At 39.0% G+C, this 72,089-nt stretch overlaps 1 protein-coding gene, 2 long non-coding RNA genes and 1 pseudogene across 3 annotated transcripts; all 4 read left to right on the top strand.

Moving 5' to 3' along the window:
• Positions 1 to 12,960: 12,960 nt before the first annotated feature.
• LOC126605466 (uncharacterized) lies at positions 12,961 to 13,603 on the top strand. The gene is made up of 2 exons (XR_007616960.1): positions 12,961 to 13,079; positions 13,281 to 13,603. It is a non-coding gene; the product is annotated as an uncharacterized LOC126605466 (long non-coding RNA).
• Positions 13,604 to 27,382: 13,779 nt separating this feature from the next.
• On the top strand, positions 27,383 to 29,510 carry LOC126601948 (scarecrow-like protein 32). Its single transcript, XM_050268724.1, has one exon. The coding sequence runs from the start codon at positions 27,857 to 27,859 to the stop codon at positions 29,279 to 29,281; it is 1,425 nt and encodes a 474-aa protein (XP_050124681.1). The 5' UTR covers positions 27,383 to 27,856; the 3' UTR covers positions 29,282 to 29,510.
• Positions 29,511 to 38,360: 8,850 nt separating this feature from the next.
• LOC126601949 (scarecrow-like protein 32) lies at positions 38,361 to 46,688 on the top strand (annotated as a pseudogene).
• LOC126601950 (uncharacterized) lies at positions 42,974 to 43,682 on the top strand. Its single transcript, XR_007615872.1, has 3 exons — positions 42,974 to 43,009; positions 43,425 to 43,500; positions 43,591 to 43,682. It is a non-coding gene; the product is annotated as an uncharacterized LOC126601950 (long non-coding RNA).
• Positions 46,689 to 72,089: the final 25,401 nt, after the last annotated feature.

Raw genomic sequence — 72,089 nt, 5'->3', positions numbered from 1 at the left:
TCAAACCCTCTCTCATCTTTTCGTTGTCTACCACACCTCCACATCCAAAAACCCTAGAGACCCATTCAACCAACAAACCAAATCCACACCCCACACCAACCAAACTACCTCAGCCTGTCGCGCCTCCACCTTGTCCCAGTTTCTTGCTCGACCATTGAAAACCCAAGTACCCTAGAAACCCATTCCACCAACGACTTAAATCTTTGCCAAAATTATCCACGCCTACGAGGCTACTCTGTTGCCCAATGCTTTAAGGTTAAATGAATTTGTTTTTTAATTATCATTCTTCTTAACTTAGGGTTTTGGATTAGCAGGTAATTGCCTCTAATTTGAGCAGGCCAGCAGCCCTCCATCTTCGCATCCATCTTTTGAGGCCTCTAATTGGGTAAAATTTGGTTTTTATTCTTTAGATTTTTATATTTAAATACTAAATATATCCTTGGCTTTTTCTATTTGTTTTTAACTTGCAGGTTAACATTCATGAATTTACAATTAAAAAAACTGAAAGACTTATCACAAGCTATAACTTTAATCAATATGCTATCTTAATGCATCAAATTATTTTAGAAGGACTTACCACAAGCGAGCACACACCTCACTAGTCTCTAGCAACAAACATATATATCTTTGTGTACTACTGGCTTTGGCCTAGAAAAAGGGGAACGTTGCACAAAACGACTCTTTTTTGTTTTTGTTTTTTTTTTTCTGGGGCTTATGCATTTGGGGCATTTTGGATGTTTGATTAATCCATATTTGGTATTAATTTTCAATTACTGGTTGATATTTGGTTGGTTATCCCTTCTCTGGTTAGTATTACCTAGTCATTTGAGTTTCTTACTGAGTTTGGTTGCTTTGCTTTATTACCAAGTCATCATTTGGGAATGGAAAATTTAGGTCTCATTGTTTTCTAGGAATGGTATAAGGCTCCTTTGGGTTTGGTTCTAAAAGCTTCCACATTGTACGCTTGTATGTTATTTACCTTACTATATGTGGCACGAAATTGACAAGCTATAATGGACTAGAATTTATGCAATCTAAGCATATGATTAAACTTCATGTTCATAAATATAGAATTGAGCTTCTATGCAGGTTTGTGAGGAACTTGTGTTGGCAAAGTTACAATTATAGCTTGAATGATTTCTTCAGTTTTTTGGTACTAATTTTCAGTTAAGGTTGATAACTAGTTGGCTAACTTCTATCCCTATTATTTACTTCTATGAAGAATTAGTTGCATGCTGTATGCTTTTCGTTTTAATGGATTCTTGTTTTGAGATTTATGGCTGGTTTGGTATTGTTGTACTTTGAAAAAAAGCTGCTTCTACTATGCTGTGAGAATACACAGCTGTGAAATAAAGCAGTAGAGTATTTGGTAAACTTTTTTGTAAAAGTGCTTTTGAAAAAAAAAAAAAGCAGTATGATAGTTAATGGTAAACTTTTATGTAAAACAACTGTGACTATGTGAAATGACCAAAAAAGGTATAATATTATATTATTATTATGGTATTTTATTTAATATTACTATTTTTATGTGAGGATTTTGTGTGGCCATGAAATCCCTAATCCATAACCCTAAAAAATCAAGAACCTTCCTCACTGCCACCGCCTCCTTCTCCTCCAACTCCGCCCCTCTTCAATACTCTACTCTCTCCTACCTTCTCTCCCACCCCCTCATCCGATTGCCGTCTCAGATTTCCAAGACCTTCCTATTCCGCTTTCCAATTGGATTGTTTCTTTTCACGGACCACTCTTCCTTTCTTTCCCTTCATGGAAGCTCTCGCAGTCCTCCACTCCGCTTTACATTAGCGGAAACAGCGTTGTTCTCAGAAAGATCGAAGCTTCATTGAACTTGAACCTGCTAAGGAGGAGATCGAGCTTCCCGCTCCCATTGGAAGTTAGGTCACTATCACCGACTCCGACGGTCGTGGATCTCCGTGTTAGGTTGAAAGAGAGCGCTGACGATTTCGTCAATTTGCCCAATTTGATCTCCATGAGTTGGTTGATTTCAGGTCCTTTCCTTGGATGGTAAAAATTACTAATTTGGTTTTTTGGGAACAAAAATTCTTGCTTTTATGTTTTTGATTAATTTATTTATCTTTTGAAGTTTGAGAATTTGGAACTAGTATGCAGGATGATTCGATCTTCAAACCCAGCAAGAAGGAGAAACGGAGGAGGGTATTTTTGAGATCGTGAAAGTTTCATTAAATTCTATTGTTCACCCGCCTTTTGAAAAAAAAAAAAAAGCTGGTTTTGAGAAGCAGCATTTTGCTGCTTCAGTTTTTTGCCACTTTTCATCTTAAAATGACAGTGACTTTGAAAATAAGCAGAGTTACCAAACACAAATTTTACTCCAACTTTTTTTCATCCTGCTTTTTTTTTTTTAAGCACCTCAATGCCAAACCAAGGCTTAGTTGAAGTTATTTTTTAGTTTCTTGCTGAGTTTAGTTGCTTTGCTTTACGTAGTCATCATTTGGGAATTGAAGATTTTGGTCTTATCGTGACATGGGTGATAGAGCTATGACTTTATACATAAAAATGAGTAAACTCATGATTTTCTTAATCCAAGTTACTACAGAGTTCTATAGGAAAATGGAGTTCCTGTTTATGTCCATATTCTTGCAACAATAGATTAGTTTAGAAGTTTAATTATAATTTAAGTAGTTTTTGTTAATTTTATCTTTTGTTAGTAAATTATCTAGTCTTGACATTTGGAGTCTTGGTAACTTACTAGGCTATGGTAAATTAGTGAAATAAGATACGCAAAAGGAGAATGAAGATATGATAGCACAACTGAAGGGTTGTGAGCCAATGGTAGACCAACAACATCTCCAAAGGTAGTGATATCAATTTTGATCTTTATAAAAGTTGAATGCTTTAAAATGACGGTGAATAAGTAGTTTTGTGGTATGACACTAGATATTTTTTTCATGTAATTGTGAACACGGAAAATTCCTGAAACGAAAGAGACAAGAAACAACGTGCACAAACAAATATTTGTATTTGATGATTTTGGGTTACAATCTCTCTCTATTTTGATCCTCTGATTCGATCTCCGTAAGGTGTGTATTTGTGGATGTGCGATTGATCCAAAGGGCCGTTGGGCTTGATCTAAGGATGAACGTTCTTCAAGGGCCGTGGACTTGATCTTGAAGGTGGATTTGAGTGGATCTTCAAAGGGGCTTTTGGGCTTGATCTTTGAAGAACAGTGATGAACGGATCTCCAAGGGCTTTTGGGCTTGATCTTGAAGAACAGTGATGAACGGATCTTCAAGGGCTTTTGGGCTTGATCTTGAAGAACGGTTGGATGCGTGGATTTGTCGACGTTGTTGATCCAAAGGGCCGTTGGGGCTTGATCTTGGATGAACGGATGATGAACGATGGTGCTTTCTTCAAGGGCCGTCGGGGCTTGATCTTGAATTGGTGGATGGTTGATCCAAGGGCCGTCGGGGCTTGATCTTGGAAGAACGATGAACGAAGAACGAAGAACACTTTCTTCAAGGGCCGTCGGGGCTTGATCTTGAATTGGTGGATGATTGTTGATCCAAGGGCCGTCGAGGCTTGATCTTGGAAGAACGATGAACGAAGAACGAAGAACAGTTTCTTGATTCTTCGGGAACCTGGATGCTTGAGAGCTTCGGAGTTTCAGAGCTTCAGAGCTTCAAGAGTTTTGCCTAATGATTTTTTCCTTTTAAATGAATGAAATAGGCTTGTATTTATAGAATTTTCCAAAGCCTAATTTTGAATATAATATCCCAGATGAAATAAGTCGTTTCTGCCAGGTGTTGACACGTGCCCTATTTGATGACTTTTCCAGCTCATTTCAATTTTCGTCGAGTCACACGCTACGTGTAAAATTTATGTAATACATGAGCGTTGACACTTTGATTTATCGGTCAACATTTATTTATGAAATTTCGATGTCTACAAATGCCCCCACTTCAAGGCACGTCGTATACATGTGCTTGTCACGTGTAGGAGATGCGTTTTGAAGTCCCTTACTGTAGATGTCGATCCAAGGGCCGTCGAGGCTTGATCTTGAATTGGGCTGGAGATTTCTTCAAGGGCCGTTGAGGCTTGATCTTGAATTGGGCTTGAGATTTCTTCAAGGGCCGTTGAGGCTTGATCTTGAATTGTTGTTTGAAATTTCTTCAAGGGCCGTCGAGGCTTGATCTTGAAGGTTGAAATTGGACCACAAGGAGCTTCATGTGGTAGATGATCTTTGGCTTTGGTAGTGGGTGAATCGACACCTATTTTGTTGCGATTTGTTGACTTTCCACAGCTTTGATCTTGAACTGGGTTGAAGGATTTTCTAGATTCCTCCAATTGTTGATTTTCCACAGCTTATTCTTGAACTAGGTTTTGATTCAAGGGTGGTAGACACTTAATCTTGAATCGGACTTGTGATTTCTTCCAGGGCCGTCGAGGCTTGATTTCGAATTTGGCTGGAAGCTTCTTCAAGGGCCGTTGAGGCTTGATTCTTGAAGGTTGACTCGAACATATTGCAAGCAGGCACGAGGTGAAGGTGACGACTTGTTGCTTTGTTCAATCTTTCTAATTCACACCTGAGCAGTTTGGTCAGCGGTATGATCTTCAAGATTGATGGGCTATTCTTCCAGTTGGTGACTTGATCTTTAAGGATTTGATTCAAGGGTGGTGAATCGGCACGTGCAGCCCACAACGCCTAGTAAGTTGACCCAAGAATTTGAGGGTCAAAACGAGTTCTTCATCTCAGACTCTTTCTGCCGAGTTGACTGTGCATGCTGCATTCTTCTCTGCTTGTTTCTTCAGGCAGATATGGCAGCTTCTCGAGTTCCTCAGTTCGGACTCCTTCCGCTGAGTTGACTGTGCAGACCGCATTCTTCTCTGCTTGTTCCTTCTGCACCTTGTCTCCACATGCTGCAAGGTATCATTTTCACTTGCCTTATCTGTTCTCCAGGCAGATGTGGCAGCTTCTTTGGAAGTACAGCAGCAGTGGGAAACGAGTACTCGAGAGCAGTGCTAGGTAGGCAATCAGGGAAGGGTTCCAAACAGTCGGTTCCTTACCCAAGTTTAAGTGGAAGTTCCGGCATATTGTTTTCTTTATCCTTGTCTTTGTAGGTAAGAACAAGGACAAAGGAAATGACAGGGAGAACGCATGATATGAGATACTCTTGCTTTCTACCCTGGTGATATGAGATACTTTTGCTTTGGAGTCATTGGCTTGCAGAGGTGCCCCAAGGAATAAGGAACATTGAATGACTCGATAGGCTTCGTTGGGAAAGCATTTTTTGGAGATGAAGAAAGGCTCTGTATGTCTGCCTTGCTATGGAAGGTGAAGGTGGACAGTTATAGGAAGTTCTTTGATACCTGTAGAGGTACTATTCTTTCACTCGTGTCGGCAACTAACGCGTGATTGAACAGTAAACTTTCACGTGCTTTCTCCTTCACCGAAAATCTTCGACAAATTGCCCGTGATTTGCGCAAAGTTGAGTGTGCATATGACAGGTGATGACGCGGCTGAAAAAGACTGGCGCCTCTTTGATATCTGGGATCGGCGCTTCGACAAATTACCCGTGATTTCCGCAAAGCTGAGTTTGCGTGTGATGGGTGCCGACGCGTCTGGAAAAGCAAGATGCTTCTCCGATTTCCGAGCTTGCCTCTTCGATTTTTGAATGGCCTCTTCGAATTCTGAGCTCACCTCTTCGATCTCTGAAATCCCGTCGAGTGCTGATTTTTTATAGAGGCATGCAGTTCGTTTCAAAGCACACTTGAATTTTCGCTTGTGAAAACTCCCCTCTTGCACTTCTAAGATCTTGATTTGTCCGATTTCTTCTTTCTTCAACACTTTGAAAATGTCAGGACCCTCCGATCGTCGTTTTGACTTGAATCTTGGTGAAGAGGCAGTCCCGCCTTCTCCAGACAACATATGGCGCCCATCCTTCATATCCCCTACCGGTCCTCTTACTGTTGGGGATTCGGTGATGAAGAATGATATGACCGCTGCGGTGGTGGCCCGGAACCTTGTCACTCCCAAAGATAACAGACTACTTTCCAGGCGGTCTGATGAGTTGGCTGTTAAGGATTCTCTGGCTCTCAGTGTGCAGTGTGCAGGTTCTGTGTCCAACATGGCCCAACGCCTATTTGCTCGAACCCGTCAAGTTGAATCGTTGGCGGCTGAAGTGATGAGTCTCAAGCAGGAGATCAGAGGGCTCAAGCATGAGAATAAACAGTTGCACAAGCTTGCACACAACTATGCCACAAACATGAAGAGGAAAATTGACCAGATGCAGGAATCTGATGGTCAGATTTTACTTGATCATCGGAGGTTTGTGGGTTTGTTCCAGCAGCATTTACCTTCGTCTTCTGGGGCTGTACCGACTGCTGAGGCTTCAAACAGCCAACCTCCGACGCCTTCTCCTCCTGGAGCTCTGCCGAGTTGTGAGGCGCCACCTGATCGTCCTTGAATATCCCCTCTTGTAAATTTGATTTGATTTGATTTGATTTTTTTTTTTTTTTTTTTTTTTTAATTCATGTATAATGCAAATTTATGTAAAATTTCCAGAAAAATAAATAAAATGGACCTTCTATTTCTCTCTATGCATTTGTTTTTTTTTTTTTTTTTTTTTCTTTTGGTGCTGGATGCACCAAGTTCCATCATTTTTTTTATTATTATTATTATTTTTTTTTTATATTTTTTTTTTTTATTTTTTTATTTTTCGCACATGGTGCCCATGCACCACCAGAAACTTTTGATCTGCCATGGGGCTGTACCCCATCTTTGATCCACCATTCCTCTTTTTTTCACGTGGTGCCAGCTGCACCACTTTGCTTTGCTCCACCATCCTATTTTTTTAATATATCTTTTTTGTATAAATGTTGATGATGGGTAGAGAAATTTGCAGGCAGCGGAGCAAGGAGGACGGAGAGTTGGAGTTTGAGGAAGCGCTTCTCGGCCGGCTAGTCGTTTGACAGCGGTCTTTGAAGTTGTTGGCAGCTGCGAGGCAAGAGACGGAGGAGAGGATGGGGAGTTGGAGAGGGCTTCGGGGCACCGGTGCTTCAGCCATAGAGGGCACGGGGTCGAGCTTGCTGCTGCGATCGGGGGAGAGCTGCAGGGAGCATCGACGGAGATGGAATCAGCGCCGTTCATGCCGCTTATCCTCTGATGCGAGACGCCGCCATCAAATCTGGAACCAGACGACGCCGCTTTGGAGCGTGGCATCCTGACCCCCCACCTGAGTGTCAAAAGAGACTGCAACATCAGAGACGAAGGCCCCGCCGCCTGCGCCTGCTTGAGCTGCAGCAGTAGCTCGACGGAAAACATGAAGCTGAGAAGGCCAAGCGCGGAGATGAGGATGACGAGGCGGCTTGGAGCACATTGAAGGTACCCTGCATGGCGGGCAACACTAGCTCGGCCTGGGGGTCGGTGGGGAAGCTCGCGCGGGATCCGACGTATTACCGGCGGAAGCCGTGGTCTTTGTTGCTGTGCCATCGGATAACTTTTGTTCCCTTTTAGGCTTCACAGATTTGTACCCTTTGCCATGCTGCTCTTCGTCAACCAAAGTGCTCATCATGTCTGTGAAAGAAGCTGGAGTAGCACCCCTGGCAAGTAAAGCAGATGACTGGTTCCATGTCACCGAACCACTTCCTATTGGGGCACACGTTTCAAATTTCAATTGTTTAAAAGAAGCAGGAAATTGACTCGATGAGGTGATAGATGATTTAGTATTGTCTGATCGGCTAGACGAGGTTTCATCTTTGGCTACAAACGCTTTCACGAGGTTCTCAGCATCACTTCCTTTGGAAAACCAGGATGGCTCAACACGGCTAGCGAGATCTTTCTGCAAACTAGAGCTGCTACACGTATCATCAATGCCAATGGTTGGATCCCATAAATTTTCATCGGTCTGCCTTTGCGGAAGTGTTCCAAGTGCTTGATGTAGTTCACAATTTTCAGGAAAGCTAAAGAAATTATTCACCATGTTGTAACTTGTATCTTTAGCATTAACGTCTTCGAACAGTTCAGCTACACCTCCAACAAGGTAAGAAGTGAAATCGTTCATGGATTCTCCAAACACTTCCAAATTGTAACCACCAAATTGAGAATAGGCTTCCTCCAGACAAGACAACCCAAACATCTGACTTTCCATCATACCCAACAAGTTGGTATCTATCGACTGACTGCGTGGACTTGATTCTCCACTGTGATAAATTGGTGGAACCTGGGGTCCTGATGAAAACCACACTGCTCACAGTCAAAGCAAGGCACATAAGTCACCGTACTTCCCGTATCCACAATCAGCGCGAATTGCTGCGGCGGCGTCCTAATCCACAGCCGCGTCGTGTAGTACCCGTTGGCGAGGAGATCGTCATAGAGCCTCATGTGGGCGTTGGGCACCGATCTCTGGAGCCGCCGGGCGTCGAAGGGTCGCCGGTGGAGCCAATTGGATTTTGGAGACGAGAAATGGAGAGGGAGGATCATCGGACGGCGGTGACCGTCGGAGAGTGAAGCATCCGCGCCGTAGAGGTTCAGCAGCAGGAAGTAGATGAGCAGGAGCGAGGTCCGCCGAGCCATGGCTGCTGCCTACTACAACGGAGAAGCAGAGGACTTTAGTCCTCCGTCGTCGCACGGGTCAAACGCGCTGCTTCCCAAATGAAATTTCTTTGGACCTGAAATTTTCTTTTCTCCGCAACTCCTTTAGAGCTTCAACCTTGATTCTCCCCACGCTATTTAAGCACAATAGATGTTCATGTTCTATTTTCCTTTTGAGTGCGGAAACGGTGGCGTTGGGGTCGACGGTGACGGCGATGTGGGTGCCGAGGCTGGTGTCGGCGCCGGCGTTGAGAGGATCTGACAGAGCCTAGGAGCGTGAGGCTCGTCCGTGGAGGACCTGTCTGCAGCTCCCCGGTTTCGCCATCGGGACCCATTTTGAACTGCATGAAGTCCGCAATTGAATTGTTCTGCAAAAACTGGTCGGCGGAGCCATCCTCAAAAGGGCTGAGGGAGGAAAAGCCGAAGACCTTGAAAGGAATGAGCTTTGAGGGTCTGGAGAATCTGAGGGACTTGCGGAGGAGATGATGACGGGACGAGATTGTATTGAGATTAACGCTCTGGAGGAAATCGGGGAGCCGTCGGGTTTGGTGAATCCGGACGCCGACCTCACCGCCTTCGTCGCTCTCTGTGCTTTGGAGGGAAGCTTGGGCTTGGAGGCTGTCACTTGGGCCTGGATAGCTTCCTTTTGTTGCTGCTGGAGCTTGGTGTTGGGCCGAGACATATATATGTTTCCCCTCTTTTTTTTTTTTTTTTTTTTTTTTTTTTTTTTTTCTAAATACATAATAACATTTTTTTTTTTTTTTTTTGAAGAAATTGTATCTCTTTTTTTTTTCTTTCTTTTTTTTTTTCTAAATACATATAATAACATATGTATTCAATTTTTTTTTTCAAAGAAACTGTAATTTAATTTTGTACAAAGAAAATTGCAAATTTTCTTAACAAAATAAATTTGTAATGAAATTGACCTTCTTTAATAAAACATTTATTCTTTTGATTTTGATGTGACTGAACTCGAAAAATTGAACATTCGAGCTGCCTACGTACCCCTCCAAAGAAGAGATCAAGTCGTAACGTAGTTCAAATACATTTTTTTTTTTTTGGTATTTTCTTTTGGTGCCGTTTGCAGTTTCAACTCATGCAGACCAGGAGCGTTGGTGTCGCCTTTTATGCTCGTGCAGACCAGGAGCATTGTGCCATGCAGTTTAGGCTCGTGTAGGCGAGGAGCTTTGGTGTCGTTTGCAGTTTCAACTCGTGCAGACAATGAGCGTTGGTGTTGCCTTTTATGCTCGTGCAGACCAGGAGCGTTGATGTTGCCTTTTATGCTCGTGCAGACCAGGAGCATTGTGTCTTGCAGTTTAGGCTCTTACAGACAATGAGCTTTATGTCTTGCAGTTTAGGCTCGTGCGAACAAGGAGCATTGTGCCATGCAGTTTAGGCTCGTGCAGGCGAGGAGCATTTGTGAATTTTGTCAAGCAATCCGGGAGAGGTGTTCCTCGCAATCTTCATAGCAAGGAGCCTTGACCGAGTGATTGAAGAAGTCTTCGGGCAAGAAATCATGCATTGTGATGGGGACGGACGATCTTCGTGTCGAAGTTTCATCATCTTCAACACGTTCACATTGCTTTGAAGGTTGACAAGAGCTGCTTTGCCCCCTTTCCGATTGGCGGACTTGTGGAGGAGACGTATGCTTCTTGTGCAATTTCTTAGGAGTGACTTGAGTCCATCCTTCAATTTTGCTTGTCTTGGAGGATGCCCCCAGCGGTTGAGGTGAAAACTTTGAGTCGGAAGAGCCAGAAGTGAAGGTGGTATAGTTTGACTTCGCCACTTCGTCAAGATCTAGCTCAATGATTCCTTTCTGAGCCAGCTTTATGATGAGATCTTTCAGCACGAAACATTTTTCTGTCGGATGACTGATGAAGCGGTGGAATTTACAGTACCTTGGACTTTCGGTGCGATTCATCTCTTCTGGCCGTTTGCACTCAGGCAAGCCGATCACCTTCTTTTCCAGCAAGTCTTCTAACATGGCAACCACATCAGAGTCGGGGAATGGATAAGTTTTCTCCTCAAGCTCCTTCAAAGTGTGTCTACGCATCTCTTGATCACGAAAGCCTTCGGCTTGAATCGCCTTGCCTCGTGTAGGGATTTTGACGGGAGCTGTGTTGACCGTCATTGCTTCCTTGGTGGGTTTCCACGTAGCCTTCTCCACCTTTGGCCCAAGAACTTTGTCGTTTTTGTAGTCGGCGATCGGTTCTTTCTTCCCATGATGGGCGATGCTCAACTCCATGTCATGGGCGCGAGTGGCCAATTCCTCGAAAGTCCGTGGTTTAATGCCTTGAAGGATGTATTGCAAACCCCATTGCATGCCTTGGATGCACATCTCGATTGAAGAGGTTTCCGAGAGCCTGTCTTTACAGTCGAGGCTTAGAGTGCGCCATCTGTTGATGTAGTCAATGACTGGCTCGTCCTTCCACTGCTTTGTGCTCGTTAGCTCTAGCATGCTCACAGTGCGGCGGGTGCTGTAGAAGCGGTTAAGGAATTCCCGTTCTAATTGCTCCCAGCTGTTGATGGACTCAGGCTCTAGGTCCGTGTACCACTCAAAGGCATTTCCTTTCAGCGAGCGCACAAACTGCTTGGCGAGGTAGTCTCCCTCCGTCCCCGCGTTGTTGCAAGTTTCGACGAAATGTGCAACGTGCTGCTTTGGGTTTCCTTTTCCATCAAACTGCATGAACTTTGGTGGTTGATAACCCCTTGGCATCTTTAGGGCATCAATCTTCTTGGAATAGGGCTTCGAGTAGAACAATGAGGTTTGTGAGCTCCCTTCGTACTGTGCCTTGATGGTGTTGGTGATCATCTCCTGCAGCTGCTGGATAGAAAGAGATCCCATGAGTGCCGCTGCTTGGTCTGGCTCTGGCTTCCCATCGATTTTCTTCACCGGGGGTTCTTCATCTCCGCCAGCTCCTCCCTTTAGTGGATCATCCTCTGGGTCGGGTTTATCGCCGTCTTGCGCCTCCAATCGGTTGACTAGTGCTGCAATTTGCAAGTCTTTTTCTTCCACAGTTCGGGTTAGCCTTGCGATTGCTTCATTCATTTGAGCCAGCTGCTCATCGATTGAAGTTGCTCCAATGGTCATGACTTGCATGGCTGAACTGTCGCTTGAATCGGCATCGGAGAGCATGGATTCAGAGTATTTCCTTGGGCTTTCCCCCCTTGGTGCCCTTAGTAAGGCTAAGGTGATCAAAGGCTCGTGCCTTGGGTGCTTTTGTTCCCTTGGCAGAGTTGATGCAGAGGTGAAAGAGGCGGCAGAAGTAGCTCTTGCCATGCTTCGAGTCGTGATGCCCAAAGTGACACCACTTGCGACGAGGACGCTCTTGTTCTTTGCGCCAGTTGCTGGAACAGTTTGAGCCTTCCTTGATGCCATTAATTTTGGAAGTGTGCTCTAATTTCTTGAACGGAGAAAGAGATGAGAGGCAGAGATTGTCCCACTGGGCGTGCCAATTTGTGAACACGGAAAATTCCTGAAACGAAAGAGACAAGAAACAACGTGCACAAACAAATATTTGTATTTGATGATTTTGGGTTACAATCTCTCTCTATTTTGATCCTCTGATTCGATCTCCGTAAGGTGTGTATTTGTGGATGTGCGATTGATCCAAAGGGCCGTTGGGCTTGATCTAAGGATGAACGTTCTTCAAGGGCCGTGGACTTGATCTTGAAGGTGGATTTGAGTGGATCTTCAAAGGGGCTTTTGGGCTTGATCTTTGAAGAACAGTGATGAACGGATCTCCAAGGGCTTTTGGGCTTGATCTTGAAGAACAGTGATGAACGGATCTTCAAGGGCTTTTGGGCTTGATCTTGAAGAACGGTTGGATGCGTGGATTTGTCGACGTTGTTGATCCAAAGGGCCGTTGGGGCTTGATCTTGGATGAACGGATGATGAACGATGGTGCTTTCTTCAAGGGCCGTCGGGGCTTGATCTTGAATTGGTGGATGGTTGATCCAAGGGCCGTCGGGGCTTGATCTTGAATTGGTGGATGATTGTTGATCCAAGGGCCGTCGAGGCTTGATCTTGGAAGAACGATGAACGAAGAACGAAGAACAGTTTCTTGATTCTTCGGGAACCTGGATGCTTGAGAGCTTCGGAGTTTCAGAGCTTCAGAGCTTCAAGAGTTTTGCCTAATGATTTTTTCCTTTTAAATGAATGAAATATGCTTGTATTTATAGAATTTTCCAAAGCCTAATTTTGAATATAATATCCCAGATGAAATAAGTCGTTTCTGCCAGGTGTTGACACGTGCCCTATTTGATGACTTTTCCAGCTCATTTCAATTTTCGTCGAGTCACACGCTACGTGTAAAATTTATGTAATACATGAGCGTTGACACTTTGATTTATCGGTCAACATTTATTTACGAAATTTCGATGTCTACAGTAATCTAATGACATTTTAATGTAGGATGTTTTCAAGTAAAATTCATATAATCGTAAGAACAAAAATATTACCACAAGGGAGGGGCAAAACCATTTCATCCAACATGCAAGGAAGGCTCACAAGGTAAAGAAATTAAAGTACTTTATAATTCATTATGTAATTTAGATAGGCTCGTCTATTATGTTTTGTTCTTACTGTAACTATTTCTTCAATTCTTGTTTTCTTGTTTTTGTTGATGTTATTCAAATTCTCAATGCACCTGCTATTGTCTAGACAAACATACACCAATGTTAATTTTCTTCTCTTTTATTATGTAAGGAGAAGATGAAGAAAATGAAGGATGGAGTTAGAGAAGAAAGTATTCAAGAAGCACCTGAGGTACTGATAGTGATCTTTCAATTGACAATCATACTTGTGTTGAACTAAAGAACATGATATGGCTGATGACTTATATTATGTATTTTGTTGTTGGTTTCAAACATGCACATGGTATACCTATTTTGTTACCAACTCAATGCTTTAGAATCTTGTTAGCATCTCAATATGTCTAGAGGTGTTGGGATGTTTATGTTAGCTTTTGGGATACACACTTGGTGTATGTACTGGATGTTACCTAAATTTTTTATTAATGAAATGTGATTAACCAACGTATTTGCTCATATTTGTTATGAATTCTAATTCCAGATGACGAAGCAGGTATATATGCGGAGTCGTCACTTTATAAAACTTGCCTTCGGTTCCCCACTTATTGATTGGGATTAACCCTTGGCATATCTTTACCTCTGTAAATGCATGATTATAAGCTTGAGTCGTCACAGCAAAGTAATTCTTCTAAGTGCTAGCATTGATCGTGTACTTAAATAAGCATTCATGCATGCTTACCATGAATGCCCTGAGTGCTATTTTGTCATCTGCCTCAGTGCAATGAGAATACTTGTGGCTGAAGTGACCGACATATTCATGCAATGCCTCGTCTGACTTCTAACGAATGGTATATAAATCATCAGCAAATGTAAGCGATCAACTTGAAAGATGTGTTGAGCCATGAAGAGTCTCTTTAACTCAGCAAAGGAATCCACTGTAACAGGTTGAAGACGATAATACCAACCGAGAGCTCCACTAGAGAGTGGAGGGACAAATGAGACATCGTTCATCCTAACTATGTCTTCGATACACCATGGTAGATTCAAAGAGGTGGATATGCTCAATTGGGTCTTCCCTCCAAGTATATGATGTGAAATATATAAGCACACAAATTTAAACCCTCTTTTTATCAAATGTAGTAAAGTATGTAAGTAGGGATCGTTCTAGGCCGGGGATTAGGAGGGATTGCTAAACACTTGAAAACTGACTTAAAAACATAAAAACAAAATTTAAAACACTAAACTAGACTCAAAGAATGCAAAACTATACTTTAAAATACTTAAACAAACATAAAACTCAAAACAGCAACCTAATGACTCAAAACTGCCTAAAAACCACTTTCTGGGCAGTTTTGAGAACCTAACAAGAACTTGGACGAAGTTGGATGAAAACTTGAATCAAAACACTTAGAAACACAAATCAAAACACTTTCTAACTATCTAAGACTTCAAAATAAAGGGGGATTTGTTTTGGACGAAAATTGAAAACAAAACAGAAACTTTAAAACAAAACAGATTGTAAAACGTTTTTGGATGAAAAGGATGGATAAAAGGCTAGTTAGGAGGTTCTTCTCCACACATGACACACTTGCAAACAAAATGATTTTCAGTTGTTCTTTCAATAAATTATGAAACTCAACACCCCAAGTTAATTAGATACGCTTAAATTAACCTTCAAGTTCTCCTTAAGTTAATGAATTGGATGGAAAAGCGCATACAACAATTCAAAGCATTCCTCAAAGGTTCCTTACGTGATGAGCACAATAAAGATACAATCAAGAATCATGAAGCACAATGAGAACTATAAGTGTTGACGAGGCATTCGTTACTATGATGAGCATGAAACTAGTGCCAAGAATTCATTCAACGCGATCGTTTTCAAGCGACCTTCACTACTTGTGATTATAAGATTGTAACTATTAGGTGAAACTCCCTCATAATCTAGCATCATATTCATGCATGAAAACTAAGCGTGCACTCTCAATCAACATACACAAATAAGTTATCAATCAAGTAGATGAACGAATTGAATCCGCAACTTATGAAATAACAACTGAATGTAATCAAATCATATTGCAAGCATGTACATGGTTTCGAATCACACCCCAACTAAGGGGGTTTAGTTCCTCATTCTTGCAATACAAAGATACATAAAATTAGACATTAAAATCAAAGGAAAGAAAACATCTAAAATGCTCCAACTTGGAAAGCAAGTGCATCAATGGATCTCCCTTCCTCCTTGTTGCGGCATGAAGCTTGTGGACAGATTTTTGGGTGGATTTATGGTGTAGAATGGATGGGGAATGATATGGAGGGGTTTAGGGTGAGTGTGGAAGAGTGTTTGATGGTTGGAAGGTGGTGGAGAACTAGGCAAAGAGGGTGGAAGAAGGTGGAGTGGCTGTTATGTTTTCTATAGGCACTAGAATGGTGTTTTTGGGGTGTTTTGCTTCCTAGGGTGTGTATGGACGAATTTCTGTGATAAAATGATGAATATGGGGGATTGTCCTTTGGCCAAGGGGTGTAAACATGTATTTATAGGCCCCAAAAACCTTAGAAAATCAGGTTAGGCTAGGGATGAAATGCATGGCAAGTTGGTGTGTGTGGTGTGCAATGGTCCAAGGGTGAAAATGAAGTGATGATGCAAAGTGTGAAGGGTAAAATGGAGTGGTGTTGCAGCTAGGGAGCATGAATGATTGTGTACATTGCATAGAGATGGAAAGGGAGGTGAAATGTGTCAACAAATGGGTCAAAGGTGCAACAACATGTGTGACACATGCCATTGGATTCCAAATGTGAATGATGGAGCATCAATTGGTGCATGTAATGGATGTAAAGATTGTCTAAAATCTAATGGGTGAAGGGAACAAGAGGTATCAAGCAATTGAGTGAAATAATTAAATGAATTAAAGCATGAAATCAGAAATTATGTAGGGGACAAGAGTGATCAAGCATGGCATGGGAATCCAAAGGGAATTCTATGTGTTTTGCATGGCAAGGAGTGTGCAACTTGGAGTGACATTTTTGGGCTGAATTCTTTATCTTTTGGACACTAATTCTTCACATTCTTGGCCTCTTTAGTTCTCAAATTCATCCATCCACTTTGGCCCATGCATTTGCTATCCATTCCAAGCCCGAAACATGCTCCAAAGGCCTCCAAAATGTATCTTCTTGCATACTTTGTACTTAGAGTCTTTCACTTTGCATGTGGGCTTCTTTGCATGTGTATGAGTTGTCATTGTTTATCCTTGCAATTACACACACACACTTGCACACACATATGCCCAAAATGTCCATCCTCATGCATGCAATCCATTTGAGCCCAATATTGATCCAACATGCACCAAAATGCACTTTTCTTGCCAAGGTTGTTATTAAGACCTACAAACAAATGAAAATGGCTTTAAACACTAAAATAACTAAAGAAACACAACGTAAACACACAAGAACAAGCCAATTAAGTCGCATAAATATGCTCCTATCAGTATACAATTGTAAGCCAAGCTTCTGTTTCGTTTTTCCTTATAGAAGGGTCATCATTGTCAGAGGATTAGGCCTTGGTTGATTCCAGCCAGGTATCTCAACCTAACATGGCCTTTAGCTTGTTAACTTCCTTGAGGAGCTGTATGATAATGGGGTCTTGAGTGGAGTCAGACACCATTAGAACCCTATTTCGTAAGTTTCCATCATTTCTTGAAAGTAGAGAAGCTAGGTCAAGGACATGTGGCATTTCCTTGGTTTCAACGTTTTAGCTGTTGGGATGTGCTTGTTGAAAGTCCCTCGAGTCTCCTACACCTTCTTGTCTCTAAGGCATGTCGTTCTTTTCTTGGGTTGGTAATTGGCCTGAGTCTTAGTAAAGGACATCGTCCTTCGATGACCCTTGGGTCATTGATCTTTGAGCCTATGTGGATGGATTTTTCTCGACGCTACCTCAAGAAGTCCCGACAGTCGCGGTAAACAGCTCTTGATCCTACCGTTCCTTATGCAAGAATGTGTCTTTCTCCACTTATCTTGTTTTGGTTTAAAACAACTTGGTTAGAGAAGTCTCGTGTTGATCAATATCTTGGTGGGTACCCATATGGTGATCCACGACTATAGTAGCGATGAGCTCATAAGACTGAGTCTATTTAGCCTTGTGGAGCATCTCAGAGAGTTTCTCATACTGCTCTTGGAAGATTTCATTTCTGATTGCTATTTTGTTGTTATGAGCTTCTAGCTTTTTGACTTTAGCTTGAAGAGCAGCTTTTGGCTAAGCAAGAGAGGGGCGTCCTTTTGCGTGTTATGGCTTCCTTTGCTCCCCATGTTTGTGAGGGATACTTGGTCGAATGAGAGCGTACGAAAGATGGAAACCAACTTGATGAAGCTAGTTAAAGTAGGAATCAATGTCGATTCCCACAAACAGCGCCAAATGTTGATGCATAAAACCAGTGAGACTTGGAACAAAAGTGTCAAGTTTGTGACCTTCACAAGGTTGCTCCGGTCACCTAGTGAGAATAATATGTAAAGAAAGAAGGATAGGGAAGCAAACATAGATGTAGGTGGTTCACCCTAAGTTGGGTTACGTCCACGGGAATAGAGGAATTATCATTAATAGGGAAGCATGGTTATCCATTTCGAAAGCTTGGAAAATCTTCCTGTGAGTACAAGAGAAGAAAAGACAAACTTATCGTTGTTGCACGATGTCTTCTAGTGCAAGTTAGAAAGAATGCTTTAGTTATAAATGTTCTAGGTTTATTGCAATACTACAGTTACCATAGATATGCATGTTGTCTAGGGTTTGGTTGATTTGATCCGTGGAATGGTTGTTAATGTCAAGCTCATGTCAGTCTCTCTCTCTTTCTCATACTCCGCGTGACTAGTACGGCAGCAGCCCACTCAGAAACTACATTTCAAATCTTAATCTTTGAACTCTGATTCCGTTGTCGGGGCTTCCAAATTGACTTCACCGTTGAAGAGGAGGAGGATGAGAAAGAAAAAGAGAAAGAAGTTGGGGAGAAGACCAGAATAGAAGTCAGAATTAGGGGCAACACCGACGCGGTCGATGAGAGAGGGACGACCGTGGGTGGCTGATCGCCGGGGGGGGGGGGGGGTGGGGCAAAATCAGTGTGTGGTTTTGAATAATTTTATTGCGTTTTCTAATAATATTGTTTAGCCACGTCAGAATTTCAATAAAAAAAATGGGAGTATTTTTGCTCACCACCATTTAGTGTGGTGTATGCTCACCACCCTATTTATCACCGTTAGATGAGTTTGAATTTCGAGATTCGTGTAGTAGATAGGCACAAATCACGAAATTCAAACTCATCTAATGGGAGGTGAGCATACACCACACTAAATGGTGGTGAGCAAAAATGCACTAAAAAAAAAATAGGACACATGGCGTTTTCTAATAATATTGTTTAGCCACGTCAGAATTTCAATAAAAAAAAAAGGACACGTGGCCTAATTTTGGAGCCAAAGCATGCCACACCATCAGTTAACGAAGTATTAAATGTCTGAAAAATCATAATTTAAGTGTAAAAGTGAGACAAAAAAAACTATATGTAGTAAAGTGTGATTAATTTTTGTAAAACTTGAGAGTAGTAAAATAAAAATTACCTATATATTAATCTATCTGACAAACCCTATTACAGACTATAATAAATTTCTAAGACTAATGACTCTAGACACAATAAAGCCATAATTCTAGGGTTAAGTGATCTCTAACATCATTGTCCTCAATCAAATATATGTGTTCCCTTACTTGATTCGCCCCTAAGCTTTCTTCGTCTATCACTTGAAGATCATTATCTTAATATTGATGAACATTCTGTTATTCCTTGATTGCATTTTAATAAAATGTGTAAAGTACAACATATAATAAGTATACGTCTTTGTTTTCTACTTGAATAATCTAGCACTAACTTTAAATTGGAAAGCGAGTCTAAGCACTCGGAAGCATTGTGTACTAATGTTACATAGTGACGAGGTGTACGTAACAGTTATTTTGTCAAACTATTAATTGTCAAAGTGTCACTTAGTACTATGGTCTGGTGATATTCTTCTTCATCTGGAAGTGAGAGGTTTTAGGTTCGAATCTCGTGGATGCCGAATTCGATACCAAATTAGGCTACCCATTGTGTGACTTTGCCGAACTTTCCCTCCTCTTAGTGTAAAAATATCGATGTACTAAAACAAAACTATTAATTGCCAAAGCTCTGTAACGAAAATGTGCAAAGGGTGAATCTTGACACATCCACAAGTGGCCTAATGGTAAGGGCACAGACTGTGGCTTCTCAATAAACAAAAAAATATGGGAGGTTTCGAGTTCGATTATCCGAGCTGGTGAGTCTACTTGATTGTGGCCACGAGCAGGGTCCATAGCCTCTCCGGGCCGGAAATTGGTGGATAACTGTGACTTACTACCACTTGTTCCCTTAAAAAAAAAAAAAAAAAAAAAAGAAAAAGAATCTTGACACCGTGTAAGTGGAGTGACCATACAAAACCCGTATTTAAGGGGAAGAAATGCCAAATTCTCTAATAATCCCTTAGTTTATAACCTTATATCATGTACAAAATGCCTGAACATCAAATACCAATTAGTTACTATTCCTAAAGCCCTTTAGATGCTTGCATGTAATTCATATGCTTGCCTACTTGGCATTTTAAATCCATCCAACCCAGAGGAGGATGCCAAAACTCAGGTCTATAATTTGCTTAAAGGGGTAATAGATGCCTGTTCTGTTTCCGTAGCTCAACATTCGAAGAGTCTTTATACCTTTGGCTTTGCTATGTTTTTGGGCAAGTTCCTACGTTAAACTTGTATAATCCTCAGATAGTGTGCTTATAAACTAATGTCCTACTTAATTTGGGTATCTCAAGCACATGGTTACATTCCTAGTTTCATGCTTACACCTTTGTTTTTTGTGTTATCGTATAAAAGAAAAATCAAAGAGAGCACAGGTGCCAGAGAATTCCGTAACGAGAAATTCCAAAAAAAAAAAAAAAAGAAAAAAAAGCTTCATGTATATTTTCTTTGGCCAATATGTCGTCCAGTTCTTGTTTCTCAAATTAAGGAATCCTCCTCAAAACTCCAAACACCCAAGTATTAAATTTCACTTCCTTAACTTACATCATTCTCCTTATATGCTTCCCTTGGATTCTTCTCATCTCTCTCCTTTATATGCATGCCATTCTCAAAGCTTGGAAATTATAAACTAAAATATTTAAGTGCATGCATTTGGGAAGAAGAGATAAAGAGAAAAGGTGGGTCACTTTTTGTCTAATTAGATTCCTCAAATCTTTTTCTTTTGAACAATGCAAGAGTTTCAAGTTTGGCGGCATAAACACCATGGCTGGGAAGAAAACATGAAAAACCCTTTTTGAGAGCTTGATTTGGTAACGAATTACAACCAATTTTATGATGCACAAGCCTTATAAAATGAAGAGTAATGCTAGAGAGACTATATTTTTAAATCAAATTGTGCAAATCAAATAATGTGATTGTTGATGATTAGATTATTAAATAAGTGTCTGTTAATGTGCATGATGATATAGGAATTATATATGCAAAGTACAAAAACATATTGACACACTAATAATTGATTGTAAGATAGATTGTTAAGGATATTGCATTGTATCCATTTCTTTAATAGACTACACTTACTTGTATTAAGTTTTGTACTCGATAAGGAAGTAATGGTGTACATAGGTTTTTACTCGATGAAGAAGTGAACCAATTGATCCGTTGTAAGGTTTTTTTTTTTATTGTTACCAATAAAAAATAGAACATAAAATCTCAAAATGGATGAATATATAGAAAGGTGAAAAGAGAAAAAGAGAATAGATAAATTACGTGGTGTGCATTTCGACCTAGCTGTGAGCCTGTGAGTGATTTCTTTGTGGTTGTAAAGATTGAGTAGTCTATTTAAGGTGGGGGCTAGGGTTAGAAGGAAACAAAAGAGAATTGTGAATCACGTGTGCATATTGCAGGCAACACAAGGCCAGGTATATGATACATGATGGACGCTGGACCCTAAACCCTTCACATGCATGATATTTTACTTTCAAGTTTCCAGTGAGTATCCATAACTGGTCCTGCTGGATAAGATCCCACCAGTCAGTTTGTGCAAATTGAAAAATATTGCAATATTGAGAGAGAGAGAGAGAGAGAGAGAGAGAGAGAGAGAGAGAGAGAGAGAGAGAGGATGGAGAATGTTGAAAAGTATATATGTATATAGTGTATTCCCCAGAGAGCATCGAGCGGGACAGAGTATATGGCTGACGAAAATGGAATCACTCGTATAAAAAGCAGAGTCTGATTAAGAATAAGAATATTAGAGAATTCCTTAATCTATATTCTATAAGATGGGGAAGATGACCATGGAAGGTGACACAAGTAGTGATAAATGACGGGTGGAAAGCTTATGCTTCTTTCATGCATGGCCTTAATCAACTCAGTCTTAATTTGTGTTGTGACAAATGACACATTGATTTATTATAATTAGTGAGCACATGACTAAAAAAAAAAGTTTGGCTATTAGCACAACTCAACCCAATCGTATAGTGTACACTTGCAATTTACGGTATATATATTTAGGATTGAAATATTATTGGTTTGTGTTGGGCAAGTTTAGATGTACTCGAGTATTATCTTAAATTCAACTATTTTCCAATTTACTAACTAGCTCTTAGTTTAATCGTTTTTCTCTTTCTCAATATTGGCAAAGTTTTTTCAAGTTCGAAGCTCATGTTCTTTATTAAATACTAGAAAAAATTGAAGTACCAGTCACACTTAAGAGTCTATTTTTTACACACTAATCACAATTATATGTAGGTATGCATGAATTTGATGAGGAGAAATGATTTCTTCTACGTCTTGAGACAAGTAGTGTGGTGTATAAAAGACTCTACAAATTAAATTCGTTGTCTAATAAAGCCTGTATATGTACCCGTTAGCTAGATCGTTTCACCTACCTAGAAACTCAAACTTTGCTGTACTACGTATTTGGATTACTCGTCTAATAAGACCAAAGATAATACTTGTCAAATAAGACCATATATCTTTCGATATTTTCTTCATGACCTAACAGTTTTGGTTGTATATACTGGATCGGTTTGAAATTGGATAAATATAATCATGCGTATCATTATATAATATTAAATCCATTAGAGGATCGACAAAAGAATCATATAGTTTACTAGTTTTACATCTGTAAGGTTCATTATTTTTTTACTCTCTTAACGTCGGAGAGAGACAGAAAGAGAGTCATGGCAGCCAACTTTTACATGCATCGATGCGACAAAGGAATGGCGACAATGACCTCTTTCATATGATCTTTTTCTCACTCTCCAAAATAAAGATGACCAATCAATCAACTAGCTAGATCCATTGTCATATACATGTCAATATTATTACTTTGGAACATAAATGTTTTCGAAATCCATTTTCGTATATTCAGTATAACATCTGTTGTTTGCCGCATACTGCTATGTATTAACCGCGTTGAAATATTTGACAATTAAAGAGAAAACAAAGAAATAAAGATGATTAGTGAGAAAGATGAAGAATTAGAGAAAGAGAATTTAGAGAGAGAAATGAGTTTTTATTAACTAAGAATGATAATGATTATACAACTTTGTTTATAACAGAGAGCTTAACAACACTAATCAAAAACTAAGGCTACCCCCAACTGAGGAAGCTACATTTAGTCTCCGTCCAGATTATAGCCTTGCAATAAATTATTTTTTTAATGAATAGTGTCATGCCATATCTATATACAATTTCCAACTGAAGGAGGCTATTTTTAGCCTCTCTCAATAATTTATTATTTTAAGTTTGTTCTTTAATTTTATCGATTAATTGAATTAAACTACCATATTAAAATATGGTTTATGAACATATTTTGAGAGCCACTTGTCACTAAATGTTGTTTTGAGTTTCATATTGTTTAAGTTTCATGTTATTAAATAGGGAATTTTTATTTAAACCCATGCAATCTCTTTTTACACCCAACTTAAATTTTAAATGTTAATTGTCTTTTTTTTATCCTATTGCATAATTACTATTAAGCACAAAATAAAATTAATAATAAAACTTAAATTTATCAATAAACCTCACACTATAATTAAACTCTACCACTCCGTGTTTATCCTACATTTATTCCCGCTAAAACTTAATAGCTCTTATAGAGAAAAACAAGTTTTTTTATTGATGGATGGTGATTTGAACTTTTGAATCCTCCATGACTCGATTTATGAATTATTTGTTCATTTGATTTCAAATTTTTAGAGTTTAGAATATGAGTATTTGGGTTTCAATTTTTTTCATCAATCCTGGTCTGCTACGATGCATGGACACGCCATATAAGTGTCGTAGTTGCTGCTCGATTCATGGATTTTTTGTAAATTGATCAACCCATTGTGCTCTAGTTGCTGCTCACTGTTGCAACGATGATGTTAAAAATATGTAACCTCTTTGTAGTCTGGATTTCCCATCTTCGTTTTGGTCGAAGAGCTTTGGGCTCTCCGTCTAAAACTTAACAATCATCCACCGTCCTCAAAATAGGTTCTCTAGTAGGAATGATTACTTTACAAAATCATGTAATATATTAATGAGTAAAGAAATTTTATAAATACTTGCTCAAGAGTTCCATTTACGAGTTTTAGAATAGGCTCTATGCTTGTGTTCAAAGTTGGCTGTGAGAGAGGATCAATTACCAATCCTGGATTTATTGTAACACTGTCAATTCCATTTTATTTTGCAAACTTCCAATAGCAGCTTCCTCCTCCAAGGTCTTTGAAATCATATACCAAAGCTGATGAAGGAAAAGTCTTAGTGAACACAACGAACATGCATTTAAAGCATAAAATATTTAACTTTTACACAACAAAAAATTAGTCATTTACGTGAAGAATGCTAACAACCATACCAAAGCCAACAAAAATATGAGCATCAATCGTGTCAGGACAAATAATTATTCCTTTCAATTAAGTTACATCCAAACATGACATAACAGGCTAAAGAACCCTAAAAGTGGCTCATATTCTAGCACATTAGAAGGTGAAATATCAACTAAGGCATCTTAGGCAAAGCATGATAAGCTAAAAGTGATTTCTGCAGGTATGAATATAAGAATAGGGGAGAAATCAGATAAAGATGAACACGTAAAAATATATAAAGTTGGTAGAGATATTTATGAACAAGATTGAGAAAGGGAAGAAAATTAAGTTGTTGGACTTGAGGAAAATAAAATGCTTTGATTTTGGATTTTTAATTTTTAATTTTTCAAATGGGTGTAAAAATAAATTTACATATTAAATTGGGTTTGTGAGGGTATTTAAGGTAGTAAATTTGGGGTTAAAGATATATTGATAGTTTAGTTAAAAACCAAATGGATGCAAAGAGTAAGTTGGGTGTAAAAAGAGGCTACATGAGTTTAAATAAAATTTCCCTACTAAATATTTTAATTTTACTTACATGTTAACAACTTAGAGATTAAAATGAGGTAAAATAGTATGGAATGGTGAAAAAGATGTGAGAAATGGTGTAAAAAGAGCTTAGGTATTTATAGGACAAAAATTAGAATTAAATTTTTTTTTTAAATTTCGTCTTAAAAAAAAAGAAAAAACTAAATGACGTCAGCTAGCACAGCTAGGCCCGACTTTCAGGGCTAGCTGGCTGACTATATTTGACCGGCCCTCTGGTCATTTGGCTATATTTTGGCCTAGCGGGTCCCAAATTTTTTTGGCCTAGCCCTCCATTAGAGATGAGTTTTGTATCAAAACGAGCTATATTTTGGCCTATAGCCATTTGATTGGCTCGGTTGGAGATGACCTAACAAACTTGCGGACTGTATTGCCGACTTGTACAACCATTATTTAACTAATCATCTAATGATGTGAAACACTTTATATACTGTATACGAACATTTTTTATAATGAAGTTTACATGAAAGCAAGGTGATGCATGCACAAATTAAGTGGTTTTTCCTTCATATTCTAACATATGATGCGATTTTTAGAGCGAAAATTATATTTCCATGATCTAACATTTTGTACCTCTATCAAGATGTATCCAAGAAGTACACAAAAGAAGGGAAAAAAAAAGAAAAAAAAAAGAAGAAGAGAGAGCCTATTTATTGTTTGGCTGCGCTCCATTACTAAAGCATAAAAATAAAGGGAAGGAGTGCAAATAGATAAAATGGGAGTGGTATTATGATATTACCGTCATCCACCATCAAAGAAATCGATCAAAAACGTCTGTGCAGGCAACAACGTAAGTTATATTCTGAAACTTACCAAACATCCACTTTGTGCCCTTTAAGGTTTATCACAAATGATCCCTGAAATTGACCGACATCGTCAAAATGGTCCCTGAAATTGAAAATCAATCAATATAGTCACTGCAAATAGGCGTTGCAAATCAATGTGGTCATTCCGTCATAATTTTGTTAAAAATTCTGTTAAGTATTGATGAGGCATATAAATGGGTCCCACAAGATTTATGAGTTTTTATCACAAATAGTCCTTGAAATTGACCCACATGTAGCCCTTGAAAATAGGTGTCGCAAATCAATATGATCTTTTTACCACAATTCTGTAAAAATTTTGTTATGTACTGATGTGAGTTTAATAATTAATTAAAAAAGTTGTCTAAATACCTTTTTGCACAATGATTTTTTTTTCTTATAGTATTGCCTATTCCGAAGAGTGATCCATTTCATAAATTCTCAAAGGCACAAGCCTTAACCAAGGCCTAAGATGGGGTGTGAAAATAGTTTTCAACCAAAAATAGACGCACCTCGGTTATAACCTCATTATCTCAAGGCAGACCTCGCCGTTCTTTACATCACTAGACCACCAGGAAAGCGCTGAACAAGCTCTCCAACATTAAGGTTGTGAGGATGTTGATCGCCTAAATGTTAATAGTGATGTCCCAGAAGTCATTGCCAACCAGCCAAGCCGTTACAAAAAGTGATATCGATCTAGGTTCAATTCGGTGAAAGGTGTCGAAGTGTGTAAAGATGAGTGTATTGGGATTTTTTTTTTTTAAGAATAGAGAGCGAAGGAAATAGAGAAATGTGGAATGGGATTGGAAGTGATTGCAGGACTGAGTTTTTGGGTTGACAACTTTTTTATTAACTATTAAATTATTAAGCCTATTTGTAATTTTTTAAATTTAACAAAACTTGTATGACCCATTTATGTGTTATATCAACACATAACAGAATTTTTGACAAAATTGTAACGGAATGACTACATTGATTTAAGACACTTACTTGAGGGATTACATTGATCATTTTCAATTTCAAGGAGCATTTTGATGTCGTGGGTCAATTCCAGGGACCATTTTGATGTCGCAGGTCAATTTCAAGGATTATTTGTGAGAAAAAAAGATTTATGGGGCCCATTTAAGTGCCACATCAACCCTTAACAAAATTTTTAACAAAAATATGACAGAATAACCATATTGATTTGCGACACTTATTTTTAGGAACTACTTTAATTAATTTTCAATTTCATGAACCATCTTGAAGGTCAACTTTATGACCATTTGTGATAAAAATTATAATCTAAATTGAATTATTTTCTCCACGTGCTTGAGTACCAAAAAATAAATACTTGACTTTTCGCTTGTAAAGAGTTGCTTTTCCTAAAGCCTAAAGTACCAAAACACAAAATATATAAATAATATAATACTTTCCCGGAACTTTTGGTAAAATGAAACGTACTTTTTTACCAAAAACAATTGCGCCAAAACGCCACTACTGCTCATGAAAGGAATAATTCATAGTAACAAAAGAAGAAAGAAAATTGCTCTGATAAAATGATTTGTTCATGATATGCGTACATGATCTTATTATATATGGTGGCCCGTGACCAATGAGTAAAGAACTGATGAACCTTGAACCAAAAGATAAGTAACTGCCTCCGATCCCCACCCCTCATTCCATGACAAAATCTCAACTTCCACATACAAACAATCCCCTGGCCGGCTAACTTCACATGCCACCAAAACGCAACTCATACACTAAAGACACACCACACCATCTCTCTCTCTCTCTCTCTCTCTCTCTCTCTCTCTCTCTCTCTCTCTCTCTTCTGCTCCTTCTATATGATATATCAGCTAGCCTTCTCTCTCTGTCTGTCTTACCTGAACAAGAAAAAAGCAGCAAAAAGGAGATTTGAAAAGGGATTAGACCCTTTTGTAGCTTGAAAAGGTTTGTTGAATCAGAACCGCTTCTATTACCTTATAGCACTACCTAGCACTACCTAGCTTTTTCTGATATATATATATATATATATATATATATATATATATCTATATCTATCTATCTATCTATCTATCCATCTCTTCTGATAATACAGCAGAAGAAAAAATAATACTGTTAGGTTCAGTCTCTTTTCGCCCAATTTTGACTTCCAATTACATTTTTTTTCATTGTTTGGGGCTGAGAGTTAACTCCTCCTGATCAGTCCCTTTTCCTCACCACCCCCACCCCCTTTCCCCCGCTTTGTCAAGAACCGTAAATATTATATATCTATTATTTTTCCCTCCGTTCAGAAAAAAGCTGAACTCTCTATTTTGTTCCCATTCATAATATTTGCAGAACAATTCTCCCAACCCTACTAAATTTTTTTAAGTTTCCCAATGCCAAAGCTACCCACTACCAGTCTGGTCTCTTTCCTTCTGAACTCGTCTCAGTAAGTCTATCTTTTTTCTTAAGCAATAGTTTTCTACCTTTTTCTGAATTAATTTCCCTTCTCTTTTCTCTCCCAATGATGCAATTTACTGATACACCACCACCAACCTTTCACCAAATTATCACCACACCCTATTCCAAAAACCTCCCAATAATGATGAACAAAAACCAAACCTACCGCACGCGCCTGTGGCCTGGCTTTCCGACCTCTAAGTCCCTAGGAACAAACTTTGGCGACGCCAACTGCATGGAGCAGCTGCTCGTCCACTGCGCTAAAGCCATCGAAACCAACGACGCCACCCTAGCCCAGCAGATCCTCTGGGTCCTCAACAACATCGCCCCCCAAGACGGCGACTCCAACCAGCGCCTCACCTGCGCGTTTCTCCGAGCCCTCATTGCCCGCGCAGCCCGAATCGGAAGCTGTAAGGTCCTCGCCGCCATGGCCAACTCCCAAGCCAACTTCACCATCCACACTCACAAGTTCTCCGTCGTTGAGCTCGCCTCCTTCATCGACCTGACACCGTGGCACAGGTTCGGATTCACCGCCGCAAATGCAGCCATTCTAGAAGCTGTTGAAGGGTATTCTGTAGTTCACATTGTTGACCTGAGCTTGACGCACTGCATGCAAATCCCAACTCTGGTCGACGCCATTGCCAGCCGTCAGGACGGTAATGTGAGTCCTCCATTGCTGAAGCTCACTGTGGCGGGTACCATGGAGGACGTCCCTCCAATGCTGGACCTGTCATACGAGGAACTGGGTTCCAAGTTGGTTAATTTTGCAAGGTCAAGAAACATCATTTTAGAGTTTAGGGTCATCCCGTCAAGTTACACTGATGGGTTTGCCAACCTAATCCAACAACTCCGCGTACAAAATTTAGTATATGCGGAGAGTGGTGAGGCGCTTGTAGTGAATTGCCACATGATGCTTCACTACATTTCTGAAGAGGCATTGACACTTCCAGCAATCAATCCGAATCCAATCAGTAGTGGTTCGACTAGCTCTTACGCTTTTGATGTAGCTTCGTCCTCTTTGAGTTCGTCGCTAAGGACAATGTTTCTGAAAGAGCTTCGGGGTTTGGACCCGACGATTGTGGTTTTGGTGGACGAAGATGTGGATTTGACATCGAATAATCCAGTGTGTAGATTGAGGTCGGCCTTCAATTACCTGTGGATACCTTATGACACCTTGGACACATTTTTGCCGCGGGGAAGCAAGCAGAGGCAGTGGTACGAGGCGGATGTGTGTTGGAAGATTGAGAACGTGATAGCGTACGATGGCTTTCAGAGGGTGGAGAGGCTGGAGCAGAAATGCAGGTGGGTGCAGCGAATGCGAAATGCCAACTTTCGAAGCGTTTCATTTGGGGAAGATGCGGTTTCGGAAGTGAAGGCCATGCTTGATGAACATGCAGCTGGTTGGGGATTGAAGAGAGAAGAAGAAGATGTTGTGCTTACATGGAAAGGACACAATGTTGTGTTTGCCACAGCCTGGATGCCTGCTTAAAGTTGAAATTTCTCAAGAAAATGATCTGACAATAAGTTAATTAATATAGAATCTCCTTTTTTTTTCTTTTTTTTTTCTTCTTTCTTAATCTGTTATTTGGTAGTAGCTATCTGATAAATTAGTTAATGATCACATTTTACTAATTTTTACTAGTAGGTGTGAGCTTAAATTTTAATTAATGTGAGGTTTGTGTCATATTTGGTATAATTTTGAACCATGCATTTGTGCATATTCTTCTGTGGTCTGCAGTTACCTAACATATTAATCTGCCTATTCTTTTTTTGCAAAGTCTTTATTTAAAGCGCAATGTTAGGGAGACTACATTATGATATGAAAGTTGATGATTGAATTATTACTTAAGCGTTGACTAACATATTTATTTATTATTTGTAACGCATCATTTAGTTTGCAAATTTGATCTACAAATTTAACCCCCTAACATTACCCTTATTTAAATTTCCTTTTACTCTGTTGTGGTTTTAACTTTGTTGCTAGTTTAAATTTTACAGAAACTTTGACATGAATGTACCCATTGCCCAAGAAATCCCTACGCAAAGTAATTAATGGGTGATTCAAGAAACTATTTTATTATGATTGGAAATGTTCCTATTATAAACTATTTAAAGATTATTTTTATAAAAAAAATAAAAATAAAATATGATATAGTTTACATCAGATTAGGGCTAGAAAATTTTCCTGAAAATTCCAAATTAAACCAAAAAAATCCCAATTCCATATCGAAAAATTTCCAAACCGATAATACCGAAATTTTTGGGATCTATACCGAACCGATCCTGAACTTTTCGGTACGAAAATCAGGATTACATATTCAATGGTTCGAGAATCCTGAACTGAATTGAATATATATATATATATATATATTTATTTTGGTTGCACGCATGTTGAATGTTGAATTTAAGTATGAAATAGAAGTATGAAATTAAGTAATTTGGTACTTTGGAACGTCAATTTGACTTGGTAAGAATGATTTGGTATTTCAATTGGTAAGAAATTTCAAATTGGTAATATGCAAAAAAATTAAATTTCAATTGATATGAAATTAGGCAACAAACTTTTAAGCCAAAGACCCAAAATTTAGGCGACAACCCCAAAATTTCAAATTTATGCCCAAAAGCCCAAAACCCAAAACGCAATCTCAATCCATCCCGAAATACAAAAAACATTTCAAGAATCCCTAAAATTGAGAATACCGAAATTTCGATTCGGGATTGGTCTTCAAAATCCTGTCCCAAACATTTTTGGTTTGCATTCAAGATCCCGTTTTCGATTTGGGATCCCTTACTGAACCACCCCTACATCAGACTGTATAAAAACATATTGTCATAATCAATATAAAAGTATTACAAATCTATCTAGTTGCTACATTAATTAACTAAATGATTCTAGTTTTAATTGATCTTTTACAGAGATAAATTTTACATAGTATTTTATAATATGAATAGTTCTAATCATAAACACAAACTTCTATAAGACCAAAGATAATACTTGTCTAATAAGGCCATATATCTTTCGATATTTTCTTCATGACCTAACAGTTTTGGTTTGTATTCCTCCAAAAAAAAAAAAAAACAGTTTTGGTTTGTATATACTGGATCGCTTTGAAATTGGATAAATATATAATCATGAGTATCATTATTATAATATTAAATCCACCAGAGGATCGACAAAAGAATCAAATAGTTTACGTACTAGTTTTACATCTGTAAGTTTCATTATTTTCTTACTCTCTTAATCTCGGAGAGAGTCCTGGCAGCCAAATTTTACATGCATCGATGCGACAAAGGAATGGTCATAGTCGACGACAATGACCTCATTCAGATGATCCTTTTCTCACTCTCCAAAATAAAGATGACCAATCAATCAACTAGCTAGATCCATTGTCATACACATTGGGGGTAGGCAAACTGGTCCTGGACCTACGGGTCAGGGTAGGTACATGCGATTCGGGGCGGGTCCAAAAATTAAAAATACAAAACGGGGCGGGCGGGTCGGTTCCTAGTAAATAATGGGGCTGGCCGGTTCTAAAACTTGGAGAAAACGGGATCCCGGCCCGGACCATTAATTGCCTAAATCTCTACCGTCTATCTATCCATCACCCTCCCTCTCTTATTTTCACCCTAACTCTCAGATGCAATTCACTCTCTCAAACTTTTCCCTCACCCTCTCTCTCTATCCCGACTCTGAGTCTCATCCGACACCACTCCGAGTCTCCTCCCTCGATCTCTCATCCTTGAAACTCCTTTCCTCTCTTGTCTCAGACCTCAATCTCGAGCCCAAGCTTCCATCTCTGTACATCGACTCTCCACACCTCCTACCCGTAGTGACTGAGTCGACCTCGACTGTGTCGACATCACAACAGCCAACCACCATCACCATCATGGCATCCTCTCCTGACTCTCCATCGTGGCATCCCTAGGTAATTTATGAATTAGGGTTTCTGATTTAGGAATTTAGGGTTTTTACATAAGCTTTTCGATTGATTAGGGTTTCTGACTTCGTGGGTTTCTGATTTTGTAATGGCAAAGGTGGGATCCGTGGAAGACAACGTCTCTTGTTCAATTTGTGTGTCAGGGTCAATGGCTCCAACCAAAGGTGGTGGTGTGGCTGGGCTCAAGCACGAATGTAGACTCAACGAGGTTGTCCCAGCCTCCTACTTCTCTTATTCTCGGCATCTAATTTATGTTTTATTTTGAATTTGAATTTGGGGATTTAGGAATTAGGAATTCAGTTCATTTGCTTGAAAAAAATCATTAAAATGTTGGGGATTTAGCTTTAATTAAGGATTCCGTTTTATTTTATTTTTTGATGAATTCGAAATTGTAATTGAAGATTTTTATTTATTTATTAATTTGTTCTATTTGGGGATTTAGGTTGGCGTTGGGGCGTGAGAAATGCTTGAAAAATGTTTGATCCCCTGCATAACCCAAATCACAAAATTTTCAGAAGATCAGAAAAATGTTTAATCTATGTGGTTTGTTGGTCGGTGAGATGTGGCAAGCGGACTTTGCGATCGAAAACAAGGGGTCGCGGGTTGGTGGCAATATGCCCAATCGAAAAGAAAAAAAAAATAGTTGGACTCGTGGACCCGTCTCGAACCGGCCTGTTTGAAAAGGGCTGGGTTAGGTCCAGTTCCCAAATTCAAAATACCTCTACCCAGCCTGGCCTGCCCCGTTACATTTTAAACGGGTAGGGCCAGGTTCCTTCAAATTTGGGCCCGGCCCTGCCCATGCCCACCCCTAATACACATGTCAGTATTATACTTTGGACCAATGATTTTTTTTCGAAATCCATTTTCGTATATTCAGTATAACATCCGTTGTTTGCCGCATACATATGTAATTACTGTTATATATTAACCGCGTAGAAATATTTGAAAATTAAAGAGAAAACAAATAAGTAAAGATGAATAGTGAGAAAATGATGAATTAGAGCCTAACAATTGAATGATAATGATTATACAACTTTGTTTATTGGGTAAATTACACTTTACCACATTAAGTTTGTGATCGATTTCAATTTCTTATAATATCTTTTAAATATTTCAATTTCACATCTCAAATACTATTTTATTTCAATATAATACATCAATTACATTTTTCATCCATTGATTCTTTAAAAGCTGACATGGCTACCACATTTGTACCATGTGGCTGCCAAATTTATGCCATGTGGCAATTTTTTTTTTATTATTACCCTATTGGAAAAAAAAAAAAATTGAAAACCCAGAAACCAATAATCTTTATCCGCTGCCTCCCTCCCTCCCTGCACCTTTCATTCTTCCGTCTCCACGCACATTCCTCCCTCGCTGCACCCTTTATTCCTTCCGGTGAGGTAGTCGATGATTATATCAAGAAATTCAATTTCTGATTTGCTTACTTGGTTATGTTTCCTCGCCACCGCCGTTCAATTTATTCATTGAACAGATGGTGTGCGTTGAATCTTCTCGAGTCTCCCTTTCCATCGTTGCAACCCCTTTTGGTTTCTTCTGGCTCCGTACGGCGTCGCATTGCCTCTGTTTGCCTCGGTTTAGAGTTGACAACCATCGGGAAATGAAACGGCGTGGGGAGGACCATTGTAAGGCCATGAATCCGTCGTTGTCGTTGCCTTCTGGGAGGCGGGGTAGGTGTCCAACCATATTGAAGTCTCCAGAGCAATCGTAGCCGTTGGTTTCGGATCTGATTCTTCATCAACAAGAATGTCGGCGATACGGATATGGCAGGTCTTGGAGTAACGGAAAAGGGGAGAAAATGTTTAGGATTTTAAAGAAGGGAGGAGGAACTCGATGGAGTCGGAGGAGGAGATCTTTCCGGTGAGGTAATCGAGGAGGGGCTTGCGGTCGGGGAAAGTGACGAAGAGGGAAAAGTTGAGGTTTTGGTAGTGAAGGGAAGGGATGAAGGTTGGGGAGGTGAAGAGGGAGGAGAGGGAGAAGGTGGGGGGGGGGGTTACAGGGGGAAGATGGGGTTTTGGGTTGGTTTTTTTTTTTGTTTTTTTAATTAATTATTTTTATATGAATAAATTTTTTTTTGCCACGTGGCACAAATTTGGCAGCCACGTCAACTCTTAATGAATTAGTGGATGGAAAATGTAATGAATGTATTATATTGAAATAAAAGAGTACTTGAGGTATGAAATTGAAATGTTTTAAAGATGTTGAAAGAAATTGAAATCGACCCCAAACCTGAGGTGGTAAAGTGTAATTTACCCTTGTTTATAACAAAGAGCTTAACAATGCTAATCAAACACTAAGGCCGCCCCAACCGAAGGGGCTATGTTTAGCCCCCATCAAGATTATAGTCTTGCAAGAAATTATTTTTTTAATAAATAGTGCCAAGCCATATCTATATACAATTTCCAACCGAAGGAGGCTATTTTTAGCCCACTTCAATAATTTATTATTTTAAGTTTGTTCTTTAATTTTAACGGTTAATTGAATTAAAGTACCATATTAAAATAAGATTTCCGATTTTGTGGCCCACTGGTCGCTAAATGTTGTTTTAAGTTTCATATTATTTAAGTTTTATGTTATTAAATATTTTAATTTTACTTACATGTTAACAACTTAGACATTAAAATGAGGTAAGATAGCATGGAAGGGTGAAAAAGATGTGAGAAATTGTGTAGAAATGACTTACATATTTATAGGAAAAAAATTAGAATTTTTAATTTTTTTTAATCTCGTCTTAAAAAAAAAAAATAACTACATAATGTCAGCTAGCACAACTAGGCCCAACTTTCAGGGTTAGTTGGATGACTATGTTTGCCCAGCCCTCTGGCCATTTGGCTATATTTTGGCCTGGTGGATCCCAAATTTGTTTGGCCTAGTTCTCAATTGTAGATGGATTTTGTGTCAAAATGTGCTATATTTTGGCCTATAACCTTTTGGCCGGCTTAGTTGGAGATGGCCTAACAAACTTGCTAACTGTATTGTTGACAATCAATATTTAACTAATCATCTAATGATGTGGAACACTTTATATATTGTATAGGAACATTTTTGATAATGAAGTTCACATGAAAGCAAGGTGATGCATGCACAAACTAAAGTGGTTTTTCCTTCATATTCTAATATATGATGCCATTTTTTGAGCGTAAATTATGTTTCCATGATCTAATAACATTTTGTATCTTTATCAAAGATGTATCCAAGAAGTACACAAAAGAAGGAAAAAAAAAAAAGAGCTTAATTATTGTTTGGCTGCGCTCCGTTACTAAAGCATATAAAAATAAAAGGAAGGAGTGCAAATAGATAAAATGGGAGTGGTATTATGGTATTACCGTCATCCACCATCAACGAAACCTTTTCTATGTGGTAAAACAAGAAAAAGAAGGGTTTTTTGCTTTCGTCTCTTTTTATGCCAAAGAGTGTTCTAATATAATTAGTGTGCTTCAGAAAAGTTCATTTCATGATTAAATTTTTGGATAACCTGAAGTAGGAGTGATTTTTCAAACGAGTCAAATCGAAGTTAGGGGGTTCTATTTCAATACAATATAATGATATATACATTCTAATTTTGTTTTAAAAAAAAAAATCAGAACTTCAAGATCCATTATGATTTGAAAATTCAATTTTTTTTCGAAATTTTTTGGAACTTACATATTTAAAAATTCTTCAAAACAAAATTTGGAGTTTCAAATGCTCAAAAAAGTTTGAAAGGTTAAAATCAATATTACAAACCTATAAGAATCTATCACATACTTAAAAAAGCAGGCAATGCTATATTGTAGCCTTCAGGGAGATCATATGCTGTCACATATATAATTTTAGCCTTAACGTACAATTATCTTTGCCTTCCTAATCATTAATCCTATTTATTTTATTGTTAAGTGGTTAGTTCTAGCTCAAAACTTCAATGTCTTCGGCCATAGAAATTCTAAGATACATTCCGAGTCTTGTCCCTTTTTTTTTTTTTCCACAAACGTTAGATGATTCGTTGTTGATCATGGAATGCGGAAGTTGGAAATTTTCAGATCAAAATCAGTTAATATAAGAAATTTTATCCCAACGTGTAGCCCTAGACCCGAAGGAAGCAAGGTTATATGCACTGCAGTAATATCCTCCGCCTTAGTATCGATCAAAATCCAACTTCGTCAATCGATCAACAATGTCTGTGCAGGCAACAACCTAAGTTATATTGTGAAACTTACCAAACATCCTTTAGGGTTTATCACAAATGATCTCTGAAATTGACCCACACCATCAAAATGGTCATTGAAATTGAAAATCAACCAATGTAGTCCATGAAAATAAGTGTTGCAAATCAATCTAGTCATTCCGTCACAATTTTATTAAAAATTCCGTTAAGTGCTGATGAGGCACATAAATAGGCCCCACAAAATTTACGGGTTTTTATCACAAATGGTCATTGAAATTGACCCACACCATCAAGATGGTCCATGAAATTGACCCACACCATCAAGATGGTCTTTGAAATTGACCTACACCATCAATGTAGTCCTTGAAAATAGGTGTCGTAAATCAATATGATCTTTCTACCACAATTCTGTAAAATTTTTGTTATGTGCTGATGTGGGTTTAATAATTAATTAAAAAAGTTGTCTAAATACCTTTTTGCACAATGGAATTTTTTTTTCTTCTTGTAGTACAGCCTACTCCGAAGAGAGATTCCTTCCATAAACTGTCAAGGGCACAAGGCTTAACCAAGGCCTAAGATGAGGTGTGGAAATAGTTTTCAACCAACAGTAGACGCACCTCGGTTATAACCTCATTATCTCAAGGCAGACCTCGCCGTTTTTTGAATCACTAGACCACCAGGGAAGCGCCGAACAAGCTCTCCAAGATTAAGGTTGTGATGATGTTGATCACTTAAATGTTAATAGTGATGTCCCTTAAGTTGTTGCCAATTGGTCAAGCCGTCACCAAAAGTGACCTCGATCCAGGTTCAATTCGGTGAAGGGTGTCGAAGTGTGTAAAGATGAGTGTATTGAGTTTTTTTTTTTAAGAATAGAGAGTGAAGGAAGTAGAGAAATGTGGACTGGAATCGGAGGTGATTGCAGAACTGGGTTTTTGGGTTGACAACTTTTTTTATTAACTATTAAATTATTAAGCCTATTTGTAGTTTTTTAAATTTAATTAGACTTATGTGACCTATTTATATGTCACATCAGCACATAACAAATTTTTTGACAAAATTGTAATAAAATGACTACATTGATTTGAGACACTTACTTATGGGACTACATAAATCATTTTCAATTTCATGGACCATTTTGATGTTGCGGGTCAATTACAGGTACCATTTTGATGTCGTAGGTAAGTTTCAAGGACTATTGTGAGAAAAATGGACTTATAAGAACCATTTATATGTCACATCAGCACTTGACATAATTTTTAACATAATTATGACGGAAGGACCACATTGATTTGCGACACCTATTTTAAGGAACTACATTAATTGATTTTCAATTTTAAGAACCATTTTGATGATGAAGGTCAATTTTAAGGACCATTTATGATAAAAACTTTAATCTAAATTAAATTAACTTCTCCACATACTTGAGTATTCCAAAACATAAATATTTGACTTCTCGCATTTTAAAGAGTTTTTTTTTCCCCTAAAGCCTAAAGTAGCAAAACACAAAAGATATAAATAATAGAATACTTTCCTGCAACTTTTAGTAAAATGAAACGTACTTTTTACCAAAAACAATTGCGCCAAAACGCCACTACGGCTCATGAAAGGAATAATTCATAGTAACAAAAGAAGAAAGAAAATTGCTCTGATAAAATGATTTGTTCATGATATGCGTACATGATCTTATTATATATGGTGGCCCGTGACCAATGAGTAAAGTACTGATGAACCTTGAACCAAAAGATTAGTAACTGCCTCCGATCCCCACCCCTCATTCCATGACAAAATCTCAACTTCCACATACAAACTATCCCCTAGCCGGCTAACTTCACATGCCACCAAAACGCAACTCATACACTAAAGCCACACCACACTCTCTCTCTCTCTCTCTCTCTCTCTCTCTCTCTCTCTGTCTTACCTGATCAATAAAAAAGCAGCAAAAATGAGATATGAAAAGGGATTAGACCCTTGTGTAGCTTGAAAAGGTTTGTTGAATCAGAACTGCTTCTATTACCTTATTGACTACCCAGCTTTTTCTGATATATATATATATATATCTATCTCTTCTGAAAATACAGCAGAAGAAAAAATATTACTGTAGGTTCAGTCTCTCTTCCCCCAATTTTGACTTCCAATTAAACTTTTTTTTTGCATTGTTTGGGGCTGAGGGTTAACTCCTCCTGATAATTCCCTTTTCCTCCCCCCATGTCGAGAACCATAAATATTATATATTATTATTTTTCCCTCCGTTCAGAAAAAAGCTGAACTCTCTATCTTGTTCCCATTCATAATATTTGCAGAACAATTCTCCCAACCCTACTAAAAATTTTAAGTTTCCCAATGCCAAAGCTACCCACTACCAGTCTGGTCTCTTTCCTTCTGAACTCGTCTCAGTAACTCTTTTTTCTTAAGCAATTGTTTTCTACCTTTTTGCTGAATTAATTTCCCTTCTCTTTTCTCTCCCAATGATGCAATTTACTGAGACACCACCTTATGCAGGATAGAACCAAGGGTATTAAGGAGAGGGGAATAGATATCCTAAGATTCGCTCAATTAGGGGCAACGGAGTACGCTCGATGTCGCTAATCATGGATTCACACAACCAAGCCAAATGCTTGATTTTAGAAGGAGAAATCACTCTTTTCAAATGCACAAGGCAAATACAATTTTAATTTATTCCAGTCTACCATTCAAGGCTCTCTAGTACAATATTTATAAGCGTTTACAAATTAATAGACCTTAAGTTTCCATGACACCCTTATAACTCCCAAAATAACAAATTCCTAAGTAATTAAAATACAAAACCTTTGTTATTCCAAAGCATATTCATGGTTTCAAATTGTTTTCTCCGAGTCTTCCTCCCGCATCATTCTCCTCTTCTCGAAGAAAATTCGTCCTTGAATTTCATTTGCTCTTCCTCGATGTTTCAGATGCCCAACCAATGTTTCCCATAGTAGAGATTTTAGTAAGATAATCACAATTCGTACAACATTGCAAAGAGCACAAAATTTATAATATATTTTTTGTTTCCATTGTGTATAGACTGATCCCCTTTTTCTTCCAAAAGAATTGTGATGCATATAGGCTTCCAAACTTATTGCTTCTGGGAGACTGTACATACTCATGAATGAGAAAAGAAAACTCCAATAATGAGAAAAAGGTAGTTCCTTATCCAAGCATTTTCTCTTAACCAAAGCACAATCAATGAATTCATCCCAAATATAATCATGAAAACATAATGCAAGAGGCTTCACATTCTTTGTAAGTTGTCCACATCGTTGTTCAACCCATGAACTCTTACCTGCGTCTACATGAACTCATCGTTGTTCCCACAGACGGCGCCAAATGTTGATGCACAAAATCAATGAGGACTTTGGTACAACAGAAAGTGTTAAGTTTGTGACCTTCGCTAGATTGCTCCGGTCACTAGTGTGGATAAGTAAGTAAATGGATAGGGACAGGGAAGCAAACACAAGATGTACGTGGTTCACCCAGATTGGCTACGTCCACGGAGTAGAGGAGTTCTCATTAATGGTGAAGGGTTACACAAGTACATAGGTTCAAGCTCTCCTTTAGTGAGTATTAGTGAATGATGTAGTACAAATGACATTAGGAAATATTGTGAGAGAATGATCTCTATTTATAGAAGAGAGTTTCTAGCTTCATTCTGACATTGACACGTGTCGTGTTGTGATTGGCTTCTGATGTTGACATGTGTCGTGCTATGATTGGCTTCTGATGTCGACATGTGTCGCGCTGTGATTGGCCTCCTGGTTGGAGGGAAACTCTTCTGGGTCCTTGACGGTATAACGCTGACCAGTGCTCAGTAGTTTCAGGATTGGTCAAGTATGGTACAAACATCAGTCAACAAAAATTGGGGCTGAATCCCAATATGGAGAACATGTGACCTCAAGCTGCCTACAACACTCTTGATTAGCCACTAAAACCAAATACTTGTAATAATCATTTTTCTTGTCAAAGATTGGTGTAGAACTCTAATCAACAAAGTTCTCATTGACTTCTTCGTCGTCATCAACATACTTGTCATAAATTGGCCTCGAATTCCAATCGACCGAGCTAGTCTCTTCAACCAATTGAATTTCAAACGGATGGAAAATCTCACCCATGATCTTCATACGCAACGAAAAACCTACTCTGATGCCACTTGATGCAGGATAAACCAAGGGAGTCTCGGGAAGACGAGGGATGATAACTTAGGATTCGCTCAACTAGGGGCAATGGAGCACGCTCAACGTTGTTAATTGTGGATTCGCTCACATGACCAAGCCAAATGCTTTATTTTAGAAGGAGAAATCACTCTCTTCAAATGCACAAGGCAAATACAATTTTAATTCATTCCAGTCTACCATTCAAGGCTCTCTAGTACAATATTTATAAGTGTTTACAAATTAATAAACCTCAAGTTTCCATGACACCCTTACAACTCCCAAAATACTTAACAAATTCCTAAGTAATTAAAATACAAAACCTTTGTTATTCCAAAGCATATTAATGGTTTCAAATTGTTTTCTCTGAGTCTTCCTCCCATATCATTCTTCTCCCACATCACCACCACCACCCTTGCACCAAATTATCACCACACCCTATTCCAATAACCTCCCAATAATGATGAACAAAAACCAAACCTACCGCATGCACCCGTGGCCTGGCTTTCCGACCTCAAAGTCCTTAGGAACAAACTTTGGCGACGCCAATTGCATGGAGCAGTTGCTCGTCCACTACGCTAACGCCATCGAAACAAACTACGATGCATGGACACAGTAGAAAGTCGGCATATCCCGTATCTAACATGCGGGGATACGGATATGCATAGGATACGCGTGGATACACACCCGATACGTATCAGAGTGAAGGGATACATTATTGACTGATGAGATACACGTATCGTACTGTTGAGATATGAGTATCCCACTTTTCAAATACATTTCATCTAAAATCGGAGAATAATCAGAAGAAAAAAAAATCAATAAATCCATACAGAATCATGCTTTGATTGAATTTATCTAAACTAAAATTCGGATTACCTGTTTTTCCTCACTCGAACCTCAGAAATCAGAATTATGCTTGACTCTGCAATGGCTCTGTCGTCTCCGTCTACAATTGCTGGTGAGAGCTATTCGAAGTTTACTCCTCTGCTTTACTAATCATTGTAATCTGAAACTAAAAGCCTTTTGCTTTTCTCATCTCTGTTTTTAACTTTTTGTATATAACAATAATAATATTGTATTTTGTATATTATAATATATTATTGTGCAATGGGTTGAGCTCTTATTGTTTATATGTTTGTTAATTTAGGAAAATGAATCACCCTGATTGTAACATCCCACAACGTCCAGGGAAGTGGATCATCTATGCCTTATATGTATATTCTCATCTCTACCTAGCACAATGCCTTTTAGGAGCTCATTGGCTTCGGGTACCATCGGAACTCTGAAGTTAAGTGAGTTCGGGCGAGAGCATTCCCATAATGGGTGACCCACTGGGAAGTTCTCGTGTGAGTTCCCAGAAACAAAACCGTGAGGGCGTGGTCGGGACCCAAAGCGGACAATATCATGCTACGGCGGAGTCGAGCCCGGGATGTGGTGGGGGCCCGGGTCGGGATGTGGTGGGGGCTCGGGTTGGGATGTGATAATTTGGAATCAGAGCCAATCCCTGGCCGGAAGTGTGCCGACGAGGACATTGGGCCCCTAAAGAGGGTGGATTGTAACATCCCACATTGCCCAGGGGAGTGGATCCTCTATGCCTTATATGTATATTCCCATCTCTACCTAGTACGAGGCCTTTTGGGAGCTCATTGGTTTCGGGTTCCATCGGAACTTCGAAGTTAAGTGAGTTCGGGTAAGATCATATTCCTATGATGGGTGACCCACTGGAAAGTTCTCGTGTGAGTTCCCAAAAACAAAACAGTGATGGCGTGTTCGGGGTCCAAAGCGGACAATATCGTGCTATGGCGGAGTTGAGCCCAAGATGTGACACTGATAATCATGTGAATGATAATGCTAATCTGGATGAGATTGTTGAAAATTATTATGCTCTGTTGTGGAAGTATGTCAAAAGGCTTGAAAAAGTGGAAAATAGAGGAGGAGGAAATATTGAATTTGAATGCAATTATTGTCAAAAAACTTATAAAGGATCCTACTATAGGGTTAAGTTTCATTTGCTAAAAATGTCTGGAAACAGGATCGTGTCTTGCAACAAGCTTACTGATGAAACTCTTGCATAAATGAAAAAGTTAGTTCAAGAGTGTGAATACAAGATGAAGAGTTATGCTCCTAAGCATGTTTCGTTGCCCAATACTGGTTCTTTCTGTTATGATCTACCTTAAGCAAATCTTGATCCAAAGAAGAGAAAGGGAACAAGTGGACCTCTTAGTAAAGCTTTTAACAAAGAGGCTCGAGATCAATGTGATGCTGAAGTTGCAAGGATGTTTTATACAGGTGTCTTATAATTTAACCTTGCAAGAAATCCACATTATCGGAACTTATATGTTCGTGCTTCTACACTTCTGGGGTATGTCCCACTAGGTTACAACGCATTAAGAACTACTCTTATGCAACAAGAGAAGAGTCGCATTGAGCGGTGCCTCCAACCAATCAAGCGCAGATGAAGCACTAGAGGTGTAAGTCTGTGCAGTGATGGGTGGACAGATGCTCAAAGGAGACCACTTATTAATATTATGGCAACTTGTGAAAGCGAGCCTATGTTTTTTAGGGCAATTAATTGCGAAGATGAATACAAAGACAAACATTGTATTGCCAACTCCCTTACAGAAGCTAGTAAAGAAATTGGTCATGAAAATGTTGTTCAAGTGATCACTGACAATGCTCATGTTGGTAAAGCTGCTGGATTACTTATTGAGGCCCACCATCCCCATATCTTTTGGACACCCTGTGTTGTTCACACTCTTAATCTTGCTTTGAAGAGTATATGTTCTCTGAAACAAACAGATGTTTCATATGATGACTGCAATTGGATTTCATCTATTGCTAGTGATGCTTGGTCCATAATTTTTTTTTATTATGAACCATAGCATGAGATTGGCTATGTTTAATGAAAATTGCAAACTAAAGTTACTCTCCATTGCCGAAACAAGGTTTGTTTTCTCCAGTTTTTTCCTTTTTTTTTTCTTATTCAATTATGAGCTGTCCTAATTTTAAAATTTTTCAGATTTTCTTCCACACTTGTGATGCTTAGAAGATTTAAGGAAGTAAAGGAAGGTTTAGAACAAATGGTGATTAGCCTGAATTGGGCTTTGTACAAAGAAGATGATTTGGTTAAAGCAATGATGGTGAAGCAAAAGATATTGGATGAGTATTTTTGGGAGAAGATCGATTATATTCTTTTCTTTACAGCTCCAATATATGAGGTTATTAGAATGGCTAACACAGATAAACCTTGTCTTCACTTGGTGTATGAGTGGTGGGATGCTATGATTGAAAAGGTGAAAACTGTTATCTACAGGAATGAGTGCAAGGCGTTACATGAAAAAAAACAGTTTTTTGATGCAGTGAATCGCATTTTATTGGAGCGATGGACTAAAAGTAACACACCACTTCATTGTTTGGCACATTCATTAAATCCAAGGTAATGATTTGTTAATTTCCTTATAAATTCCTCTAGATTAATCTTTAGCTTTATGAGTATATTTTTGAAGTGCTATTTCTTTTATTTTAGGTATTATAGTTCAGAATGGCTCCAAGAAGACCCTAGTTGTCTTGCTCCACATCAAGATGTTGAGCTTACAACTGAAAGGAAAAAAATGCTTTGAGAGATACTTTTCCAATGAGGAGATTAGAAGAAATATCTGTTGGAGTTTTGAGCTCCTTTAGTCCCACATCGGGGAACTCAAGGGAACTTGAGGTCCTTATATTAAGTTAGTCACCTTTATTAGTGATTAGGTGTTGGACCATTTGGAATGAGGATTGAGGCTTAGGCCACTAATTGTGTGGATTAGGCTTGATGATTATACCATAATATTAATATTAATTAATCAAGACAAGGGCCTTGGGCCTTGGGGCCTAAGAATTAAAATTAGGGAACTTTAACGAAAAGTTCCTGGTACTGTTCACTTTAACGAAAAACCACATTTTTACACTAAAAAGTCAATCCTGATACTATTCACTTTACCCTTTATTTTGTCATTATCATTAAAACTCAAAGTTTTCAAGCCCTTTTCATTAGTTTTCCTTTAAAATTAATCAGATCATTAATTTTAATTTTGAATTAAGTTTTGAATTAAAATTAATTACAAACGTTTTGATTAATAGACACAACTCTTTGGAAAGAGTTGTGTAGCTTCAGATACATCCAAAAGGTATTTGAAGAGGTATGAAATAGCTTATATAACTAGAGTCTCAGTTCCATTGTAGATTATCTTTTCTTCCATGCAAAATTCCCAGAGAGTAAACACACAAAACAATTCGCTAGAATTCTATAATCCAGTGCAGGTTGTAGAATTAGGTAGTTGTATCCTGGTCGAGCAGACGTTGTAGAACCACAAACGCAAAAGTGGGACGGAAATACTCTTCGAAGAACATAGCTTTAGCGCTAGCCTCTACCTTTTATTCATTCAAGTTAGTATCATTTTAATTTCTGTATTTTTTGTGTAATTTCATTCTGTATTGCAAATATTTTGAGTAATAAAGTATAAGTATTTCAAGTTATGTATTTATGTTATTTTTGTTTCTAAATTGTTCCCCAACAATATCAATGTGGAGTATGCCTCTTTCTCTATGTGCTTGAATGACTTCGGAGCTATTGATTCTATGAACGATAGGCTTCATTTGGAACCAGTGATGTGGTGAATTGTCCATGGAGCTTCTACACCTAGTCTCCAATCCATAGCGTTGAAGCTACTTGGACAACTTTGTTCCTCCTCTTGTTGTGAAAGAAATTGGAGCACTTATAGTTTTATTCACTCTTTAAGAAGGAACAAGATTGCACCACAAAGAGCCGAGGATTTGGTATTTGTGCATAATAATCTTCGTCTTTTATCAAGGAATAGCTCAACCTACAAAGAAGGTATTCCTCAATTGTGGGATGTTGGAGGGGATGGCTTTGAAAACTTGGGTGAAGAAAGTGTTGGGATGCTTGAAATAGCTAACATTTCACTGGATGAACCATCATTGGAGACTACTTTGGTTACTAGAGGAGACATCATGAATGTGGAAGTTGAATGAGACTTTGTTTTTTTTTTTAATTTTCTCGAAGATGTTCATTTTAATTTTTTAAGTTTGAAGACTAATTGCTTGTTGGATGGACCATCTTTCTAATTGTTTGGAGTTTATTGAAATAAATTTGAACTTTGAGTAATAAATTTGAATGCTTATTTTATAGTATTTTAGATTTATTTATTTATATTTTTAATTGCCGTATCCCTATATCGTGTCTTCGTTTTTAGAAATTTAAATTGTCCCCGTATCGTATTGTGTCGTATCCCCGTATCCATGTCTGTGTCCATGCATCTTAGGAAACCAACGACGCCACCCTAGCCCGGCAGATCCTCTGGGTCCTCAACAATATTGACTCCAACCACCTGCGTGTTTCTCCGAGCCCTCATTGCCCGCGCGGCCCGAATCGGAAGCTGTAAGGTCCTCGCCGCCATGGCCAACTCCCAAGCCAACTTCACCATCCACACTCACAAGTTCTCCATCGTTGAGCTCGCCTCCTTCATCGACCTGACACCGTGGCACAGGTTCGGATTCACCGCCACAAATGCAGCCATTGTAGAAGCTGTTGAAGGGTATTCTGTGGTTCACATTGTTGACCTGAGCTTGACGCATTGCATGCAAATCCCAACTCTGGTTGACGCCATTGCCAGCCGTCAGGACGGTAATGTGAGTCCTCCGTTGCTGAAGCTCACTGTGGCGGGTACCATGGAGGACGTCCCTCCAATGCTGGACCTGTCATACGAGGAACTGGGTTCCAAGTTGGTTAATTTCGCAAGGTCAAGAAACATCATTTTAGAGTTTAGGGTCATCCCGTCAAGTTACACTGATGGGTTTGCCAACCTAATCCAACAACTCCGCGTACAAAATTTAGTGTATGCGGAGAGTGGTGAGGCGCTTGTAGTGAATTGCCACATGATGCTTCACTACATTTCTGAAGAGGCATTGACACTTCCGGCAATCAATCCGAATCCTAGCAGTAGTGGTTCGACTAGCTCTTACGCTTTTGATGTAGCTTCGTCCTCTTCAAGTTCGTCGCTAAGGACAGTGTTTCTGAAAGTGCTTGGGGGTTTGGACCCGACGATTGTGGTTTTGGTGAACGAAGATGTGGATTTGACATCGAATAATCTAGTGTGTAGGTTGAGGTCGGCCTTCAATTACCTGTGGATACCTTATGACACCGTGGACACATTTTTGCCGCGGGGAAGCAAGCAGAGGCAGTGGTACGAGGCGGATGTGTGTTGGAAGATTGAGAACGTGATAGCGTACGAGGGCTTTCAGAGGGTGGAGAGGCTGGAGCCGAAATGCAGGTGGGTGCAGCGAATGCGAAATGCCAACTTTCGAAGCGTTTCATTTGGGAAGATTGAGAACGTGATAGCGTACGAGGGCTTTCAGAGGGTGGAGAGGCTGGAGCCGAAATGCAGGTGGGTGCAGCGAATGCGAAATGCCAACTTTCGAAGCGTTTCATTTGGGAAAGATGCGGTTTCGGAAGTGAAGGCCATGCTTGATGAACATGGTTGGGGATTGAAGAGAGAAGAAGAAGATGTTGTGCTTACACTGAAAGGACACAATGTTGTGTTTGCCACAGCTTGGATGCCTGCTTAAATTCAAAAGTTGAAATTTCTCAAGAAAATGATCTGACAATAAGTTAATTAATATAGAATCTCTCTTCTTTTTTTTTTTTTCCTTCTTCTTTCTTAATCTGTCATTTGGTAATAGCTAGCTGATCAATTAGTTAATGATCATGTTTTACTAATTTTTACTTGTAGGTGAGAGCTTAAATTTGAAATAATGTGAGGTTTGTGTCATATTTGGAATAATTTTGAACCATGCATTTGTGCATATTCTTCGGTAGTCTGCAGTAACGTAACATGTTAATCTGCCTATTCTTTTCTGCGGTCTTTATTTAAAAGGAGAGATTTTTCAGTTTAATCGGTATACGGAGTGGTACAACATGTGTCATTATACAAATTGTGGGATATGTGTACGATAAAAATTTAATAACTTAAAAAATAAAATTTCCCACCACTCCTATTAAAACATGTGGTGTTTCATTTGTGTTCCCGTCATAACTAAAAATTTCTTATTTAAAGGGTAATAGTAAAGAGACTACATTTGTAAACTAAATGACATGGAAGCTTGATGATTAAATTATTAGTTAAGCTTAACGTGCTTAATTCTTATTGGTAACGCATTTTTTAGTTTGCAAATTTAGTCAACAAATTTAATCTCTCTAACATTACCCTTATTTAAATTTGGTTAAATTACATAATACCCCCTCAAGTTTGAGGTCTATTACAACCCCATACAACATTTTAAAAATATTTCACTTTCATACCTTAAGTACTATTTTATTTCAAAATAATATCTTTGTTACAAAAGCTGAAACACACCTCCTCGCAACCCCCAAACCTAGAAACCTTATCCCCCACGACCCACGCAAACGAACCTCTCTCCCCCTCCTCCTCCTCCTCCTCCTCTCTTCTCCCCTATCTTCATCTTCTTCCCCCTGCAACCCAGGAAAAAAAAAAAAAAGCCTTTCAGTTCGTCTTCCCCCCTCCCCCTCCTTCTCATCTTTTCTCCCCCATTTTCATCTTCTTTCCCCTGCAACCCAGATAAAAAAAAAACAAAAAAAAAAAAACCCTTCAATTTGTTTTCCCCTCCTCCTCCCCTCTCTTCTCCCCCATCTTCATCTTCTTCCCCCGATCCCCTAACTTTAACCCAGAAAAAATAAAAAATAAAAAAAGATCCCGTTTATGCCGCCATCGTCGGGTTCGTGAGGTGAAAATGGGAGGAATGGGTGTGGATTTAAGGAGTGGGCTGTGTAGATGAGGGAATAGGGTCTGTGCGGGGGGAAAGGGGGTGGGGGTGAAGAGGAGAAAGGGCTAGGGGAAGGTGGGGGTGGGGTGGGATGAGGTGGGTTTTTGGATGGGAGGGGAGGTGAAGAGAGTGGAGGAGAGAGAGGTGGCTGGGAGGCTTGGGAAGGAGAAGGGTGGGGAGAGGTAGCGGGGGTTTTTACCACGTGGCACACATTTGGCAGCCATGTGGCACAAATGTGGCAGTCACGTCAACGCTTAACAGATCAATGGATGGAAAATATAACGGAGGTATTATTTTGAAATAAAATAGTACATCAGGTATGAAAGTGAAATATTTTAAAGATGTTGTATGGGGTTGTAATAGACCTCAAACCTGAGGGGTATTATGTAATTTACCCTTTAAATTTTCTTTTACTCTGTTGTGATTTTAACTTTCTTGCTAATTTAAATTGTACAAAAACTTTGAAATGAATGTACCCATTGCCCAAGAAATCCCTACGCAAAGTTGTTAATGGGTGATTCAAGAAACTTTTTTTTTTTATTATGATTGGAAATGTTCCTATTATAAACTATCATTATTTCTGCAAAAAAAAATATAAAATATGATATCATTTAGTCATTATTGTATAAAAACATATGGTCATAATCAATATAAAAGTACTAAAAATCTATTTAGTAACTACATTAATTAACTAAACGACCCTAGTTTTAATTGATTTTTTACAGAGATAATTTTTACACAATGTTTTATAATATGAATGGTTCTAATCATAAACACAAGCTTCTATGAATTGGCCATGAACTATTTTTAGAGGAGTTCCTCCACAATTTTGTGAAGTATCTCTCTTTTGTGCTTTTGGAAATGGAAAAGTTAATCAAGAGTACAATACAGACAACATGTTATATTTGTGTGTTGGATGTTCAGCAATCAGGCAAACTACGTAATGTACGACAATAAATATAGTTTTTATATTAAATTTGATTGTTTGTGGCTTCTCATCTTCCAAAACTATGTTTTATTAGATCCCTTGTAATTATAATCTTAGTATTAAGTATCTATCCTACCAATGTATTGCAATCTCTCTGTTTAATGGACTCCATATGTATGTTTAGGAGACTTGATTAATGAAAAATAGTGTATTTCCCTTGTGCATTTGAAGTGAGTGATTTCTCATTCTCTAATCAAGCGTTTGGCTTGGTCGTGTGAGTGAATCCATGATTAGCGACGTCGAGTGAGCTTCGTTGCCCCTGGTTGAGCGATTCCAGGTTATCTCCCTTGGTCCTTTGATTCTTTCCTACATCAAGTGCTGATGCAATTTACGACAATAAATATAGTTCTTATATTAAATTTGATTGTTTATGGCTTCTCATCTTTCAAAGATATGTTTTATTAGATTTCTCGTAACTATAATCTTAGTATTAAGTATCGATCCTACCAATGTATTGTAATCTCTTTATTTAAAGGACTACATATGTATGTTTAGCAGACTTGATTAATGAAAAATAACTACATATGTATGTTTAGGAGACTTGATTAATGAAAAATAGTTTATTTGTCTTGTGCACTAATTTGAAGTGAATGATTTCTCTTTCTCTAATCAAGCGTTTGGCTTGGTCATGCAAGTGAATCCATGAATGGTGATGTCAAGCAAGCTCCGTCACCTATGGTTGAGTGAATCCTATATCATCTATCTCTCGTCTTTTCAAAACCCTTGGTTCTTTCTTGCATCAAGTGGCAACAAAGTAGGTTTTTCGTTTGCGTTAGAAGTTCATGGGTAATGTTTCCATTTGTTTGAATATCAATGGTTGAAGAAATTAATTTCGATTATTGAAATTCCTCACCAATTTACGGTGAATATGGTCATGACGATGAAGTCAATGATCATTTTGTGAATGAAGTTGATGAGGATGTTAGCGTGGTAAGCAAGTTATACTCCTCAAGTTTGTATAATTTCTTTGAAGATGATATTGTTATTCACGCGATCAATAAGATTCTTGAAGGTAGTTTCTTGAATGTTGAGCACCAACTAAAAATTGTGGATATGAAGGAAACTTTACAATTTATGAGCGAGGTGGTAAATTCAAACTTAAATGGGCAACTTCTTTATTGGGAAAAAACTCCTTACTCTGATATTCATGATTATATATGGGATAAATTTCTTTATCATGATGATTTGGTTAGAAGAAAGTATTTGAAGAAGAGAAGCCTTGTTCACCATTTCAGTCATGTTTCATTTCACGCTTATCCATTTGAAGAAAGAATATGGATCAAGAATTCGAACACTCTTAAATTTCTTGTGCTATTGTACCTGTTATGGAAAAGTAGGAAAGGCCTTCCAAACGATCAAGGGAAAACCAAAGTCAACTAAAATTCAAGGACAAGTTTTTTCGAGAGAAGAGGATATGATGCAATGTATGACAATAAATATAATTCTTATATTGAATTTTGATTGTTTGCAGCTTCTCATCTTTCAAAGCTATGTTTTATTAGGTTCTTAGTAACTCTAGTCTTAGTATTAAGTATCTATCCTCCCAATGTATTGTAATCTCTCTATTTAAAGGACTCTATATGTATGTTTAGGAGACTTGATTAATAAAAAATAGTTTATTTGCCTTTGCATTTGAAGTGAGTGATTTCTCCTTCTCCAATCAAGCATTTGGCTTGATTGTGCGAGTGAATCCACGATTAACGATGTCAAGAAAGTTCCTTTGCCCCTAGTTGAGTGAATCACAGGTCATCTATCCCTCGTCTCTTCAAGACCCTTGGTTCTTCCTTGCATCAAACATAATGTTGTTAGCTGTTTATCCATACTGAAGATAAGTTGACAAGGGATTAGCATAGTTTATTTTTCTCAGGGTTTCGCGTAGAGTGGGGTTTTTGGGGTTGAGCATTTTGAGTTGTTTATTGGGTTGAAGGGGCTCTCTATGTTGCAAAACGTCTTTTTTTTTTCTTTGGTAAAAAAAACCTCATATTTATAGGGGGCGAATTTATGATGTCCAAGTTAGCTGAGTTGTAAAATTCTGATACTATTCCAATTTCTCGGCATATTTTTTTTATTATACTCAAAATTATTCTCGGCCGAAAACTCCATCACTGCTAAGTCTTTCCGTCTTGATTATGACTCTGAACCTAGATTGATTCAACCTTTATCTGTAAACCAATTTGATCAATGTCGAAGTTAGGATTTTAAGTGAGAATGGGCCTTACATAAATGTTAATAAAATAAATAGACAATATTTACAAGAGGGTATAATACATAGTTGTACATAGTTGGAGTTGTGAGCTAATTAAATTTTTTTTAGGCTTTAAATGTTTTTTTCTATGTTGAAGTTAACCTTCCAATATTAAATCAATATAGAGAGTATTTAATCAAAAATTAAAGAGGATTAAGAGAAATTACCCTTCTAATATCAAGTCAATGAATAATGCTAGAGATACTATATTTTGAAGACAACATGATGTATCAGTTGACGATTGGATTTCTTCTTTAATGATATAAAGTAGTAGTCCTACCATTAATTGATATATAATCATGTGGTCTCAAAGTGTGGTTAAAGTATGTGGAGCCAAAAATAATCACAAGGCGACACGTGGATCTTTGGACAAAAAAGGACAAAAATACCCTTGAGGTACAACGGGATTTCTACGTGCGAGCAGTGGGCAATCATCCTTCAACTAAATCAAAAGTGCCCAAAACAGGTAACAATTCAAAACCTATCTCATCAAGTCCCTTCTACATGGTAACTCCCAAAACCTATTTCATTCCATATATTTTTTTACCTCATTCTTCATTTTTTAGCTAATCAATTAGCTATTTATTTGATTCATTCCATAACCTCCCAAAAACATTCCTTTTATTATGTTAATTAGCCAATTAATATATTTATTTCTAATCAATATATTAATTGCTAATTAATCACCAAATAACACCCAAAAAACATCCCAAAGGCCGGCCACCTTGTCTCCAAAGGGGACCGGCCATACTCTATATAAGCTACCCCATTTTCTCCAAAAAGGGAGGTTCACACTCTTGCAAAATTCCAAAAACTCTCTAAACACTTTTTCTCTCTAAATTCTAACTTTAGTATCAGAGGTTCTTCGGCCAAAGCTCCCCCCATTCATCGTGGGTGCGTAAGGCTCTTGGTCTTGACCCTAAGGTGTTAATTGTTTTGTAGGTGCAATTTTGTCCAAGAAGAAGGAGGAAGAAATTTGCATCCACAAATTAGTGCTTTCATTGAGAGAAGAAATCTACACTCGTAGAAGATTCTCGCATAAAAAAAAGGTTTTTCTCCATTTTCTAGTTTACTTGTATTTTTTCATACGTTCTTATTATTAGAATTTTTTATTTGCAAAGATTCTTTGATAAAACGTAAAAGAAGAATACAATGGCTGGAAATTTAGAAAATTCCATGAGTGAAAATTCCAATATCCAAGGAATGGGACCACGGCGATCCATGAGGCTAAATGCGACAATAAGTGGAGCGGCACCACCACGGCCCGAGCCGTGCCATCCAAGGCGGCTTACGTCACTAAGGCCACGGCCCAAGCCTTACTCTCACATGCATCACGCACCAAGCAACCCACTCTTTTGACCTAACTTACTCCCACCAAGCAGCCCACTCCTGTGGCCCAGCCTGCTCCTACCGAGCAGCCCACTTCCGTGGCCCAGCCTGCTCCAGCCAAGCAGCCCACTTTGGTGGCCCAGCCTGCTCCCGCCGAGCAACCCACTCCCGTGGCCCAGCCTGCTCCAATTTAGCAGCCCACTTTCATGGCCCAACCTGCTTCTACGGCCCAGTCTGCTCCCGTGGCCTTCCAAGTAGCCTGAATCGATTCAAAATTAGTTCAACCGTCCCGGCTCCAAATTTTCGAACCAACGATCGAACATGGAGCATTTTCACCACATGTTTCTGGGTATTTGACATTTCCCAACTCAAATCTCACATCCGGAGTCTACCACACTTCCACTCCTCAAGGAGATGCATTCCTTTCAAGTTATTCCAACCTAAATGGAGAATAACACTTGTCTTGACAAGTCATAAAGTTGACAAGCGCTCTCGCATAACAGACGACCTTGGTGAACTAACTCTTGCAGCGCACTGAGATGCAACATGCCCAAGACGAGGTGTCCTGAAGTAGGACAAAGGCAGACAAAGAACCTCTCTAGCAGTGTCCCGGCAAGAAGCCACTCGACCAGCCACGAACCAAGCGTTCGGGCAATGTACACTCCTGATTGGGCCCCCGAGATAGTGTATACTCCAGTCTTAAGAGCGTGCACTCTTGACTAGGCCCACAGACTAGCATACATTCATAGTTGGGGTCACACTCCGATAGTCAACATGAGAAACTTTCCAGGTGAAGTGTTCATTCGCGGTTAAGCCCGCAAGGAGCATCATCCACCTCACATCGGAGCAGGCAGCACGACGAACAGAGAGAAGTAGTCACTCAATCCGGCTCAAGTTCAATAGGCAGCCTGTAAAGATATTCGCCGACGAGGCACTACGACGAAACATGACCAACATATGCAGGTCACCCTTCACGGACTAGATCGAGCAGGCAGAGCCTTAACGCGAGTTCAGCATGCCACATTTCACATATTTCAAAGGGGATAAAGACTCGGAGAGACATTTAAAGCACTACCGAAGCGCAATGATCCTCTATCGAAACAACGATGATCTCATGTGCAAGATATTTACCACCACTCTACAAGGCGATGCGTAAGATTGGTTCTACACCCTACCGCCACAATCCATTCGGAGTTTCGACGAACTTTCTTTGGTTTTCACCAAAGAATATTCATCCTATCGCTCGATAAAAAAGAAGTCCAACCATTTTTTCAATGTCAAGGATAGTCGGATGCAACGACTCGATAGCTATAGCAGCCTTCCAAAGACAGCCTGTTATTTGGAAAATTGATCATGAAAGAAGATTTAAATGTGGTAAACTCTTTCACTCTAGTAGAGAAGCATGCACTTTGGGACGAGGCTCGCCAATGCACATTCAAAAACTTGAAGAAGTACCCGACATCACCTCCCTACTATCAAAACCGGAAGCAGCAGATGACTTATTCGTATGTTTGACAGTATCTAAAGCAGCAATAAGCTATATCATCATGCGAGAATAACTAGGGGCTCGACTATTTGTATTCTACACTGTATTCTACAGTTCAAAAACTCTCATTGATGCTATTAGAAATTCAAATATTCTACATTGTATTCTACAATTCAAAAGCTCTCCTCAATGTTATTAGAAATTCAAAAGATAACTTTGGCGATAGTTGTTGTAACCCGAAAACTCAAGTTTTACCTTCAAAAGCACGCAGTCATCATCATGACACACTATTCCGCTGAATCCATACGCATGATGATAAAGGCGTAGACCTTGGCGGATGCAAAGTTTTCTGACGAACGCAACAACTCTACCCAAAAGACACGCCAAGGGCAGAAGAACACTGGAAGGAACACTCAGAAGCAAGTTTTGTCCTCGTCACCCCATAAGATTCTACATAAGAGCAACATGTACCGATAGTTGAGCACTACCTTTTGCTGCGCGTCACACGACCCTAGCCAACCCTTGCTCCATTATTCAGCTCTAGAGTGGCCCAACACCGGAAGTTGAGCATCTCCTGCTACATGTAACATGGCTTTAGCTACATGGCTCTCTACCCTCGCCTTCACGTCTAGCCTTGACAATGAAATAGAACGGCCTAACGACGCCTCAAAAGCAACCAGGCACACTTTAGCTGCACATACTCCCTCAATGGAGATTTCTGGCATTTGCATATTGATGGTGCATCCAACTACAAAGGCTCGCGAGCAGCCGTGGTTCTTGTCACCCCAGACAGCTCAATGCTTGAATAGGCGATCACTCTAAGCTTCAAATCATCTAACAACGAAGCAGAGTATGAGGCCCTACTAGTAGGCCTCCGAATGGCAAAAGACTTGGTGGTGAAGAAGCTCGCAATTCATTCTTATTCCCAGCTAATCACCAGCCAGACTACTGGGGAGTACACAGAAAAACATCCGAGGATGGTGTAATAACTAGAGAAAGTACGCAAGCAACTTGAGGCATTTCAGACTTACACTTTCACTCAAGTTCCCCGAGCAGACAACGCCCATGCAGATGTGCTAGCCTGCTTAGGACTCCGTTCTCGACCACCAATTCAAACACTCTATTTCGGTGGAATATCTAGACAAGCTAAACATAAAGATGGAACCGGCAGCCAAAGTGTCACAGGTTAGTGTAACTCCCAACTGGCAAAGTTCTATTATAAACTACCGGGTCAACGGTACACTCCCCACCGAAAGATTAGAGTTTAGGAAACTCCAAATCAAGGGGGTACGCTACTACATGTGGAACGGCATTCTCATCCGAAGATCCTGCACCGAACCACATCTCCGCTGCTTAGCACATCCCGATGACTTGAAAGTTCTAAGGTCAATCCATGAAAGCATTTGTGGAAATCATTCTGGAGGTCGATTCTTGGCACAAAGGGCTCTTGACACAAGTTACTATTGGCCTACCATGCACCAAAATGATAAGGAGTTAGTACAAAAGTGCGGCCGCTGCTAACGTTACAAGCTGGTATCAGCACTGCCTGCTAGCGAACTACACCAGCAGACGAGTCATTGGCCGTTCATGCAGTGGGCAATCGACCTGGTAGGACCTATGCCACTTGCTACTAGGGGCAGAGGTATGATGATCGTGGCAACCGACTACTTCACCAAATGGGTAAAAGCAGAGCCCATGACGACCACGATTCAGACAGACATAAAGCACTTCAAATGAAGGAACATCATTTGCCAATTTAGCATCCCTTATTCCATCGTCACCCACAACGGCCCGCAATTCATGGGCAGAGATTTGGCGAAGTTCTTCTTAAAGTATAGCATCAAGCAGCACATGTCCTTGCTAATATATCCTCAAGGCAATGAGCAAGCCAAAGCATCCAACAAAACTATTTTCGACTACCTCAAGAAATCCCTTACCAACAAGAAGGGAAAATGGTCAGACGAGCTCTCCGGATGTCTATGGGTACATCGCACCACCAAAAGACGAGCAACCGTGAGACTTCTTTCTCTTTGGCATTTGGCTAAGAAGCAATCATTCATCTGAATGTCATCAAGCCAAGTATCACTACTCTATTACCAAGCATTGAGTAGAACAGTAAGGAGATGGCCATAAGCTTAGATCTGGCAGAGGAGAAGCGCGAGCAGACCATCACCCGCATTGTAGCCTATCAGTAGCAGCTCCTCACCAGCTACAACAAAAGGGCCAAGATCCAGTAATTCCAACTCGGAGATCTAGTCCTAAGCAAAGCCTTCATCATTGCCCACAAAGAATGCTCCAAAAAGATGGGTCCCATCTGGGAAGGTTCATACAAGATCAACAGAGTAGGCAGCAAAAATAATTACACCATCGCCACCATGATGAAGGAAAAATTTTGTCCTAGCTAAGAACAAGTAAGAACATTTGAATACATATGCATACTATTAACACTTTAAAGTAGGCATGCATTAAAAAACAATTCATAAAACCCATGACTTTCAAAGCCTAGTGTATGGTGAACCAATAAACTTTTTAACAACATTAAAGAGAAGTAAAGATTTAGAGTTTCTTTACCCTTGAAGCTCATCCTTGTTTACACAAGGGATTCACCCAAGTGGAAGGCCTTCAAGTCACCTCCAAGCTACTTGGATATTCCTTGTGATTTTCCTCCTTTTAGTGCTCCTTTGCTTCTTTGAGGATTTGAGGATTTGTTCTCCAAAACACCAAAAATTTGATGTCTCTAAGTCTCCACACCAAGGATGTATCTTGTGAAGATAATATGGATGACTTAGGGAAGAAGAGATTGCTAGATGTCCCTCCCCTAAGTGGCCGGCCTCTTTAGAGAAAAATGAGAGAAAGTGTTTCACCCAATTTCTTTAAGAAAACCCTTATGAGAAATAAAGCCATAAAGTTCCTTTTATACTTCATTTCAAGTGAGTGGCAAACTTGTAATTAATCCAAGCTTGCCCATTCACCCTAATGGCCAGCCATATTAATGTTATTGGGCTATTTGCCCATTTTGTTTTAGTTGTCATACAACTTAAACATAATGGGCCTTTTGGACCAAAACGCTTTTGGGACACGAAGCCCAAAACCAACTTAAAAGCCCAATACGAACCTTTCGTAAAATTAATTAACTAATTAATTAATCTTGACCATTCATCAATTAAACCATTTAATTTCTTATCTATTTTATTTAATTTCCTCACATATATCCTTACTCGGTGTACGATCCATTAGGTTCCAATTAGCGAGGTAGTGGGCGATTGTTACTCTTAACGATCGATTGTGAATTGAAACCACATTTCAATTCTCCCTTAATGATTAGTGTTTGCTAATCATTTAGGGCTTCTACAAACCATGAGTGACACCTAGCAGTATGTCATGGTTACCCAAGCTCAGTAGAAGTGGTTGGAGAACCTATCCAGTTACAACTATAATGCAATACGGTCATTCTCTAATACAATACTCTTAATCACATTGTTTGAGTGATAGTTAGTTTCATGTCTACTATCCAATGTGATACTTATCTATATGATTCCCTTGAATATGATTTGGAACAAACTTCCTAAGTCATATTCATATGCTTTGGCCAAAGACTTTAGAATCATATCTTAGAGTATTCTCTTTCCACCATGGAAGGTTAGAGATCCCTTGTTGTGCATTCATATGCCTACATGACTAGATAGCTTGACCCCAACAATGCTGTGGACACTTCAATGGAATGCCATTTAACATGATCAAAGATCAAAGACCTAACCATTAGACATCTATGATGCCTCAGGTCAAAGGACTACTTTGCATATTGCAACTTTCGAGTTCTTACATGACATGTATGTTCGAACTCTCTTTTGATCGTTGTTCAGTGTACTCAATTACTCTTTCGAGCACATATGTGTTTGTCTTAGTGTCCAACACTAAATGACTTGAGACTAGTCATACTCACGCTTGAGTCAACATAACACATACTAACCTTAGCGGATTGTCAATACCCAATTGGCAATCCTATGGTTAGGAACGTTTTAGGAATGAACATAAGAGAATGGTCTCGTTAATCTAACTCACTTAGATCACTTGTCTCTTAGATCAAATACATCCCTAGGATTCCCTTATTGCTTAAACACATGATACAATAAATAGTGATTAACAATAAGCTTTGCCCTTCATTAAACATATGAAAGTTTAATACATTAAGTATTCCAAAAAGCTATTACATCAAATGAGTGGCTTTGTGGGCATACTTCCAACAATCTCCCACTTGCACTCAAAGCCATCCTCTCATGTATCTAATACCCATCTTTTCCATGTGGCGGTCAAGTTGGATTTGAGACATTAGCTTCGTCAGTGGATCTGCTACGTTATCGGCTGAGGCAACTTTGAGGATGTTGACTTTCCTCTCGGCAGCATATCTTCTAATGATATTAAAGCGCCTGTCAAAATGCTTGTTCTTTTGATGAGCCTTGGGTTCCTTGGCTTGAGCTATCGCCCCACTATTATCACAGTACAAAGTTATTGGTGATGTAATGGTTGGAACCACTCCAAGTTCAGTGATGAACTTCTTCATCCAGAACGCTTCTTTGCCGGCTTCAGCTGCAGCGACATATTCAGCCTCTGTTGTGGAATCAGCAATTACACTTTGTTTCTTGCTCTTCCAACTGACAACCCCACCATTCAGAGTGAATACATATCCGGAGTTGGAACTTCTATCATCGACGTCAGATTGGAAATCTGCGTCTGTATAGGCTTCCACTCGCAACTCTGCCGCTCCTCCATATACGAAGAACATGTCCTTAGTTCTTCTTAAGTACTTAAGGACCGTCTTGACAGCTGCCCAGTGTTCTGGTCCTGGGTTAGATTGATATCGACTAGTAATGCTCACAGCATATACGATATTAGGCCTTGTGCATATCATGGCATACATGAGACTCCCTATGGCGGAAGCATAAGGAATAGTATTCATTTGCCGTATCTCTTAAGAAGTCTTAGGTTCCATGGACTTAGAAAGGTGAATTCCATGTCTAACAGGAAGAAAACCTTTCTTAGATTGTTCCATCTGGAACCTACTTAGCACCTTATCAATATACATAGATTGGGATAATCCAATTAGTCTTCTGGATCTATCACGATAGAGCTTTATCCCAAGTACATAAGATGCATCTCCTAAATCTTTCATGTGGAAGGTTTTGGACAACCACACTTTTACAGAAGAAAGTATTGCAATGTCATTCCCGAATAGTAATATGTCATCTACATATAACACTAGGAATACAACTGCATCCCCAACGACCTTTTGATAAACACAATTGTCGTCTTCGTTTTGAGTAAAACCAAACGTTTTGATTTCAGTGTCGAAACGAATGTTCCAGCTCCTAGAGGCTTGCTTAAGTCCATAAATGGACCTTTGAAGCTTGCATACCTTAGTCTTTTCAGACTTGGACACGAAACCTTCGGGTTGAGTCATATAGAGCTCTTCCTCTAGGTAGCCGTTCAGAAAGGCCGTCTTCACGTCCATTTGCCATATCTCATAATCATGGTATGCAGCTATAGCAAGCAAAATTCGAATGGACTTAATCATGGCTACAGGAGAGAAAGTTTCTTCATAGTCAATCCATTCTCTTTGCCTGTAACCCTTGGCTACTAGTCTAGCCTTATAAGTCTCCACATTCCCATCAACGCCTATCTTCCTCTTGAAGACCCATTTGTTTCCAACAGGTACAATACCTTTTGGAGGGTCTACAAGAGTCCAGACCTGATTTTGATACATGGAATCCATCTCGGATTTCATGGCCTCTTGCCATCTCTTTGAATCAATGTCGGACATTGCTTCAGTGTAGTCCCTAGGGTCCTTCTTTGTGTCATTGTCACCTAAAAGGTGCAATTCCGCAAAGTCATTGTCTAAGCCATACCTCTTAGGTGGCTTACTAACCCGTTCAGATCTACGTGGAGCTAGGGGTTCAGGAACAGGGTTGTCAATATGTCGAGTGCTTGTTTGTGGTTCATTATTAATCTCATTAATTTCCATCTCTTTGCTTATAGTTCCTTTGAGAACGAATTCGTCCTCTAGAAACTTAGCAGTTCTGGCGATAAAGACTTTCTGGTCGTCTGGATGGTAGAACTCATATCCCATAGTTTCTCTAGGATATCCCACAAAATAGCACCTTACTGATCTCGCTTCGAGCTTAGTAGCTTCAAGCTTCTTGACATATGCTTCACAACCCCAAATCTTAACATGATTAAGACTTGGCTTTCTTCCATGCCATATCTCATAGGGCGTTTGTGATACTGATTTGGAAGGTACTCTATTAAGCAAGTAAGCTGCTGTATATAGAGCGTATCCCCAGAATGTTATTGGTAGATCAGCGGAACTCATCATAGAACGAACCATGTTCATTAAAGTTCGATTTCTCATTTCAGAAACTCCATTAAGTTGTGGAGTTCCTGGTGGAGTCCACTGTGATATTATTCCACACTCTTTGAGATAATCTAGGAATTCATTACTCAGATATTCACCCCCTCGATCCGATCTTAGGATCTTTATCTGTTTCCCAGTTTGCTTCTCAACTTTATTCTTGAATTCCTTGAACCTTTCAAAGGATTCTGACTTGTACTTCATAAGATACACATAGCCAAACCGAGAGTGATCGTCGGTGAATGTGATATAGTAGGAGAAGCCTCCTCTCGACGTAGTAGACATAGGTCCACATACGTCAGTGTGGATTAACCCTAGAATTTCAGTGGCACGCTCTTTTTTCCAGTAAATGGAGATTTGGTCATATTCCCTTTCAAGCAACATTCACAAGTACCCATCTGGTCATTACCTAATGGGTGGATATATCCGTCTTTCGACATCTTGTGAATCTTATCAAGGTTCACATGTCCAAGTTTAAGATGCCACATCTTTTCTTGGTTAACTTCTTCTCTAGCCTTTTTGGGTTTTGAGGTATTCCCGCTTGCAATACAGTGCATCCCACTATTCGTCTCTAGGTGAAAAAGTCCCTCTATCATATTACCATGAGAGATAATACGACCATTCAAGTATAAAGTGCAACTCATTTTGTCAAACAATACTGAGTGCCCATCTCGTAAAAGCTTAGAGATGGAAATCAAATTCTTTATACATGAAGGAAAATATAAACAATTTTTAAGTTCCAGGACTTCCCCAGAGGGTAGGTTAAGCATGTAGGTGCCTATTGCTTTTGCAGAGATTTTAGTGCCGTTCCCAACTCGCACAACCATCTCCCCATTGCGCAGTGATTTGCTCTCCGCTAGTCCCTGCATCGTATTACAGATATGTTGACTAGCGCCTGAATCAAATATCCAGGAATTGGAGCTCACTGTAAAAGCACTATCTATGACAGAAATAGTCTCTTCAAAATTTCGTGTCATAAGGCTCGCAATGCGCACCCTGTATTTCTTCTTCCAACGTTTATCCTTTCCACAATGAAAGCATGTTCCTTTGGATTTCTTTGCCTTCTTTTTATGCAACCTTTTCCTTGTGATTGCATTCTCACTCCCACTGTCCCTTTTGAAACCTTTTTCAAATTTACAGCACATGTCAATCATCTCGTTTAAAGCATGATCGAATCTATTCACTTTATAGTTTACAATAAACTTAGTGAAATCATCCGAGAGAGATGCAAGGAAAAAGTCTTGGGCCATTTTCCCATCGATGGAAGTTCCTAAACTTTTAAGATCTTTAAATATCTTTTCCATCTTTTGTCCATGTTTATGGACCGATGTCCTCTTTGCCATTTTGGCATTCATTAGACTACAAACATTTGAGAATCGTACATTACTAGTCTCAATGTCATGCATCTTATGCAAACTTTCAACCATGGCACAAGAAGTATCCATGTGCTTATGTAGTTTCATAAGCTCCTCACTAAGTGAAGTAAGGATTAAGCATTTGGCTTGTAAATCATCCTCATAGTGTCTAACATTATTTTGACACTCCTCCTTTAAAGCTAGTTTCGTAGGAGGTATATGAGGAGGGGATTTCTTAAGCACATACAATATGTCTTTCACCTTTGAGACATTCTCAATGTGGCGATACCAAGCAAGGAAACGTTGGCCCTTAAGGCCCTTTTTGTCAAGTATAATGGTGGGTATAATTTTAGGCATGTCGTTAACTACATAACATAACAGAAATCGTATTAGATTGTTTGTTTAAAACTATTTGATTGGGTCTTTGAATCAAATAGTACCACCCACTATTTTTGGCAAATTCCACATCCCTCAATAGAATTCGAGAGTTATATTGAACTCTTAGTGGGGTATGGGAGACTCACCATTACCAAGCCCACCTCACGATGATACGATGTTGGTTAGCAAAAATAATGATGAGAGAATAACGCATTATTCATTTACAACCTTTTGTAATTACCCATCCGTTTGGCCTCTAGAGAATTTTGCCTCACGATGATACGATGTCGGCTCCATTGCACTTAGTTTAAGTTATTCCCACCATGCTTAGTTTGTGAAGGGGTTCAAGAATAGCCTCACGATGATACGATGTCGGCTATCCTCGTTGCCTACACTCACCTCATCATATGTTTATGGACTCCTCCTGGATGTAAGCACATACTTTGAACTCCCCCATGATAGGGTGAAGCCAGTGCATGAGTCACAAACGATTGGAGCCCACCACGGTGGAAGGCCTACGAAGAGATGTTCAAAACATCTCTCGCTTATCAACTTAATATTCGTTTGTCGAGGGAGTAGTTTTGGGCTACATCAAAATCATTTTAATCATATTAAAAGAACATGGGCCTATCACAACTATTGGTCCAAGTTAATATGATTTTAGTAGTTTATAATACTGCCACTATTTCGAAGAAATAAGTGAGACTATATGGAACTACTAACGAATGCATTGCATCCTCATATGGGCTATATAGTTATATTAGGTCTTAGGATGATTATGAACCGATTAATTTGATCCAACACGAGCCTTGTGTTGGACCTTGGGTTTAAGGTAGATAGTTGTTGATTTTAGTTACGTGTTTAATCCAATTAAACCGTTATTTCCTATTGGGCGTTGGACCCAACTATTCCATTTTGCATACATATAAACAAAAGGAATACATGAAATAATAAGAATGCTTATGCCCTTTTACAACACAAATGATGGACTTATGTCCATTTACAACAAATTGAATTAATCAAATTACATTCAAATCTACACTACCAAACCCAAACATTCATAATGTAAAGCGGCCAATCACATAGCTCAATTATCGAGGCCTTTGGTTCATAATCACCATTTTCTCAATTAATCACATTATCTAAGAAAGCAACTTAAACAATTGGTTTTTGGATCCATAGAATTGATTTAAAGGGAACTAAATGAAATGAAAATCCAATTCTCATTAAAGAGACAAAACAATTTTTGTTCTCATTTTATTTGGGCCAAAAGGAAACTATGACCACAACAATTGGGCCATAATGCAAATACAAAAACTTTTGGGGTCACTTTGTAAAAACACAATAGTCCACAACTTCATGTAATTACAACTAGATCCCAAAATTTTATTAATGTAAAAACACCATTAAAGGATCAAAACAATTCGTCCTTTAGAGTTTTTGGGCCTTAACGTAAAAATGTAAACTTTTGGGCCAAAGTGCAAATACACAAAAGTATCAAAACTTTATGTAATTGCATAAAAGACCCCAAAAGTACCCCCACTAGGGGGTGGCCGGTTTTAGAGGTGTGAATGAGTGTGAAAGGGATTTTATGCAACTTGATTTTGGTGGGTGAGGTAAAGGTGAAATTGATGGTTTGTAAGAAAATGTTTTGTAAAACATTAATAAGTTTTGTCAAACATTAAAGCCAAAATTAATGCTTCACCAATAACTATCACCCATCAAAATTAAACCAAAACTTTATGAAAAACATAAAACTTTTGAATCAAAAATTCAAAACCTTTTTGTTCTTGGCAAGAACTTCAAGAACATTGAAGAACACCATGAAAACTCATAATAGCTCCATGGATGTTTTCACTCACCAAAACTCAATTTTTCACCACTCAAAAGAGGGCTAATATCCTAGGGTACTTAGGGGTTCCAAAAGTCACCTTAAAACCATTTTAACAAGACAAACATGAACCCAAAAAATCACCCTAAGGATTTGGCCGAAATTCCCAAAATACATGGCACCAAATTTTAGTTCCAACATTCATGCTTAAATGAAATACATCTACGACATTTGAGATGCTAAATTTTCTAACAAAATTTATATATTCAAAAGCAAGAACAAAGCTTGTAACATTTACAACATTTAAATCATAAATCATGAAAATCACAAAACCCAAAAGGATTCACCATAAACTAAGCCTAGGCTTTGATACCACTTGAAGGAAAAATTTTGTCCTAGCTAAGAACAAGTAAGAACATTTGAATACATATGCATACTATTAACACTTTAAAGTAGGCATGCATTAAAAAACAATTCATAAAACCCATGACTTTCAAAGCCTAGTGTATGGTGAACCAATAAACTCTTTAACAACATTAAAGAGAAGTAAAGATTTAGAGTTTCTTTACCCTTGAAGCTCATCCTTGTTTACACAAGGGATTCACCCAAGTGGAGGGCCTTCAAGTCACCTCCAAGCTCCTTGGATATTCCTTGTGATTTTCCTCCTTTTAGTACTCCTTTGCTTCTTTGAGGATTTGAGGATTTGTTCTCCAAAACACCAAAAATTTGATGTCTCTAAGTCTCCACACCAAGGATGTATCTTGTGAAGATAATATGGATGACTTAGGGAAGAAGAGATTGCTAGATGTCCCTCCCCTAAGTGGCCGGCCTCTTTAGAGAAAAATGAGAGAAAGTGTTTCACCCAATTTCTTTAAGAAAACCCTTATGAGAAATAAAGCCATAAAGTTCCTTTTATACTTCATTTCAAGTGAGTGGCAAACTTGTAATTAATCCAAGCTTGCCCATTCACCCTAATGGCCGGCCATATTAATGTTATTGGGCTATTTGCCCATTTTGTTTTAGTTGTCATACAACTTAAACATAATGGGCCTTTTGGACCAAAACGCTTTTGGGACACGAAGCCCAAAACCAACTTAAAAGCCCAATACGAACCTTTCGTAAAATTAATTAACTAATTAATTAATCTTGACCATTCATCAATTAAACCATTTAATTGCTTATCCATTTTATTTAATTTCCTCACATACATCCTTACTCGGTGTACGATCCATTAGGTTCCAATTAGCGAGGTAGTGGGCGATTGTTACTCTTAACGATCGATTGTGAATTGAAACCACATTTCAATTCTCCCTTAATGATTAGTGTTTGCTAATCATTTAGGGCTTCCACAAACCATGAGTGACACCTAGCAGTATGTCATGGTTACCCAAGCTAAGTAGAAGTGGTTGGAGAACCTATCCAGTTACAACTACAATGCAATACGGTCATTCTCTAATACAATACTCTTAATCACATTGTTTGAGTGATAGTTGGTTTCATGTCTACTATCCAATGTGATACTTATCTATATGATTCCCTTGAATATGATTTGGAACAAACTTCCTAAGTCATATTCATATGCTTTGGCCAAAGACTTTAGAATCATATCTTAGAGTATTCTCCTTCCACCATGGAAGGTTAGAGATCCCTTGTTGTGCATTCATATGCCTACATGACTAGATAGCTTGACCCCAACAATGCCGTGGACACTCCAATGGAATGCCATTTAACATGATCAAAGATCAAAGACCTAACCATTAGACATCTATGATGCCTCAGGTCAAAGGACTACTTTGGATATTGCAATTTTCGAGTTCTTACATGACATGTATGTTCGAACTCTCTTTTGATCGTTCAGTGTACTCGATTACTCTTTCGAGCACCTATGTGTTTGTCTTAGTGTCCAACACTAAATGACTTGAGACTAGTCATACTCACGCTTGAGTCAACATAACACATACTAACCTTAGCGGATTGTCAATACCTAATTGGCAATCCTATGGTTAGGAACGTTTTTGGAATGAACATAAGAGAATGGTCTCGTTAATCTAACTCACTTAGATCACTTGTCTCTTAGATCAAATACATCCCTAGGATTCCCTTATTGCTTAAACACATGATACAATAAATAGTGATTAACAATAAGCTTTGCCTTTCATTAAACATATGAAAGTTTAATACATTAAGTATTCCAAAAAGCTATTACATCAAATGAGTGGCTTTGTGGGCATACTTCCAACACATGAAACGACAAAAAGATTGAAAAGCAGTGGAACACCTACAATCTGAGAAAGTACCATGTGTGACCTATCGCTACATCAAAGCCCGAAGACTCAAGCAGCTTGACGGGCTCCACCTCACAAGCTAAGGACCATCCAGTTGTTATGCAGTTCCTACCTTACAGTTAAGTTCTCGTTCGTTTCACTCGTTTTTCAATGAGGAATGCAGAAGTAATCACAACTTGGCTTGGCTGCATGCTTACAACAATTGATCATTCCTCCACTTTAAAGGAAAACTGCACCCTTCTTAGGGACTCATCGCAAGAATTGAGCCATCCAAAGGACCAACCATGCTCTCCAATGCGAAAGGGTAAACTAATTGCTCTTCAGTGCGATAAGGTAAACCAATTCCCTGACACCCATATGGGTCAGCTCTCCAAGACAGGAGGATAAACTTTACACTCCGAATATCCATACGTGGATGAGTCGGGCTGCCCTAGTATAACTAGATGCACGATGGCTTGCGTCGGGATTCCTAGAAGTAGCTATAATTGTCTTTTTCAAGGCTTAACTAACTAAAGGATTGTGGGTCTCTTGGCCTAATTCGTGGGGAACCGGGCCCTAGAGACAGATGGGGCACATTACGCAATACATCCAATAGACGGCTACCCTGGAACCTTAAAGCTGCTACCGAGTGCACTAAGGTAGCCTACGATTTCTAGAAGACTGCCTACGACTTACGCTTCGAGCAATAAAATCGCGCTAGACTTATACGACCGCACATTCTTATGAAAGGTTAAACAAGCTAGTGTGCATATACAAAGCTTTATCCATTACCGACATGTTACGTAGTCGATAAGCTTCACCTCTGCCATACGCAGAACAACCTACACCAAGTCCTAAAGTGTTGTGATACTTGATACGCAACCTACGAAATTGGAGAAAGCCAAGGTTAACAGCGTAGTGGTTACGCGAACTTGTCTGCTTCTGTAAGTAAGGCATTCGGCTGCCAACCTTATGGCCAACAACTTTGCAAAGTTCTACACTAACACCTACGGCTGCATAGGCTATGCGAGCTTGTCTGCTTATAAAAAAGTAGCATGCCTGCCACTGGTCTATCAAGTTTAAAGGTTAGGGCATGAACAAAAGAAGTGAAGATGAAGATAAGCGAATGAAGCATGTTTAAAAACAATTAGAAAAGGCCTAATGAGTTCAAGCAAAACAAGAGCTACAAGGAAAAACAAATAAAATCCTAAAGGCTACCTAGAAAACTACAGCAGCTTGGACATCCCACGACTACTCGGTCGCCACACCTTCAACAGCCGCGACGTTTCAATGCTTCACCCCCAGCCGCCCCAACCTGGGCACTAATTTCTCCAATTACTTCACCAATGGAAGCCTCAAAAGTAAAAGCAAGCAAGTCTTTTAGAGAAATAGAAAAGATCTCAAAACCTCAAGCTAATCCTTCTCACCCTTCAGATGCTCATTCTTTTCAAGTAGACCAACACGGACGCGTTGCAACTCATCCACTTCCTTCTTCAAACTTTCATTGATCTTCAGTACACCTTGAAGTTCCAACACTTGGGGGTTCAAGCCTATCGACGATTCTCTTGAAGTGGATCACTTGATTATAAGCAGCAATCAACTCTTCATCCTTTGCATAAGCAGCGAAATGAAGCTCAGAAACTGCAAACTCAAGATCTTGAATTTGAGGTATGTAACATCTAATCTCATTTTCTGTACTTTCATACTTAACTTGGATCGCGTCAAACCTAGTCTTCAAGTCAACGATCAAGTGACGAGCGGTCTCAAGCTGCAGAGAAGTGGGGGCAAAAATATTAGACCCCTTCAAAGCAACAAGCTCAGAATCCAACCTCTTGATCTCGTCGGTTGAAGAATAAGCTTCAACTGCCATAGTCTTCGCCATCTCTTTGGCAGCCTTGCTATATATGCATAATAGTAAGCAGAGTAGTCCTTTTATATTAGGTCGTATGCTTCGCAAAGGAACTTGGGCAAACAACCGTTCTAATGCCATCAGTAAACTTGGCACAAACGTCTATGTCTTCAAGCAGATCTAGTTTCAAAAGCACACAGATCTCAGTAGCCTCCCCAGAAGCAGGCTTAGTGGATTTCTCACAGCTGCCCACGCGAGCAATCTCATTTTTCTTAGAAGGCAAATTAGTCTCAGTAGCAAAGGGAGTGGGCCTTGGCGTCACTTTAGCAGCAGAGTCCACCTTATCGCTATTCATAGTAGCAAGCCTCTCCAAAGGTGAACCGGACTTAGCTCCCAAGAGACATCTTGATACAGACTTCGACACTAGGGGCATGACAGGACATTTACGCTGAGTAATCCTATCAGCAATCGTACTAGCCATTCTTGACATGGTAGGCGCCACAGGCACATATCGAGCAGCCTCATTGTTTCTTCCCATTGGAAGAAGTTATGTTAATCACAGGCATCTCAGCAACAGGCAGACCCTCATGAGCAGCAGAGGAAGTCTTCAGTTTTTCTCAACCGGCATCTCTTGAGCAGGTGAGGAATATCTCTTCTTTCGATCTTCATTCATAGTGGGCTCCACGACAGAGATCAAACAAACCAATGCATCCGCCTTGATCATTTTTACATTATCTTTCGAGAGCAGTCCACATTTCTCTTGGCAAAGAGAAATAAGCAACCAACGCCATTCACTGTACTCAGCAGAGGAGCTCAACCTAGCGTTTCAGCAGCTCATGAGGCCCGCAACCTTCTCCTTTCTCTCAATCACCGACCTAGCCAGCGTCATGACCAAGAGCCCAAAAGACATGAGCCATGCAGCTCGTCTAGCACTACATCCCATCGTTTCAATTCGCAGCCCCAACCGCACAAGCTGTCTATGGCCCTAGCTAAGTTAAGCAACTTAAAGCAGTGGTCTTTGCCACAACACCTCCTCAGCCTATACCGAGCCGACTCTTGGCCCCTGCCAGTTGACGTGCTGCACCACCCTGACGGCTGCCCCGCGATAGCACTATCCAAGAAGAAAACAAGAAAAATTAAATTTTTCTTACATCGGTGCGGCACGGAGAAGACGAAGAAATCAACGAAAGACGGTCATTTGCACAGGCAAGATGTAAAAGATTGCTAGAGGAGGGGGAACAAATATCCTCTAAGCTCTCTCTCCTGTATGGTAGAATAAATCGCTCTCCAAAGTTGATTTGATAACCCACTTAAGGTGGATTTAAATAGGGTTTGAGAGAAATTTATTTCTATTTCCTAGAATGATCTAATTTCCTATGAAATAGGGAATCAACATCAAAATCAGAAACAATTTAAAGTTTCCTAATGCAGGAAAATCTCTACACCTGTTGCCCTTTTCTGTGAACAGCCCAACAAGTGTGGGGGCATTTGTGAAGCCAAAAATAATCACAAGGCGACACGTGGATCTTTGGACAAAAGACAAAAATACCCTTGAGGTACAACGTGATTTCTACGCGTGAGCAGCGGGCAATCATCCTTCAACTAAATCAAAAGTGCCCAAAATAGGTAACAATTCAAAACCTATCTCATCAAGTCCCTTCTACAAGGTAACTTCCAAAACCTATTTCATTCCATATATTTTTTACCTCATTCTCCCTTTTTTAGCTAATCAATTAGCTATTTATTTTATTCATTCCATAACCTCCCAAAAACATTCCTTTTATTATGTTAATTAGCCAATTAATATATTTATTCCTAATCAATATATTAATTGCTAATTAAATCACCAAATAACACCTAAAAAACATCCCAAAGGCCAGCCACCTAGTCTCCAAAGGGGACCGGCCATACTCTATATATTTTCTCCAAAAAGGGAGGTTCACACTCTTGCAAAATTCCGAAAACTCTCTAAACACTTTTTCTCTCTAAATTCTAACTTTGGCATCAGAGGTTCTTCAGCCAAAGCCCCCCATTCATCGTAGGCGCGTGAGGCTCTTGGCCTTGACCCTAAGGTGTTAATTGTTTTGTAGGTGCAATTTTGTCCAAGAAGAAGGAGGAAGAAATTTGCATCCACAAAGTAGATGATGTCTCTAGTATCACCCCAAATCAATATAGAATAGATTGAGATTTTTGAACAAAAAATGAGAAGAATGGATTTGAGAATTTAGAAACCAAAATATATGAAATTTTTTAAAATTTAGTAAAATGTTAAAGAGAATAGAGAGATTTACAAACCTTAATATTGTTATGGGAATTGGAAGGACAAAATATATGAAATTTCAAGAAGGGGAGGAGGAAAAACTCAAAGTTTATTATTCTTCAGTTGGCAATGTAAAAGAATATTTTTTGATAAAACTAAACTAGACTTTAGGTTTTAATTTGAGTACGGTTATTAGCACTCTAAAAATCTCATTTTACACTCCTCCTAAGTGTATTTTTCTTTCTAATTATAGAAATCTAGGGTGCCAAATGAAATTTTTGGAGTGCCAATAACAATTCCTTTTAATTTAAGAGTTATTGATTTGTTTATAAAACAAGGTGTTAAATTTAATTTGAACAATACTTGGCTACTCAAAGATGAGTAGGAACTCCTACTCAAATTTTTTCAAAATTGTTCGTTATCAATTTATAGAACTTCATGTTTTTAATAAGAACCGTTCATATTATAAATCACCCTATAAATATCACCTCTGCAAAAAAAATCGATTAAAACTAAGGTCATTTAGTCATCAAACTGTTTAAAAACAAATGAACGGAATTGGGAAAAACATTACGAATCGTCTATGCATTTGTTATAATAGATTGACTAAACAACCTTAGTTTTAATTTATTTTTTGCATAGATGATCTTTACAGTGTGATTCATAGTATGAACGGTTCTTATTATAAGCACAAAACTCTGTAATTAAAACACTTAGAATTTTGAGTAGAAGTTCCTACTCATCTTTGAGTAGCCAAGTATTGTTCATTTAGTTTTAGCATAAGCATTGTTGGGATTGAAAATATAAAAAAAGACCTCTTATTTTAAATATTGTGAATACATTTTAAGAGTTTTTTTTTTTTGTAAAATAAAAGAAGTATAATAGTATGTTTATATATATATATATATATATATATATATATATATATGTATGTATGTATTTAGAAAGGGTGAAAGAGTGAGGGTAGGTCTAGGCTTATGGTGGCACTATAGTGCCTCCGCCCTTGATCATGATCCTTAATATTTCTCTCATCCAACAACATAGAGTATATGGGCCGAGTGTGTGCAAAATTTGGTCCAAACAACATGATAAAGAAAAAGTCTCTGACTTGCACAATACATGAAACATATTTTTTTTCAAAATTGCAATGAAGAATAACTAACAAAATATCTTTAGGGCGCCGTAGCGCCCATGATTAAAAAACGGTCTCGCACACACATGTGAGTGTCTGCAAAGAGGCTAATTTTATTTATTTGGTGCAATTCTGGTATATTACCTAATGGAAGGTGTTATCCACACACTCATTTTTACCTCTTGCACAGCCCTATCAACTTACGATCGTCGAATTGAATGAATTGAATAAGATAATGAACATAAATTAATAATGATGTATGGGAGGAAAAAATGTGTAAATAACACTTCCTACCTATTCCTTGAGGGCGTGTTTGTTTGACCGGATTAGGGGGGACTGGACTAGACTAGACTAGTCCCATGTTTGTTTTGGACAAGGATTAAGTTTAATGAGCTTAGGTAGGACTCGCTCGGATTATACACCTCGCTAGGTGTTCTTAACGAAGGACCCCAATCTCGGCCGGATTCGTAAGCCCAGAGAGAACCGCTAGAGCTTCGCTCGTCCAAGAACCCCAAGTCGCTCATCCTACTCGTCGCACATCGCTCCCTCCTTGCCCTGCTCCCTCATCGTCGTCCTCCTCACCCTCATCTGCATCTGTTCGCCCTCATCTACTTTGAGTTGTCTGGTAAACTTCGAATCTTCGATTTATTTCGTCGATTTGTT

This window comes from Malus sylvestris, chromosome 15 (genome assembly GCF_916048215.2).
Source record: "Malus sylvestris chromosome 15, drMalSylv7.2, whole genome shotgun sequence".
NCBI lineage: Eukaryota > Viridiplantae > Streptophyta > Magnoliopsida > Rosales > Rosaceae > Malus > Malus sylvestris.
Note: the sequence above shows the minus strand (reverse complement) of the source record. Positions and strands in the feature narration are given on the sequence as shown.

Excerpts from the sequence above, each read along its gene's own strand:
- LOC126601948 (XM_050268724.1), top strand. The coding sequence starts at position 27,857 with ATGATGCAATTTACTGATACACCACCACCAACCTTTCACCAAATTATC.